The sequence below is a fragment of the Pinus tabuliformis genome, chromosome 1_2, assembly GCF_031772625.1.
Source record: "Pinus tabuliformis cultivar Carrire ecotype Pingquan chromosome 1_2, CPIR1, whole genome shotgun sequence".
NCBI classification, from domain to species: domain Eukaryota; kingdom Viridiplantae; phylum Streptophyta; class Pinopsida; order Pinales; family Pinaceae; genus Pinus; species Pinus tabuliformis.
The window spans coordinates 444,076,680-444,148,768 of record NC_142298.1 but is presented as its reverse complement, the minus strand read 5'-3'; the positions used below and the strand labels follow the sequence as shown (position 1 = coordinate 444,148,768).

Sequence of the window (72,089 nt, the reverse complement as noted above, 5' to 3'; positions counted from 1 at the left end):
CATCACATTCCACAATAAAGGTTTTTGTGAAGTCTGGTGTAGCTAAGACCGGTGCTTGGCACATTGCCTCTTTAAGATGCTCGAAGGCCTTTGTTGCTTCTGGAGTCCATGAAAATGCATCTTTCTTCAATAATGTTGTTAGAGTTGCTGCTATTCTCACATAATTCTTAACAAACTTGTGATAATACCCTGTCAACCCGAGAAATCCTCGTAGATGCTTTATGGATGTGGGGATTTTCCATTCCTTAATGGCTTTAATTTTTCTAGGGTCTACCTTAAATCCTTCATGAGATACAATATGACCCAGATATTCGACCTCTTGTACTCCAAAGAAACATTTGGATCTTTTTGCATATAATTGTTTTTCCTCCAATAATTGTAGCACCCTGTCGACATGTTCAACATGATCCTTCCAAGACTTGTTGTAGATTAGTATATCATAAAAAAATACTAACACAAATTTTCTAAGGAATGGTTTGAAAATGGAATTCATCAAACCTTGAAATGTTGAAGGTGCATTGGTAAGGCCAAAAGGAATGACCAAAAATTCATAATGACCCTCATGAGTTCTAAATGTTGTTTTTGGAATGTCTTCAGTGTTCATTCTGATTTGATGATATCCTAAACGAAGATCCAACTTGGTGAAGTAAATTGATCCATGCAATTCATCCAGTAATTCATCAATGACAGGAATGGGAAACTTATCTTTAATAGTGAGCTTGTTGAGCTCCCTATACTCTGGACACATGCGCCATGATCCATCCTTCTTATGCACCAATACTACTAGCGCAGAGAAAGAACTTTGACTCAGTTGAATTATACCAGCCTCTAGCATTTCTACAACCATACGTTCAATTTCACTCTTTTGGGCATAGGAATATCTGTACGGCCTGATGTTTGGAGGAACACTTCCTGGAATCAGATGAATAGCATGATCATGATCACGAATAGGTGGGAGACCTTTGGGAGTCTCAAATACCTTGGAATGATTGTCCAAGAATTTTTGGAGATCTAGAGAAATAGATAATTCCAATGTGGAAACATCTAGCGAACATAATTGTGCAATTACACCTCTTTGTTCCTTTTTTTAGAAGCCTTTTCATACCATTAGCGCTGATTATCTTTCCCAGTTTCCCTGTAATACCCCTTAATTCAACTTCCTTTCCTTCCATAGAAAATTTCATGAAAATTTCTTGAAAATTAAAAGCTATTGTACCCAAGGATTGTAGCCATTGGACTCCTAGTACAACATCAGCACCTCCCATTGGAATGGAAAGCATTGGGCTAGTCAATACATATTCTCCCATGGATAGCTTGATATTATGGCACTTTCCAGAGAAATTTATTGTTCCTCCATTTGCAACCATCACTTGACACTCTGCTACTGGATATAAGAAGCAATTCAATTCTTTTGCTACCTTACAATGAATAAAATTTGTGGGTACTTCCTGAATCAATCAACACTATTACCTTTTTCTTCTTGATTTGTCCTTCTATCTTGATGGTTTGAGGAGTGGTAATTACCGCCAATGCATTACAAGATATGGTCAGATTCATTTATTCTTTATCTAGGCCTTTTTCCTGGAGTATATCCTCTTCTTTTGACCTTTCTTGCTCCTTTTCTTCTTCCTCTTCACAATGTGTGTAGAATAATTTCTTCTCAACACACTTATGACCTTTAGTGTATTTGCTATCACAGTTGTAACAAAGCCATTTTGCTCTTTTTTCTTACAATTATTGTGGTGTCAACCTTATAGGTTGTGGAAGACTAGGGGCAACAACACTTCCATCTTTATAGTTGTGAATGGTATGCTTCCTGGTTGCCATATTTTTGCTTTCCATTTTTCTTGCTAACCTGAATGCCTTCTCTAATAAATCAGGTTCCCAAAGGCGAAAATCATGTTTGATATTATCCTTTAAAGTCCCTATGAACACATCAATCCTATGCTCCTCTGGAATATTTTTTACCCTTATGTTCAATTTTTGGAACTCCTCAATGTGCTCCATTATTGAACCCTTTTGTTTGAGACTTATCAATTGGCTAAAAAACGTGTTGTTTTTCTATCCTCATAAAGTGCTGTCGATTCTTCCGTAAAAATTTCCCAAGTGATAATTTGTTTACGAGAGCAAAGCCATTGATACCATACAAACTAATTTGGTTCCAAATATAAAGTTGCAATATGTACCTTTTGTGTGTTTTGCACATTATTGAGATCAAAAAATTGCCCCATTTGTAATATCCATGTTGCGGGATCCTTGCCATCAAACTTCCTCATATCGATTTTTGGAATATGGTGGGTCTTCGATCCAACATTAGAGTCCATGGAATCATGATTAACATTTCTTTTGTTCTCATCATGAGTTTCCTTTACTACCCTTTCACCATTAGTAACCATTTCTTGTAGCAACTTATTCATATTTATCTTCAATTCTTCCATCTTATCATCCATGCCATCAATTTTAGCATCCATGCCATTCATCTTAGCTTCCATTCCATCCATCTTAGCTTCTACGCCTTTATTTAAACAATCCATATTAGCTTCTACACCTTTCTTTAAACCATCCATCGTAGCTTCTACATCTTTTCTTAAACCATCCATCTTAGATTCTGTTGCTTTTTGTGCAAGTGACACTTGTTGCACTTGGTCTCGTAATTTTGATATATCATGTTGCATTTCTTCCTCTTCTTCATGAGTCATGCTATAGCTTTTAGGTTTCTTACTAGGTGTTTTCATTTTCTTTCCTTGGGGCATCAATTATCGATTCAAACTAATTTTTCAAGCCAAGCTTATGCAAAAATTTAAAAAAAACTACACACCTTTTTTCACTTTGTAGAAGCTTGATATTGAATCTAATGTATCTCTGCAATTTTGGATCATCCAGTTCTAAAATTGCGACTTGTAGTAGCCCGCTGTGTCCTCTTTCCAATGCCACCAGTCTAATCCAAATTGGATTCTCCAAGGAAGAGTTATGCACAATCTCCTAAGGAAGAGTTATGCACAATGCCATTAGTTCAGTAGATCGAACTTGTATGACGTGCCACGAGTCACTGTTTCGACCTTTGGATCTGAAAATGATGTAAAAGAAACTAAAGTCCATCCTCTTTCTATACCTTCTTGCAAAATTTCAATCTGATGCTCAGAGAGAAAGTTATGACGATTTTCCCCAGGTCACCTGTTTGGAATGTAATTCAGGAGTCTGCAAATGGGTTTTTTTTACCTTCTGAAACGTCGCAAAAAAAACGTTATAGCGAAAATGCCACGATGACCGGTTTGGAGTAGCGAAACCCTAGAATCCAAAGCTCTGATACCAAATGTTATGAAACCAGCTCACAAAAAGATAGAAAAGAGAGATCAATGCCTTAGAATTCAGCCTCTTCAAGAGGGAAACCTCCTTTATATTACACAAATGAGAAATTCTTTGATGATTCAAATAAAAAAACCTCCTTTCTATATATATAGGAGTCTAAGGAGTCACAATATAACCCTGCTGACCTAACAATAATAATATAAAGCCACAAAAATAACAATACAGGGATTCTATGGGGCACAGTAATACAAATATGGGGACAATAGGGGCACAACAATATTAATAAGGGATACAACTACAATAGTTATGGGGTAATCACTAGTATTATAGGGACCCAACATTTTAGCTCTAAAGGAGGAACCTCAAGATGATGTGGTGAAGTCACATGGAGAGAAGCAGAGAGTGGAAGCACCCACTCATGCAAAGACTTCCAGAGATGAAAGGAGCACACCAAAGAGGTTGAGAGTTTGATGTATGATCCTAGATAGAATGTGGGAGCAACCACATCAAAATGCAGGTAGAGGAGGTCACCAAATCGATATAATGGCTACATGGCTTTGATGAGTGAGAGTGTATAGGTTGAGCCATCCTCATTTGAGGAAGCAGTGCAACAACCAATATGGGTTGATGCCATGGTTTAGGAGTATGACTCCATTATCAGGAGTAGTGTTTGGGAAGTGGTCCCAAGACCAACAGACAAGCCAATTTTGAGTTCTACATGGCTTTATAAGTTAAAGCAAGCATCAAATGGGAGTGTGGAGAAACACAAGGCCATATTTGTGGCCAGAGGGTTCTCTCAAGTGGAGGGAATTGATTACGAGGAGACCTTTTATCCAGTAGAAAGGTACTCTTCAATCAGATTTGTTCTAGAACTTTTAGCGAATATGGGATGGAAGATACATCTTATGCATGTGAAGACAAAATTCCTCAATGGTGTGATTGAGTAAGAGGTGTCTATTGAGTAGGTGGAAGGATTTGAGACCTTCCACAAAGAGTCACAAGTTTGAAAACTCAAGTGAGTTTTGTATGGACTAAAAAAAGCACCCTGTGCTTGGTACACTAGGGTTGACAACTATTTCACTAGGTTGGGCTTCACCAAAAGTGAAGTAGATGATAACCTTTACCATATTGTGATTGAAGATAAATTATTGATTATAGTATTATATATCGATGATTTGATTCTAACAGGTGATGAGAAGATGATAAAATATTGCAAAGAGGATCTTGTAAGAGAATTCAAGATGAAGGACCTGGGGCTCATGCATTATTTCCTTCGTATGGAAAGGAGATGAGGAACTATTTGTCGCTTAGGGAAATTATGCCAATGAGATACTGAAGAAGTTCCACATGGAGAGAGATAAGCCCATGGAGACTCCTCTAGCAAGTAATTGGAGGAAGGAAGATGCTACTTCAGGTGAAGTAGTGGAGTCTACTCTTTATAGACATCTTGTGGGTTCACTTATATATTTGGAGAACACACGACCAGACATATGTTTTGCAATTAACTAGTTAGTCAAGTTATAGTTAAGCCAACCAAACTCTATTGGAAGGAAGCTAAACATGTGTTGAGATACCTTAGAGGCACCACTTAGTTTTGTCTTTTGTACAAACAGATAGAGGGAGTGAATTTTCAAGGCTTCATAGATGTAGATTGGGCATGGAGTCCATTTGAAAGAAAAAGCACATCAGGGGGAATCTTCAGTATTGGGTCAACATCAGTTTCTTGGTATAACAGGAAGTAGATATTAGTTGCACTCAATTCAGTGGAAGTAGAGTATATGGTTGCTAGTCAAGCAACTTATGAGGCTATTTGGATGAGGAAGATCCTTGTTGGTTTATTTGGTCAATAGATGGATCCTACAAAAATTTACTCTGACAATCAGAGTTGTATCAAACTCTCTAAGAATCCATTTTTTCATGATCTGTCCAAGAATATTGACATCCAGTATCGCCATATATGAGATTATGTGCAGAGGAGAATGATGTTGCTAGATTACATTACTATAGAGGAACATGATACAAATATCTTGACAAAGGTATTTTCAAGATGAAAATTCGAGTTTCACAGAGGAAGGATTTGAGTAGCAGATAATCCCTTTCTTGTTGAGAGGGAGTGTTGAAAATGCAACAATAAAATCCTAATTTAATTTTTTCCTTGAATTAAATTTAGAATAAGATTGTAATTCCACATCTCATGAAAATTTGTAATAGTTAACTAAGTTAACTTGACTTAGTTGGCTCAGTTAATTTGATTTGAGGGTCTAACTAGAGTCATGTAGAGTGTCTCCTATAATTAGGAGCACTAATTGAGTTTATTTAGTCTAACAAAGTTAAATTCAGTTAAACTAGTTCCAACTAACGGAAGAATTAGTGGGAGGTCTAGTAGTGGGGTGCTACCTACAGTCCAGTGGGGTGCTACCTACAGTTGAGTGTGGTACTTCCTGAAGTATAGTGGGGTGCTACCTGAAGTGCAGTGTGGTGTTGCCTAAAGTATAGTGGGGTGTTGCTTGAAGTGCAGTGTGGTACTACCTAAAGTACAATGTGGTGCTACCTAAAGTGCATTGCAGTGTTGCCTACAATGATCAACTAGTAAAATGAATATTCAATCATAATTAACTCATGCATATCAGATCAAAGAAAGACACAGTTGAGATTGGAGTTCAAGGACAATGTACTATTAGTTGTAAAATCATCTAAATTAAACTAATGGTGCATGTAATCAGATGATGGCTTATGAGGATTGTGAAATTCATAATTGAGGAATTTCCCAATTAAATAGGGGTTAATTCCTTGAGGAACAACATAGGGAAATAGGCACTTGTGAAAGCAATAAATTAGCTAAGTGTTGGCTTGAGCATGTCTAGGAAGTAGTGAGGTAAATAGAGATAGTGCAGAGGTTGCTCGAGCTTTAGCAAAGCATTGTAATATTCTCATATTTTTTGATTAATGCAATATACATATAGCATGGGTTTTTAGTTGTGGATTTCCCCAAGAAATCATTATGTTATGTGTGATTGAATTATTTTGTATGCTTCATGATTTCATTGATCATTTATTGTTTCCGCTGATGAGTGGAGTACATTCAAGTCAATTGTTTTAGCATATTACAATTAGTAGTTTAAATCTACAAGGAATTGCTATAGAGACAAATCCGAGGTGGAATGTGTTGCTTTAGAGTTTGTTTAGAGAGCATGGATTGAGAAGCACACCTATTGCATACTTTACATTTGTATCACATGGTTGTTGGTGCAGATGTTAGTATGCCTTATTGTTTTTATTCTCCAAATAGTTTATGGGTTTGATGTTATCTTGTTATAGATTAGTATGATTTGTGTTTATGTTGCTAGATGCTTAAGTTGTTGGTGATTTGATGTATGTGTTGGAGCCACTATTTTCTAGAGTAGTGAGAATGTTGTTTGTGGTGTTTTGATTATGATTTGCAGAGATTGTCTTGCTGTTGGGATTTGATATCAAAGCTAGCTCTAGTTGAGCATAGTTTCTTGGATCCAATTTGAAAATGAATGAAATTGAGGCCTGCATATATTTTTGGAGGAGTGGCCTTTGGAAAGTGGGTGGTTCCTGACTCGGAGTAGTGATTCTGTGTTGGTGGGTGCTAGTAGCAGTCTTGTAGAAGTGGTCGCTTTTGCCTAGTGGGAGCTAGAATAGTTGGTGGTTGCCAACACACTGTATTTTTGGGATTGAGTCTGATGGGCCCCATCAATAGGTATATCATAAGGCCCATTTTTTCATCCTCTAGCCTATAATTTCCTCTTTTCCTCACATTTATTAACATATTTTTACTATAATGTGCTTAATAGGGAGACTAAAGAATGTTTATTATACTTTATGGCCTAAAGCGGTTAATGTGTAGGAAAGATAGTTCTTTTGAGTGCATTTACTATGTAGAGGCATGTTGGAGGAATCTATAATAGATGTAGGAGTCTTGTCCAATACTTTTAATCACCTACAAATTGACTTGATCCCTAAAATCACTCACCTAAATCTCAAGGATCTATTAGTAGCCGATGCACTCAAGGAAATACGAGGATCTAAGGGAGCTAGATCCACTTTTTTAAATATTTTGGAGGAAAGTAGTATTCTTTCCAAGGAGGTTTCCCCTGAGTAATTTTTGTATAAATAAACAAGCATAAGGGCTCAATAGGATTCAAATTTTTGGGAGAAAATAGGAGCTAATAAGAGCTAGGAGCTTGAGATTATCATTTTCATTCCATTTACATGATGTATATGAACTTCATTTTCTATGAATGAGAAGCTTATTTTTATCTTTCATCAGAGTGTGTCTCAGAGGGACAAGTCCCCTTAGGTTAGGGCCCAACCTAGAGGCTTTAGTCTCTCTTTGTGTATTTTATCCATGCATTACCTTTGTTAGCAACATCTTTTTTCTTTGTTGATAGAAATTTCCTTATAAAAGTGCCTAGTGCAGGCCTATCTACCATCTCTCTTGTGGGAAGTGTGGTTGAGGAATATGCATTAGAAAGACAAAAACATGTGATTACTTTCCTTTAAGGTTGTTATATCTTAGAATAATGTTATTTTCCATACTCTGTTCCCTGCATACTTAGGGATTAAATCACAATATTCTTTAAGATTTCATGGATGTAGGTCATGTGCATGCTACAAGTTAGATTTTATTTTGATGCAAATAAAATTCAACTCATCCTTTTTACTTAGTTTCATAAAATTCAACTCATATTTTCTTTTTTAGTTCATTTTTCTGCAATTTGGTTATTAGTTTGGAATTATTTTCAAATTTCAAAAAGGATTATTTGTCTAGTGTGCATGTAATACTAGTCGCTTGTAGGCTTATCATATTCCTCCTTCATTCCTCCTACCATCATCACCCTCTATCTCCACACCTCATATTTCCCTCAAAATGCTACCACTGAAAGTACACTCTGGGTCATTGTAGGACACCATGTGCCTTTGTTTTTGTGCAAGATGGGCCTCTGAGAGGTGCTAAGATTTCATATTTCTATTGTTTTGCATCAACACTATTTGATTTGAAAAAACAAAAAACAAAAAAAACAAAAGAATAAACAAAAAAACAAAAAATATTTCATTCCTCATAGGAGTAGGGATAATTAAGGGAAATTTCTACCAAAAATCCCCACACCTTCAAGCAGTTAACCATCACTCTTCTTTTGTGACTGTGAACTTCCCACTCTAACCATAATAGAGTTAGAGAATCCTTTAGGTGAGAAACCTAAAATATTTTAAGAATCCCTAGGGGAGGAAGAACATATATCACCTATCCAAAACATGGCTAAGAATAGGAAGACTAAACTCTTCCCTATCTAATAAACCAATGTGGAGGCTAGGATGAAAAATATAAGCCTCACGTCTCTTCCACACTTCCATGGCCTAGCCTCTAAAGACCTTGACAAATTCATGTTCAAGTTTCTTGTAGTTTGTATGACCTATGATTATATTAATGATGAGCATAAATTGAATTTATTTCCCTCCACCCTCAAGGATGCAACCTTGCATTGGTTTATGAGCCTACATGGAGGAAACATCACTACCTGGGAACAGATGTGACAAGTCTTTAATGAGAAGTACATGTATTATTGTAGGTCTAAGGAGACAAAAGAGGAGATATTTATGATGACCCTAGGGCCATATGAGTCCTTAGAATACTATGAGGAAAGGTTCCAACTTCATTATACAAGGGCTAATCTTACCCTTGACCCTAAATCACCCAAGTTTGTACTCCTTTGAGGGAATATGGAGGATGTAATGGAGACCATCAATATGATTTATGGTGGAGATATCTATCAACTGACCTATGATGACATCAAGACAATGTTCAAGAATCATTCTAGGGTTGTGAGGAGGAGAGATAGGTCTAGTCAAGGCCTAGTCAACTCTTCTCCCTCCACCTTGACCATTAAATAAGAGATAACGAGTATGCTATAAGATTTCAAGAGTGAGATGTTGCACATTTTTTCCTTACAGATGGATACTATACATATTAATAGGAAGCAAGAGTAAGCAGAAAGAGAAATAGCTATATTTTACCCTGGATTCACCAATAAGCACCCCAAAAATGAGTGTCCACTGAACACCATAGAGGTCTGCTCTATTTTTTAGGAGAACCATTCAACAGATAAATGTCCCTCTCTTCCAGGCTTGAAGGCTATAGACCAAGGGGCCTAGAATGGTTTGGAGAAACTTTGCTTCATTAACCAAAGGAGGCCACAACGCCCTCAACCATACCAACAAGGCATGCAGGGTGAAAACTATCCTTCTTACAATCCAAAATAGAATGCACCCTTCTAGCCTTGGTATAATCCAACTCACCCCTCATGGTCCATGCCTACTCCTTGGTCCTATACTCCTTAGTACCATTCTTAACTTGTCAATCCACCTTTCCAGCCATATCAGCCTCATCCTCCTTAATGGGAAACCCTTCACAAGGATAGAGGCCTCAGGAAGCCCAAAATCATATCTTAATGCTTCCCCCTCCACCTCAACAACAAATACCCCAAAATAACCCCCCAAAGAAACCTCAAATGCCTACCCAAACCAATATGATCCTAAATAATAAAGAGGCACAATAGGTCCATAGTGGGGAAACATCCTATCCTACTTATGTTGTGGAAATCCAAGAGATCAATCTTTGGTCTGGGAATGCACTTCCAAATGCTCACCCACCTTATTTACTTGAATATATTGAAGAAGAGAAGGAAGAATCAAGCCAATACACCTCGCTATCTTGAAAGCTTGGTCCAACCTAAACATCAAATTCTAGAAGAGGTTGAGCTTCTGGGAGAATTAAAGAATTTGTGTGTTAAGATACTCATTCTCCAGGCCATCAAATATGTCTCCATTTATAAGAAGCTCCAAGGAAATTTTTAGGGGCTAATACTCTCAGATGGGCTAATTTTCCAAGGTTTTTCCAAAAGAAAATATCATGCTTTCCATTTTTTTGTAACCAAATATTTTCCCAAATTTTATGCTATAAAATTATTTTATCATAAGAATCACCAAAAATTTTTAGAGACTATATAGAATCATTAGAAATTTAAATAATTTTACAAAAATATCTCTAAACATTTTATAGATTATAGATTAAGGACTAGTAAAATTCGCCAAGGTTTCTAAGCTTTAAGAAGAACTTCCATGCTTAAAATTTTCCTTAACATGATCATAAGGGAAGAATGTTTCAAAATGCATGGGATAACAAAAAAATATTCCCCCACTATCAATGTCATTGGGCAGTTGTATGATCTAATGCTTGGGAGAGTGATCTCCTTAAAGTACTTGGATCCCGGTATCCTAGTAGTGGATGTGCACATTAACAATATTGTAGTCCCCAAAACCTTGATTCATCTTAGGGTTTTAATCAACGTCATAACTAAGGAAATCATGTTGAAGCTCAATCTCCAAGGAGCCTTGAGGAATACCACTACATTGTTGCAGTCGATAGATAGATCCATAGTAGCCCCTGAGGGCGTTATTGAGGATTTGATGGCCTCTATCGACTCCTAGGAATGTCCCATAGGTTTTGTTGCCCTCCATCCAAAAACAAAATTTAATGGGTACCCTCTCATCCTAGGTAGACGTTGGTTGGTCACTCCTAAAGTTTACATTAGTTGCAAGGATGGGAACATGACCAGTAAGAATGACCATCTCTCAAATTAGCTTGTATTACATCCCCATGCTCAACCCTTTGTTGAGCATGATTTACCCTTGTGGGTAGAGTAAGAGGAAGAATAATACCTTTATCAGTCATCCATCTACCCAATCTGCATATTATACATTGGTATAGGGAGTAGGAAGCTAGATGAGGATGACCTTGTTGATCACGTTTTACAAAATCAACCTCCTGCTGCCATGCCGATCAATGAGCTAGTGGAAGAATCCTTAGAGAAACCTGAGGTAAATTGATGGGTTGAAATATTCTCTACTAAATATGACATATATCATGCCAATATTATGGAAATCATCCCATCCAAAACTCTAAAAATCAACCGTTCACTCTCAGCCAAGCAAGAAGAGAAAATATGCCTATGTTGAGGCAACATCTTGATTCCTTTGCTTGGGATTATAAGAAAATGAAATAGGTGAAACCCTTAGTTTGTACTCACCATATCTACTTCAAGGAGGCATGAAAACCTATGTGTAAACCCTAGAGGAGGATGAATCTTGTTGGTAAGGATATTGTATAAGAGGAAATACAAAAGTTGGTCAATGTAGGGTTCATTTAGCCCATTTCAGATAGTGAGTGGGTGTCCCCTCTTGTCATAGTACCCAAGAAAAATGGGAAGTGGAGGATTTTTGTTGACTATAGGGAACTCAAAAAAGCTACCAAGAAGGTACATTTCTATTTTCCATTCATTAATCAAGTCCTAGATGGACTTGTAGGGAAGAATATTTTTCATTCCTCGATAGATTTAGTGGGTACAATCAAAGCCAGATCAGCCTTGAGGATCAAGACAAGACCACATTTACATGCCCATGGGGGGGATTTTCCTATAGATTCCTCCCATTTGGTTTGTGCAATGCCCCTACTACCTTCTAGAGGGCAGTCTTGAGTATCTTTGTTTATCTCATACATGACACTTTTGAAATATACGTGGATGATTTCACCCCTTATGGAAATGATTTACAAGAAGATATTTTCAATCTGTGTAAGGTCTTAAGTAAATGTATTGAAGTGAATCTTTCACCGAGTCCCGAAAAGTTTGAATTCTTCATGAGTATAGGGATTTTCTTAGGTCACTTCCTTTCTAAGGAAGAGATCCAGATTGACCCCAATAAGGTTGTAATTATCAAAAGGGTCCCTATCCCTCAAAAGAAAAAGGATGACATAATTTTTCTTGGGTTAGCTATGTCTTATTGAAGATTCTTTAAGGAATTTGATAATTTAGCTTCACCTCTATTTGGATTATTGGCTAAAGCTTCAAAAATTTGTTGGACAGATAGATGTCAAGTGGCATTTGAAGAACTGAAAGAGAAGTTGACCAATACACTAATTCTCATAGGTCACAATTGGGCATTACCTTTCCACATCCACATAGATGTGCTAGACAAAGTTGTAGGAGCAACTTTAGGACAAGTGGAAGAAAAATTTCCCTATTCCATATATTTCATCAGTAAGAACCTCTCCAAAGTTGAACTTAATTATATAGTTACTGAAAAAGAACTTTTAGTTGTGGTGCACTCTTTGAATAATTTTAGGTATTATATCATTGGATATAAAATCTTTATCCATATTGATCATGCAACCATTAAATATTTAATGAATAATCCTGATGCCAATGCCATAATCATTAGATGGTGTTTACTATTGCCACAATTTTATCTAACCATTGTTGCAGATTTTTTGTCTAGACTAATATTGCTCGGAGAAAATGAGGAGATGGTAGATGATCAATATTTTCTTGATGAGCACGTTTTTTCTATATTGGTGTTATCTCTTTAATTTTATGATATAAAAAATTACTTTGTTATTGGTAGTTCCCCTCCTAATCTATCCTCCAAGGAGAAGAGAAAAATTGTTAATAAAAGTGCCCCTTTCACCTTGATTGGGGGAAATATCTCAAAATTAGGGCCAGATCATATCTTGAGAAGATGTGTGAGAGAGGATGAGGTATTTGAGATCCTCTCAGCATGTCATGATGGACCCTATGGATGAAATTTTGTTGCTAAGAGGACACCCTTCAAATTTCTATAAGACACCCTTCAAAGTTCTATAAGTTGGATACTAATGACGCACTCTACATCATGATGCTAAAAGGTACATTGCTAGATGTGATGAGTTCCAAAGGATGGAAAAACTTACACCCAATGATGAAATTCCCCTGCAACCTCACGTGATTCTAGAGCCATTTGAGAAATGCGGCATGGATTTCATTAGGCCAATCAATCCCCCATCTGGAAAAAAGAGATATATAATTTTGTGCACTGATTACTTGAAAAAGTGGGCTAAAGAAAAGGTAGTAAAGGCAACAACTGAGTAGAAAGTGGTAGAATTTCTAAGAGAGAACATCTTATACAAGTTTGGATTTCCAACGGATTTGGTCACTAATTAAGGATCTTAGTTTACTTCAAATCTGATTGAGGGCATCATGGAGTAGCATCATTTCAAACATAAAAGATCCACTATGTATTACCCTCAAACAAATGGGTAGGTGGAGGTCACAAACTGAGGGTTGGGGAAAATTTTGACTAAAGTTATCAACAATAGAATAATGGATTGGGTAGACCGACTTGTAGAGGCCACTTGGGCCTACAACACCACTTGGAAATCCACCACTGGATTCACTCCATTTGAGCTAGTTTATGGAAAGAAGGCCTTGTTGTCCATTGAGTTTGAATACAACACCTTGAGGAATGGTAGCACAATTTGATTTAGACATCACTACAACTCATCAAGAAATGTTTCTCTTTCTCAATGGCTTGAATGAGTTCTGATTGTAGGCTCTCATGCACATTGAGGTAGTCCAATTACAGAGGAATATTTGGCATGATAAAAACATTAGGGAAAGAGCCTTCCAAGAGGGTGATTGGTCCCTTCTGTATGATTCTAGGTTCAAGGATTTCAAAGGAAAATTAATGACAAGGTGGTTAGATCCTTATTTGGTAGAAAAATGTTATGAGAATGGATCTATCCTAATAATAACAATTGATGAGGAAGGCATTTCATTGCTTGTTAATGGTTACTAGTTAAAGTTGTACAAGAAGCCTCTATCAAAGGAGGAGTTTACCAGCTCAATAAGCAAGGAGTTGAATGTAATTGGGGGTCTCACAACTCTTAATTCATCTAGCCTCTAATCAACAAAAGAAAAAAAAGAAAAAAAAAAAGAAAAAGAAAAGGGCTTGTGGTATTTATTTCTCAAAGGAAATTCTTGGCTACAAAACTGCGCCAAGAAACCAACTAGAAAAATATTTAGGTTTAAGATGGCCCTCAAACCAGAGGGGGCTCCCTCAAGTGTTACGAGGCCTTTTAATGTTGTTCATTGTCACTAGACAACAACCTATGAAGCATAAAGACCATATCTAGGATTTGTTGTATAGGTGGTTGCTTCGTGCATCCAATCCCTTGTTAAAAAATAAATCCCTCTCTTGCAAAGGCCTTATCAAAGTGTCAACATTCATCTATGGCAGAATAACATAGGCTGAAATAGTTTAGCTAAGTAATATAAGAGAAATTACATAATCAAGTATCCTCCCTAAATACTTAATCATCTAACAAGAGCAGATGTGTATAGAAAAATATCTATAGTCTAGATAAATACATTTAAGAGACAACAAAAAGGTAATAATTTAATGACGTTGAGGTACTAATCTAAACAAATTGTTCAATTAACTATTCTTAGTAGTGATAATACATTTGCAAGGGGTATTAGGGAGATAAAAACTCGATCTAACCTTACCCAATACTTCCATATTACCTCGAACATATGAAGAAATAGATCTTTGAAATCACTATAAAAGACATATATAAGAAACAAATACTTTCATGAACTGAAGCCACGAAAATTTAATTGAAAATTTTGCAATAGAAGGCTCTACAAAAAATGGCAGGGTTTTTGCATCAAAATCCAATCCTTTTACATTACAAATGATGAAATATATAGAAAAATACATCAAGCTAACTGTTACAATATTTCTGGAATGAAAATCTAAATAATATACTAAAAATAAAAATAATCTTTGAACAATGTTCTAGAAACTTGGAAATGTTTGTAGGAAATCAGGCACTGATAGAAAGTATTTTGCCTCCAAATATGGAAATGATTTTTTAACTGCTTACATTCTACCTGGAAATATGGGATACCTTAGTAGTTGTCTCCCAAAATCTTCAACTTCCCTTTTACTATGCCTATTGATTTTTTCCACAAATCTTTTTACAATATTTTGTCACTTTTGAAAAATGGGAATTTGTTGCGTGCTTCAAAGGATGTGTAAATATATTGGACCATTTTCCAAGCAACCATAACTTTATAGAATATTCCATTGATCCTTAATCATAAATAAAAATTGAATGCCTCTGCAAATGGACCATCCTTCTCCCTTGGTGAATACACGCTTGGAACTTCTCAATGATACCTTAAAACAACTCTCAAGATGAAATGTGTTCTCCCTTTTTCTCCTTCAAATGCCAGTCATCAGATCTGAATCATGATGGAAGGAGGTAGTCAAATATGTTGTCTATACTATTCCCATCAATTTTGTAAAAACCATATTGATATATTATGCTAATTTGTTGCTAGATCTTGGACCTTGGATACACCTGGGAATATATACGTGTAACTGCAATTTGATGATGAATTATGCCTTTTTGATGTAATGGATGATTGACACATCTTATTCAGAGATAAAAAAAAAAATAAGTAACAAAAGGCTGATTTGGATATCTAGAACACCATAGTCAGTTGCCACCAATCTGTCATTAGATAGGTTCAAAAATAACTTTTATGGAAGAGTTTTCCTGTTGGTATAAAGAATGAGAACAAGTGCAAGAATGACCCTCCCTTTGCTGATCATATTCTAGACAATCATCTTCAAGAAAACATGCCTATAAAGAGTTGAGTGTTACAAAGTGTTATGTCTATCATCCATAGATTCATATTGTCAAATAACCATAATGAATACTTCCTTTTCTACCTGTATTTCCGTATTTATGCCAAAATAGCTTCCATTGAAATGGATTCTAGAACATAAGCATTTTTTTCGAATATTATGTAACTTGGAGCATCCTATAAAAACTTATTCCTCAAGTCAGAGATACACTTTTTCAAACCCAAGAATCCATCCTCTTGGAGTAATCGAAAATAAGTGAAGAGAGTGGTACCACAGAAAAGCCTATAAACTACTTCAACCTCTCACTATATAATTTTACCTCACTATTATGAGAGATAATGTTAGTCAACTCTAATATATAATGTTCAAGATCAAAATGCACTTCTGTGATTTTAATATTTGCATAAATCTAGCTAGGAATTTTGTAATCTCTCATAAAACATTGCTTCTAGTGTTTGCTTAACATTGGTTCAAAATGCCTCTAAGTAAAACATTAAAGCATCTTGAACTTCTTGGATTTCAATATACTGGGTGGGAATAAATTTCCCTTGGCCTTTTTGGTGATTTATTGGAAAGAAATTCAAAAATATATGCCACTTCTAACACATTGAATCTTGCTTCCAAGCTTGATCCCAATAAAGATCTCAAAAATTCACTTGAATTCTCGGCATAGCATTAGCACTTTACCATTACACCGTGGATAATCTCATATGCTCAACTTGAAACAAAAATTCTAATAAATAAATAAATTTCCATTACTTATGAAGCCCTACGTATATTCCTTCCATAAAATCCCTAGAATAAAACACAAACATTGCATATGAAGATTTGAAACAAAGTGTTATCACTCAGGTTGTCCCTTTTGACTCCTAAAGGGATACGGCGGAGGTAACCACAAACCAACTTTGGACTGCAGGCCCTAGCCTGCCTGCAGTCAGAGAGGGCTCTCTCTTTATGATTTAGCTTTGTTGAAGGGGGTGATTTTAGGCTAGCTATGATGCACAGGGGTTTGATTGAGTTTTTGGCGGGAAAACTGACACTTTCAGATAGAGAGGCTGAGTATAGTCTGAATGGTTCAAACCATTGGGCGTGGAGTCGAGGAGGGGAACTGCTGGTGTTTTTCCTTAATAACAGTGAGGGGAAAATGTAGCAAGATAACTGAAGCAGAAGCAACTTTCAGGTTCCAGGGATGGCAAGAATGCTAAAGAAAGAGAGGCAGTTAAGAATCTCTCCAACAGATTAGCAGAGGAAACAACAACGCGCTACCTAGGAGCAGTTAAGAATCCCTAGATAATTGGCCGGCACAGGCAAACTGGGGTAAACATGAGCCAGAAGGAATTCAATGTTCATAACCAATTCATTTAGAAGAAAACATCAAGAAACAACAGGAATTGAGCATAGAGAGTATTTAACTAATTCTAGGCTATTCTTTCTTCCTGCTATTTAGATAATGGCAAACACATAAACAAAGATAAGAGGCACTTATTGCTTTAGGCCGCAGCGCAGGAATTCCATCTCCAACTCTTCAACACATTCATCAACAACAGACAGTTCGCTCTCCAAGCTTTAAGCAATCTTTGATTATAGAAAAGTTCAGGTATACACAGCGAGTCTCTAGTGAAAATTATCAATTGACCAACCCTTAAAACTATACAGAGGGTGGTATATATAGGGCAAAACTCTCTGCAGAGTTTCCTTTATTACATCTTGACCTAATTAGGTCATAAAAATGACTACTTGACCTAATCCTATCTAGAAATAAATGCAAAGAATGTCTCGGGCCATGCTCAGGGCCGATGTATCAAAACTGAATGAATGATGCTGTCCTCGGTGGCTTGCTGCAGTGCTTTCTGCAATAAATGGGTATGGATCTCTGTTTCCTTGCTGTCCTGGTGCCTTAAATGTCTTGACGGTGATTTGAAGTCAAGGATGGGCTGATGCTTATTGATTTGATTTTCGGGGGGCTTCATCAATGTTCAGGTGCCTCGAGCCCCTAAAAAATCATGACTGATTCTTTCTGGCGTCCTTTCTTCCACTGATACTCTCTGACAAAATCTGGGCTGCTGATCTGCTGTGCTGCGTGTCTAATCACCAGTAAATGGCCGCTGTTCGGCCTCTGTATAATCTGGAATTGTTTTCTGATCCTTCCGGAATGCTCTGTGAAGAAAACGGATCATTTCTGCGCCTTTTCGGGCTTCCTGGGGCTGCATGGAGCGAAGATTCGTTAAAGATTCCCTGAAGATTCTCCATTTTGGCCCAAAAAACCCTGCGATGAGCGATTTGGCGCAAATCGCTCATCAAAAACAACCTCAAAATTCGATTCCGGGGCTTCGAAGTGCGATTTTCGCGCCTCTGCATCCAAAAAGGGCTGATGACGTCAGCATGACGTCAGCATTGTACGGCGGGTGACGTCAGCATGACGTCAGCATGGCGACGTGGCGGGATGACGTCAGCATGACATCATCATGTACGGTCGATGACGTGGCAGGTACAATGGCGGGACACATGGCAGTGACGTGGCAGGAGGCCATGCAGGCGGGTGACTGTACAGGGGGGTGACATGGGCTATTGACTGTGCAGGGGGTGACGTGGGCTGGTGATGTCACCGGGCGGTAAGCGGTATGTGGCGCACCGCTTATGGAGGATGGTGGTTTCCGGGGGAGGGGCTCCGCCACAGCCCGACGTCTGACACGTGGCGGGAGTATGGCGGTGAAACCGCCGAACTCCCGGACGTTAAAGGTCGGGCGCGTCGGAGATAAGGGTGCCCGCCAGCCGTAGATCTGCGGGGCTGTGGATTGGACGGCTGGCGGCGGACGCGACGGGATAGGTGGTTAGTGGGCGGGAATATTCGCAGGAAGATGGGTTTATGGGTTTAAATAAAGGCACGGGTTAATGTTTATGCACATGATCTTTGGGTTAGGGGCGAAATGTGGGTTTTACAGTGGTGGGGTGAATTTTTACAAGGGGGAAGGTGAAAATATGGGTTTTTTGGGGGTTTTCGGGGTTAAGGGAGAGGTTACTAGCTAACTAGATGTCAAACCAGTTCCTCAATGACGCGGATGGGCCAAAAACAGTCCCAGATGGACTGAGATTTCCTGGACTTAGTAGAATTATGGCTATAGTGCCAAGGAGGGGTACTTACATAGGGGGGATTTATATACATGATGTTAATAGGGGAAGGGAAAAACTAATAGGGAGTTATATAATAAGGGTGATGAGAAAAAGAGAGATGTTAGTGAACTCCAGCCTGGGTACCTCCAACTGAAAAAACTGCCTCAAACCAAAAATGGATTGCTTTATCAAAATTGGAACACAGTAGTGGCCCTTAGACCAGCCTACTCTTATGGATACTCTTTGGCCATCTGTAGCAAATATGGAGCATTGCAGCATGCATAGCACGACATATTTGGCATGTAAAACTGTCGATCATGAAAGATGATTAACCTGCTACAACAGGAGGCTAACAGTGGCTCCACTTGGGGATGGCTTTTCCTTGTGAAAAGTCAAGAACAACAGGTCAGACTGCCTTGTATTCAATTGTCACTGTGTTCTGCAAATCTCTCCTGGCTGGCTGCCTTATTGATCCTACCTACCTACCTACCCTAACCAGCACTTACTTTGCTGTTAGGTGAAGTGAAATAACCAATGCAGCCACTTAAGTAATAATAGCATGAGTGGGCTTTGCTGCTTGTGCTTGCTAGTGACATCAACTGAGATTTTACAATCAATCTTTGAGAAGATCAGGAAGCTACTGACCTCCTTTGCGATTTTTAAATACTGTACAAAACTGTCCTGCAACATATATATACAATTTTTTGGCCGAAACAAAGAACTGTACAAAGGTTCGGGAACACTACCATGCCTTGGAGTCGGGAGATCATTGACAGCTTGATACTGAGCCTTGCAGCCTGCTGATGGCAATGTGCACTGATTTATTTCATTATTCTGCCTGCCAGCGGATAGGTCATTCAGTACTTGCAGAGGTGCTTGTAATCCATTACAATCTAGCTTGAATAGGGCCTGACTGATCTGTGCGGGCTGCAAAACTAGAGGCAATACCTTTGGAACAGTATCTTGATTAACCTCCAGGTGGTCAATAGCAACAGGTGGTGGCACTTGATCATATATAGCATGATAGTTATCCTTGATAAATTGAAAAGATTCAAAACAAAACGGTAAAGTTCCTTCACTGAAATCAGCACACTCTGCGTTTTCCTCCTTTTCTTCATAGCTGAGATGGGCACGCTGATCATTGGGTTCAGGTTGCTGAATCTGAACACTGCTTCCTGCCAAAATAGGATCTGATTCCTCTGCAAGGCTGATTTGGTTGTTAGGCTCATAATCATCATCATACAGATCGTACTTGGGCAGACAGTTGAAAGAAGAGAAGCTATTATATTCACACAGTATATCAGGAGACTGCTCCATCATGTATGGCTGGATGAATATGTCATCTATTTTGTGGCAGGTTTGTTCGTGAATGTCACTACTTTCCTGATGTGAAACAGATCTATTCTGGTGCTCTGAACTTTCTACTTTTATTGTGATCAGCTGCATCATTTCCTCTGTCTTCTGTAACACGCTATGAAATCTTTCTTCTTGCTCTGCTTTGCGCTGTTCCTCCCTTTTTTTTTAGATTTGCCTCTACATCCACAACTATGTCCTGCATCTGTTTCAAAGTGGACGGGCATCTTTCTCTTAAACAGAATTCCATTTCTGCGTCAAACGCTCTAGGATATTGCAATAGAGCTAAATCAAGGGGAGGTCTTATATTTAGAGTCATGGCTTGATAAACTTGATTGAATCTGTCTGAAAACTGCTGAATAGATTCATCTGGATGCCTTTCTAAATGATTGTATTCTTCGATGAGCAAGAAGAGATTACCTCTGATCATCCATTTATCAAGGAAAATCTTAGCACACTGCTGAAACTTAGAGATGCTCGCCTCAGGCAACGCTTTAAACCAAGTCCTAGCTTCGCTTTGCAAAGAAAGGGCAAATAGTCTAAGACTGACATCTTCATCTTCCACTTCGAATGTATTAAGATAGTCTTCAAAAGCCTGGATATGTTTCTGGGCAGTAGTGCCATTCTCTCCATCAAATCTAGGGAGATATTCAGGATGATTTGCCAGCAGGGGACCAAGCACAGGAGGCAAAATGAGCGGCTTATATCTTTCAGGAACTTTACGAGGCACGGGAGTATGTACAGGAACTAGAAGACTGGACTCTATTTTTGGTTCCTCCTTGACTGTATGATGCTCTTCAACAGCATTTGAAAGCTTCTGCTCTGATGTGCAAGGAGGCTTTTCAACAATATTTTCCAAAGGAAAAACACAAAAATCTGACATAAAATCGCTTTTAAAGTACAATATGCACAGCAAAATTTGGTGCAAGAGAAAGAACATGGTCTCTTGGATGATCATCCAAATCCAGAGCTTGATCTGCTTATATAATTCCTTCGGGTTCATTTCTCCAGCGGAGTCTTTATTATGAGGGTGATGTGGAGTCGCCAGGTGGATGATGTAACCTTAAAGTGTCTGATCTCTGTCCACCGTCACAGATTAGAGATGAACATGAAAAACCCTGAAGAAAAGGAACACTTTCTCCAGAAAACGAGGCGAACTGGTCAAAATTGAGGATTTGCACTAATAAACACATGATTCATCTCCCCAGCGGAGTCGCCATTATGTTATCACTCAGGTTGTCCCTTTTGACTCCTAAAGGGATACGGCCGAGGTAACCACAAACCAACTTTGGACTGCAGGCCCTAGCCTGCCTGCAGTCAGAGAGGGCTCTCTCTTTATGATTTAGCTTTGTTGAAGGGGGTGATTTTAGGCTAGCTATGATGCACAGGGGTTTGATTGAGTTTTTGGCGGGAAAACTGACACTTTCAGATAGAGAGGCTGAGTATAGTCTGAATGTTTCAAACCATTGGGCGTGGAGTCGAGGAGGGGAACTGCTGGTGTTTTTCCTTAATAACAGTGAGGGGAAAATGGAGCAAGATAACTGAAGCAGAAGCAAATTTCAGGTTCCAGGGATGGCAAGAATGCTAAAGAAAGAGAGGCAGTTAAGAATCTCTCCAACAGATTAGCAGAGGAAACAACAAGGCGCTACCTAGGAGCAGTTAAGAATCCCTAGATAATTGGCCGGCACAGGCGAACTGGGGTAAACATGAGCCAGAAGGAATTCAATGTTCATAACCAATTCATTCAGAAGAAAACATCAAGAAACAACAGGAATTGAGCATAGAGAGTATTTAACTAATTGTAGGCTATTCTTTCTTCCTGCTATTTAGATAATGGCAAACACATAAACAAAGATAAGAGGCACTTATTGCTTAAGGCCACAGCGCAGGAATTCCATCTCCAACTCTTCAACACATTCATCAACAACAGACAGTTCGCTCTCCAAGCTTTAAGCAATCTTTGATTACAGAAAAGTTCAGGTATACACAGCGAGTCTCTAGTGAAAATTATCAATTGACCAACCCTTAAAACTATACAGAGGGTGGTATATATAGGGCAAAACTCTCTGCAGAGTTTCCTTTATTACATCTTGACCTAATTAGGTCATAAAAATGACTACTTGACCTAATCCTATCTAGAAATAAATGCAAAGAATGTCTCGGGCCATGCTCAGGGCCGATGTGTCAAAACTGAATGAATGATGCTGTCCTCGGTGGCTTGCTGCAGTGCTTTCTGCAATAAATGGGTATGGGTCTCTGTTTCCTTACTGTCCTGGTGCCTTAAATGTCTTGACGGTGATTTGAAGGCAAGGATGGGCTGATGCTTATTGATTTGATTTTCTGGGGGCTTCATCAATGTTCAGGTGCCTCGAGCCCCTAAAAAATCATGACTGATTCTTTCTGGCGTCCTTTCTTCCACTGATACTCTCTGACAAAATCTGGGCTGTTGATCTGCTGTGCTGCGTGTCTAATCACCAGTAAATGGCCGCTGTTCGGCCTCTGTATCATCTGGAATTGTTTTCTGATCCTTCCGGAATGCTCTGTGAAGTAAACGGATCATTTCTGCGCCTTTTCGGGCTTCCTGGGGCTGCATGGAGCGAAGATTCCTTAAAGATTCCTTGAAGATTCTCCATTTTGGCCCAAAAAATCCTACGATGAGCGATTTGCGATAGGCGCAAATCGCTCATCAAAAACTGCCTCAGAATTCGATTCCGGGGCTCCGAAGTGCGATTTTCGCGCCTCTGCATCCAAAAAGGGCTGATGACGTCAGCATTGTACGGCGGGTGACGTCAGCATGACGTCAGCATGGCGACATGGCGGGATGACGTTTGCATGACGTCATAACGTACGGTTGATGACGTGGCAGGTACAGTGGCGGGACACGTGGCAGTGACGTGGCAAGAGGCCACGCAGGCGAGTGACTGTACAGGGGGGTGACATGGGCTGTTGACTGTGCAGGGGGTGACGTGGGCTGGTGACGTCACCGGGCGGTAAGCGGTATGTGGCGCACCGCTTATGGAGGATGGTGGTTTCGGGGGGAGGGGCTCCGCCACAGCCCGACGTCTGACGCGTGGCGGGAGTACGGCGGTGAAACCGCCGAACTCCCGGACGTTAAAGGTCGGGCGCGTCGGAGATAAGGGTGCCCGCCAGCCGTAGATCTGCGGGGCTGTGGATCGGACGGCTGGCGGCGGACGTGACGGGATAGGGGGTTAGTGGGCGGGAATATTCGCAGGAATATTCCAAACTTAATATGCGCGGCGGATGGGTTATAAACTTTAGGAAGATGGGTTTATGGGTTTAAATAAAGGCGCGGGTTAATGTTTATGCACAGGAACTTTGGGTTAAGGGCGAAATGTGGGTTTTACAGTGGTGGGGTGAATTTTTACAAGGGGGAAGGTGAAAATATGGGTTTTTTGGGGGTTTTCGGGGTTAAGGGAGAGGTTACTAGCTGACCAGATGTCAAACCAATTCCTTAATGACGCGGATGGGCTAAAAACAGTCCCAGATGGACTGAGATTTCCCAGACTTAGTAGAATTATGGCTATAGTGCCAGGGAGGGGTACTTACATAGGGGGGATTTATATACATGATGTTAATAGGGGAAGGGAAAAACTAATAGGGAGTTATATAATAAGGGTGATGAGAAAAAGAGAGATGTTAGTGAACTCCAGCCTGGGTACCTCCAACTGAAAAAACTGCCTCAAACCAAAAATGGATTGCTTTATCAAAATTGGAACACAGTAGTGGCCCTTAGACCAGCCTACTCTTATGGATACTCTTTGGCCATCTGTAGCAAATATGGAGCATTGCAGCATGCATAGCACGACATATTTGGCATGTAAAACTGTCGATCATGAAAGATGATTAACCTGCTGCAGCAGGAGGCTAACACAAAGGATAGTTGTTGCTTATATAAAAAATCAACTTAAATATTTTTCCATCTTCTCAACTTATTCAACACTTCCAACATACAAAGGTACTCTTTTATGAACATCTTGTGGGTGTATGTCGAGAACCCTTTCATGGCCATCATATCCTTTACCACCTACTTTCTCTACTAGATAACTCATTAGAGTGCATTCATAGAGACATCCGAGCTTCCCACTGGCACCTTTTTTTAGAAGGATACACATAGATCCCACCATACAACATAGTCTTGTAGAAATCACCCACCAAGATGCCAATGTAATGATTATAATATGGATTTCCAAAAGGATGAAGAGAAGGATTCTTGAGATTGTCCATGTATTTTTTCATCTTGTTATCCCACAGTTGATAGTTGTCTTCATTAAAGGAATAGCTTCCTTTCTTAGGAATATTTGTCTACATGGGTCATTAAAAATTCACCATACATGGGATCCAAATTAAATCCATTTAACCCCTTATTTACTGATAAAACTAAAATCACAAAACTGGAATACATGCATTACCCCGCAGCCAACAGATTGCTCCCTAGTTGGCACACATTCACAATGCACCTTTTTTCCACCTAACCAAGCTCATTGTCATCATCATTGTCAACAATGCACTTATTATTAGGATTGTAAATTCCAAAAAGAGACCCTATGGAGATAGCTACATCAACATTTGAGGATTAATCTAGTGGATCAAAGACAATAACATAGTTGCCAGATTATCCCTCCTCTACAGCCATAAGAACATCCTTCTCTTCTGAGGAAATAATTATTGTTCTGCCACTTGACCTCAGGCAACTTCAAAATACATTTTCATCTGTAAATATCAAGTTATACTTCCATGCATTCAATGACTTCAGAAGCATTACATTGTCCATACTACAAGACTCACAAAGTTGATTCAACTCATCAATGCTACATATGAGAGCATTATAATACCCTCATATCTTTGAAATATTGTGACTAAGATTGCTTCAAAATTCATTCTCTTCGTAGCAGAGCTTTAGGGAATTTCTCCTCCTTGCACACACTTTCTCCCCATGCAAACATCAAATTCCCAAAGTTGAAATTCTCTCCACTGAATAGAGATTTAGCCACATCGTTATTATTATTCTTCCCTTATGAAATAAATACACAAAGTTTTGATCTCTCCACCTCAAGAAAATTCTTTCCATCCATTACCTTACCTGGAAGAATTAACGCCTAAGTTGTCTCTAAAATCACAAGTGGATTGTGGGGGGGCAGGGGGTGGGGGTACTAGTGGTTTGTGGTTTTTGCAAGAGGGGGTTCTGCAATCCATCTAAGCTTTCCATGTCATAAAAATTGTTTTGGGGAAACAACCTATTGTGGAACACCCATCCTATTAAAGCTCAGATAACTAAGGGGGTCTACAAATTTTCTTTTTCATTGATTTCATCCCCTACATTCAGATCTTGACATGTGTTCAATGATATTTGAATAGTGGTGTTGGCACTTCTTGCTTTTTTACTATTGATACTTTTAACTGGTTCTCTTCACTTACCGCTTTGATGTTCAACCCTGGGCATTTTTGAGACATGTGGAATACATAATATTATACGTTACCTTCTCCCTTCACACCTTGTAAGTGGACAGGTGCCTTTAATTTCCTTTAACACTTGCAGGCATCCCATAATAGTTGCATTGAATATTCTTAAACTCCTCCCGTTGACTTGTTGATTGATGCACTGGATTGACTTCACGATGCTTTTATTTTTTTATTGTCTTTAAGACAAGTTGTTGGTGTTTACAAGCGCCAGCAAGCCCAAACTAGTTCAACGTGTTGTGTGCTATCTATGCTCCTTTGTACCATGACTTCATGCTTGTATATGGATCTCTGAGTTGGCTTGATATGTTGAATGCTTGGTGAACTTTCGACTTGGTTTTTGATGTCATATATAACATAAATTTGGTGAACTTTCGACTTGGATATTGGGGCTACCCCAATAAATTCTAGTAATTTTAATAATAAATAAATATTTTATATATATTAAATAAACATTTTTTTTTATAGAAATGTATGATAATATTTTTATAAAATTACATTTATTTAAAATTAAAAACATATCATGAAAACAAAATATCTTGTCAACTTGTATGAGAAGCGTTTTTCCACCAAAATTTGCATATGCTTGAGGGTTTGGCAAGGAAATAAACTGTCATTTTTAGAAAATTTCGTAACACTTTCCTTGACAAGAAAAAGTTTAGACATGTGCCTTATTGTTGGGTTAATGAAGTCATGCCATAAAAACCTGTGACTTGAAGCTACAATCTATATATTTGTAACCTGTTGTGATCTGAAATCCTTTTTGTTCATCATCAAGCCATACAACAAACAACTAGATACTACAAGTCGAAATAAGCACAATAGTTCCTAATCCATTGGGCTATGGAGTCAGCACTCAACAACAATGATTTTTCCCTTTCAAATGCCTACAACCGATTGCATTTAACCAAATATAGATACACACCGCACACTAAACTCTAAAAATTATTCTTGTTAGAGATTGAAATATGCACACTAAATCTAAAAACCAAACTGAAAAAAATTACTGATGCAAAATTGCACACCAAATATTCTGAAAACAAACTTATATATTCACACACCACTACTTAACTGAGATGAAATTATACATTGTTAGGTGTAGTCATACTTCTAGTGCAACAAAGTGAAAATTTGTTTTACTGATAGATCACCTTTCATGCAACTGGTAACTTGAAAAATATGTATAATGTGAAACAAAAATTCCATAGGAAATTGATACTTACAACTGAAAATTGAAGATTGCATGATTTTTGATATTTTAAATTCCTGATCATTGTGAAGAGGAAGAAAAATATGTTGTTGAATGCAACCATCAATGAGCTTTGAGCTATCACATCAGTGCATGCAGCTGACATCTCAAACTAGTGAAGTTGAAAACCCATTGGAATCTCCATATAGACAAAGTGGAGCCACTAGGTGAAGGGAATGCAACGAATATCAAATGTCTACTCCTTGTTCACTAGAAAGGAATAGATCTAGTTTTGATCATTCTCCAGGGAAAAATATCTTCGTTACTTCAATTCCCAACAACGATGCCAAATGTTGTATTTGTTTCTCAAAGGTAATTCTTGGTTGCGAAACTACACCGAGAAACCAACTTGACCAATATTTAGGTTCAAGCTGGCACTTGAACCAAAGGGGGCTTCCTCAAGTGTTATGCAATCTTTTAATGCTTTTCACCATCACTACATAATAGCCTATGAAGCACAATCACCAAATCTAAGATTTGTTTTATAGGTCGTTTCTTCAGGTCTCCAATCCCTTGTTAAAAAATAAATCCCTCTCTTCTATAGGCCTTATCAAAGTGTCGATGTTCATATATGACATAATAACACAACTTGGAAGATTTTGGTAAAGGAATAGAAGAGAAATTACATAATCACATATCCTCCCTAAATACTTAATCATCTAAAAAGATCATATGTGTATAGAAAAATATCTATAGTCCACATAAATACATTTAAGAGATTGCAAAAGGCAATAATTTAATGATGCTGAGTTACTAATCCAAATAAAGTGTTCAATTAGCTATTCTCAGTAATGATAATAAATTTTCAGGGGCTATCAAGGAGATCAAAAGTCGATCTATCCTTACCCAATACTTCTATATTACCTAGAACATATAGAGAAATAGATTATGAAATCACTGTAAAAGACATACATAAGAACAAATTATGTCATGAAGTGAAGCGAGAAAACTTTAATTGAAAATTTTGCAATAGAAGTCTTTACAAAAAATGGTAGGGTTTTTAAATCATAGGCCAACCTTTTTACATTACAAATGATGAAATATATTGAAAAATACATCAAGCTAACTGTTACAATATTTATCGAATGAAAATCTAAGCAATATACTAAAAACAAAAAAAGCTTTGAACAATCTTCTAGAAACTTAGAGTTGTTTGCAGGAAATTAGGAACTAATAGAAAGTCTTCTGCCTCCAAATCTGCAAATAATTTTTTAACTACTGGCATTCTTCTTGGAAATATGTGGTTATTTAGTAGTTGTCTCCCAAAATATGCCAACTACCCTTTTACTATACTTGTTGATTTTTGCCACATTTTTTTTTACAATATTATGTCACTTTTGCAAAATGGAAATTTTCTACATCTTGCAAAGCATGTGTAAATATATTGGACCATCTGCTAAGCAACCGTAAGTTCAGAGAATATGTAGTTGATCCTTCATCATAAATGAAACATTGGATTCTTTTATAAATGGACTGCCCTTCTCCCTTGGTGAATACATGCTTGAAAGATATCAATGATACCTTAAAACAACTCTCAAGCTCAAAGTTGTTCTCCATTTTTCTCCTTCAAATGCCAGTCATCATATCTGAATTATGATGGAAGGGGGAAGTCAAATCTGTTCTTTATACTATTCTCTTCAATTTTTCAAAATGAATACTGACATGTTATGATAATTTTTTGATAGATCTCATATTTTGGATACGCTTGGGAATATATACTTGTAACTACAATTTAATGATCGATTATTCATTTTTGATGTAATTGATGATTGGCACATCTTATTCAAAGAGAAAAAACAAAGCAAGTAACGGAAGGCTGATTTGGATATCTAGAACACCATAGTCAATTGCCATCAATCAATCATTTAGATAGGTTTGAAATAACTTTTATGGAAGAGTTTTCCTGTTGGTATAAAGAATGAGAACAAGTGCAAGAATGACCCTCCCTTTGCTGATTGGATTCCAAACAATTGTCTTCAAGAAAACATGCATATAAAAGGTTGAGTGTTCGAAAGTGTTATGGATATCATCCATAGATTCATATTGTCAGATAATTATAATGAATACTTCCTTTTCTTTTCTACCTGTATTTCCATAGTTATTCCATAATAGCTTCCATAACATAACCATTTTTTCAAATCTTCAAATACATTGGAGGATCCTGTAACAAACTCTTCCTCAAGGTAGAGATACACTTTTTCAAACCCTCGAAGCCATCCTCCTGGAGCAATCAAAAATAAGTGAAGAGAGTGGTACCACAGGAAAGCTTATAAACTACTTCAACCCATCACTATATAATTTTACCTCACGGTTATGAAAGATAATATTAGTCAACTCTAATATAGAATGTTCAAGATCAAAACCTGGCTTTTGTGATTTCAATATTTGTAGAAATACAACTAGGAATTTTCTAATCTCTCACAAAACATTGCTTCTAGTGTTTGCTTAACATTGGTTCAAAATGTCTCTAAGTAAGAAACTACATCATCTTGAACTTCTTGGATTGAATTTCACTAGGCAGGCATAAATTTCCCTTGGCCTTTCTAGTGATTTATTAGAAACAAATTCAATAATATATGCCACTTCTAACACATTGAATCTTGCTTCTAAGCTCGATCCCAATAACGATTTCAAAATTTCACTCGAATTATGGGTATAAAATTAGAAATTTACCATTACACCATGGATAATCTCTTGTGTTCAACTTGAAAAAAAAAATTCTCATAAATAAAAAAAATGGCCATTACTTATGAAGCCCTACACATATTCCTTCTAGAAAATTTCTGGCATAAAACACAAACATTTCATACCAAGATATGAAACAAATATTAGTTGTTGCTTATACAAAAAATCAACTTAAATATTTTTCTAGTTTCCAAACTTCAACACTTCCATTGTACAAAGGTACTCTTTGATTAACCTCTTGTGGGTGTATGTCGAGAAGCCTTTCATGGCCATCAGATCCTTTGCCACCTACTTGCTCTACTAGATAACTCATGTGCATTCATACAGAAGTCTGAGCTTCCCATTGGAACATTTTTGTGAGAAGGATATCCATAGATCCCACCATACAACATAGTCATGTGGAAATCACTCACCAGGCTACCAATGTAATGAGCATAATATGGCTTTCCAGAAGGTTGAATATAAGGATCCTTGAGGTCGCCCATGTACTTTTTCAACTTGTCATCCCATGGCTGATAGTTGCCTTTATTGAAGGAATAGATGCTTCCTCTCTTAAGAATATTTATGTCTACATAGGTCAGTACAAATTCACCATACATGGGATCCAAAATAAATCCATTTACCCCCTTATCTACTAATAAAACTAAAATCACATAATTGGAATACATGCATTACCTTGAAACCAACAAATTGCACCTTGGTTAGCACACATTCACACTGCACCTTTGCTCCACCTGACCAAGCACATTATCATCGTCACTATCGGCAATGCATTAATCATTAGGATTGTAAATTCCAAAAATAGACCCTGTGGCAACAATTGCATCAACGTTTGAGGACCCATCTAGTGGATCAAAGACAAAAACATATTTTCCATATTAGCTCTCCTATATAGCCACAGGAACATCCTCTTTTTTCGAGGAAACAATTCTTGTTTTTCCAATTTCCCTCAAGCAAATGAAAAATACCTTTTCATATTTAAATATCAAGTTCCACATCCATGCCTTCAATGCCTTCCGAAACATTACATCATCCATACTACAAGTCATAGAGTTTATTCTACTCATCAATGCTACCAATGAGAGAATTATAATAGACCCTCATATCTTTGAAATAATGTGACTGATATTGCTTCAAATTTCATTCTCTTCATAGTAGAGCTTCGAGGAATTTATCCTCCTTACACACACTTTCTCCCCATGCAATCACTAGATTCCCAAAGTTGAAATTCTCTCCATTGAGTAGAGATTTGGCCACACCGTTATTATTGTTATTCCCTTCTAAAATAAATATACAAAGTCTCAATATTTCCACCTCAAGAAACTTGTTTCTACCCATTACCTTATCTGGGAAAATTAATGCCTAAGATGTTTTTTGTCTTTGATCCACTTCTAACACATTGAATCTTGCTTCTAAGCTCGATCCAAATAATGATTTCAAAATTTCACTCGAATTATGGGTATAGAATTAGAACTTTACCATTACACCATGGATAATCTCTTGTGTTCAACTTGAAACAAAAAATTCTCATAAATAAAAAATGGCCATTACTTATGAAGCCCTGCACATATTCCTTCCAAAACATTTCCAGCATAAAACACAAACATCGCATACCAAGATATGAAAAAAAGATTAGTTGTTGCTTATATAAAAAATCAATTTAAATATTTTTCTAGCTTCCCAACTTCTTCAACACTTCCATTATACAAAGGTACTCTTTGATTAACCTCTTGTGGGTGTATGTCGAGAACCCTTTCATGGCCATCGGATCCTTTACCACCTGCTTGCTCTGCTAGATAACTCATTGGAGCACATTCATACAGAAGTCTGAGCTTCCCATTGGCACTTTTCTTGTCAGAAGGATATCCATAGATCCCACCATACAAGATAGTTGTGCGGAAATCACCCACCGGGCTACCAACGTAATGAGCATAATATGGCTTTCTAGAAGGCTAAATATAAGGATCCTTAAGATCGTCCATGTACTTTTTCAGATTGTCATCCCATGGCTAATAGTTGCCTTCATTGAAGGAATAAATGCCTCCTTTGTTAGGAATATTTATGTCTACATGGGTCAATACAAATTCACCATACATGGGATCCAATGTAAAGCCATTTACCCCCTTGTCTACTAATAAAACTAAAGTCACATAATTGGAATACATGCATTACCTTCCAACCAAAAAATTACACCCTGGTTAGCACACATTCATAGTGCACCTTTGCTCCACCTAACCAAGCACATTATCATCGTCATTGTCGACAATGCACTCATCATTAGGATTGTAAATTCCAAAATAGACCCTGTGGCAACAACTACATCAATGTTTGAGGATCCATCTAGTGGATCAAAGAAAAAAATATATTTTCCATATTAGCTGTCCTATACAGCCACAGGAACATCCTCTTCTTTCGAAGAAACAATTCTTGTTCTGCCAATTGCCCTCAAGAAAATGAAAAATACCTTTTCATATTTAAATATCAAGTTCTACTTCCATGCCTTCAACGCCTTCCGAAACATTACATCGTCCATACTACAAGACTCATAGAGTTAATTCAACTCATCAATTCTACCTATGAGAGAATTATAATAGACCCTCATATATTTGAAATAATGTGACTAATATTTCTTCAAATTTCGTTCTCTTCATAGTAGAGCTTCAAGGAATTTCTCCTCCTTGCACACACTTTCTCCCCATGCAATCACCAGATTCCAAAAGTTGAATTTCTCTCCACTAAGTAGAGATTTAGACACATTGTTATTATTGTTCTTCCCTTCTAAAATAAATACACAAAGTCTCAATATTTCCACCTCAAGAAACTTGTTTCAACCCATTACCTTATCTAGAAAAATTAATGCCTTCTCTTAAAGCTTAGAAAACCAAGGGGGTTTGTAATTTTTATTTTCCATTGATTTCATCCCCTACATTCAGATCTTAAAACGTGTTCAATGATCTTTGAATAGTGCTGTTGGCACTTGTTGTTTGTTGAATATTGATAATTTTAACCGATTTTCTTCACTTATTGTTGGGATGTTCAATCCTAGGCATTTTTAAGACATGTGGAATAGAAAATATTATTCGTTGGCTTCTCCCTTGACAGCTTGCAAGTCGAGCTGCTTTTGATTTCCTTTACCACTTGCAGGCATCCCATAATAGTTGCATTGAATATTCTGAAACTTCACCCCTTGAATTTTGCTTGATGCAGTGGATTGACTTCATAGTTCTTTTATTTTGTTCTTGTTTTTAAATATGGGAAATTTCCTACATTTGTTAGGTAAGACAAGTTGTTGGTGTTTACATGCAGCAACAACCATAAACTAGTTTAATGCATTATGTGATATTTATGCTCCTCTGTACCGTGACCTAGCACTTGTATATGGAGCTCTGATTTGGCTTGATATGTTGAAGGCTTGGTGACTTTCGACTTGGTGTTTGATGTCATATATAGCATAACTTTGGTGAAATTTTGACTTGGAGATTGGGGCTAGCCCAATAAATTTTGGAATTTTCAATAATAAAGAAATAGTTTTTATATATTAAATAAACAAAAAAATTATAAAAATATATGATAATATGTTCATGAAATTAAATTTATTTAAAATTAAAAACTTATCATTAAAAATAAAATATCTTAACAACTTGTATGAGAAGCATTTTTCCACAAAAATTTGCATATGCCCGAGGGTTTGGCAAGGAAATAAATTGCCATTTTTTAAAACTTCATAACATTTTCCTTGACAAGAAAAAATTACAATAGGGCGTAGGTGAAAACCTCTATGAGGCACCTGAGGCCGACTCTAGGGATTAAAACCTCTATGAGGCACCTGAGGCCGACTCTAGGGATTAAAACCTCTATGAGGCATTCCAAAGAGAAAAAAAAGATGGAAAAGATAAAAGAAAATATCTCCAGGTGAAAACCTCCTTTAAGGCACCTAAAGCAGGCTTGTAGGTTGAAAAACTCCTTTGAGGTAGCTTGTAGGTCTCAAAAAAAAAAAACAAAAAATAAAGAAGATAAAAGTGAAAAAATGGAGAAAAAAACAAAGGAGAAGCAAGGGAACCCCTACATTAGTTCTGCTAACATGTTTTTGCAGGGTTATAGTCATGGTCAAATGGACAATAGTCAAAGGAAGTAGCCTCCATATTCCACTTCTCCATCTGCAGGGATAGTTATCCCCATGTCCTTCATCATTCCATCCATCTCCTAAGGTTCCTCCATCATCAGGCTGCCCATTTGACTCAATTCTACCTCAGTCCTTAAATTCTACATGATTGCCTAAATTGCTACAAGATTGAGCATAATTGCTATAAGGTTGTGATCAACATAGAGAGAGGGGTTAAATTATATGTTTTCCTTGGGGGGATGAAAAAATAAGTCTACCACACCTCCATCATCCATGCTTCACACCATTTAGCGAATTTTCCATCAAAAAAACCCATCTTTGTTCTTGAAAAATCCATTTTCACCCCTTCCTCGCATTTTTCACCACCACTAAAGTTTCTAGTCCTTATCCATGAGCTCACCATGAATTATCAAAGCCTCTAAATGCATTTCATGAGGATTATTGTGATCTTGGAGGAGTCTATGTGACTACTACAAGAAAGGATCCAATCTTGTAGTAGTCAGTACAAATCCTATATTTCCAGATTTGGAGACACTTGATAGCACCAGAATGAAGACTTAGCCATCTTGAAGCATTCATGAACTGCCTTTGTGATATTGGGTAGCCACACAACTCTTGAGGAGCTACTACAAGGTCATTGTTAATCTCTAATAACAACATATTGATCCATCATTTAAAGAACTTGCATCAACAAACTTCACTGAGTTAGGCACTTATCAGAAAATATGTATAAAAATATTTTGTTGAAAAGAAGGACCAGATAATGAAGCAACTAGCATGGAAAATAACACCTCCAGAGACCAGCAAATAAATCACTTGAAGAAACATGTAGGCATCGAAGCATCCTAAGACCATCAAGTAGGAATAGGTATGACACTCCTTACCTCTTCCTTTAAGTGCATGCTAGCTTGAAAATGTTTTTAACGTATGAGGAATGATTTTTTATAGGTTAGAGGTGGGTACCAGGCTTAGCCACCCTCGAATAGTTAAAGTTTAGTTAACTCACTCATCCATGCAATGTGGGAAAAAAGAAAAAAATGAGAGGGTGATAATTACAAGAAATGGGGCCAAAGGTCTATAAGAGGAAATACATAGGTAGAAGGTGAGGGACAACTCACACATCCTATTGAGCCCACTACCATAAGAATAATAAAAGGACAAGCCCGAATCTCATTTGTACTGAGAATTCATTCCTAAATTGGGAAGAGAGGCCCACTAAGGCATTGATAATGGAGCTAGAAATGATCAATGTTCCCCTAGAGTGCTACAAAGAATCTCTAGGGTCAAATATTAGTGTTACAGGATCAAAAGTAGCTGCTACATGATTGCAACAGTGCTACAAGATTATAGACAGGACTACATGATTGGGTCAAGAGGTGAAAGAAGGTTTGAATTGGTGAAATTGTTTTCTCCAAACCCCCATAGCCATGACGAAATATCTTGGGAAAGGGTAAGTATCTCATTTTCCTCACCTCCCATGAACAAAAAGTAAGATAATTTAGTTAAAATTATGCATGTATAGATATCCTGTAGCACACCCATACAGATTGAATTTTCTCAAAAGCCTTTATTTTCATACGAGGGAAGCAAGGTGGTAGCAGAGTTAATTTTTATGGAATTTGGCATGTAATTCTCCTCTTTGGCCAGAACAAGAGCACCAACCCTCTCACCTTTGTCTTGAAACCCTAAGTTGCTCAAAACACAACAATTTACAAGACAATCTTACAAGAAAATTGAGGAAACAACAATAGGAAACATGGGAGGGGGTTTCAATAGAAGGGATCCCAATGACACTAAGAGAATCCACCAACATACTGTTGTCAGAGATATCTTCATGAGCCACCAATGGATGGGGATATTTGAAAAGCTAAAGGGGTATGATGATGAAATAGCCCGTGAATTTTCCATGGCCATTCACTCTAAAGTGGAAAATAGTGCCCTCATTGTTGTAAGAGGAATTCCCATCCATTTAAATGTATATCTCATTAGCAGGGTGACCCCACTACCTCTAGGAGTTATATGGGGCAAGGAGGATAGGACATAATCCATCACACTCAAGAAGAATTTCTTCCTCCTCGAAGAAAATCTAGTTGAAGACAAGAATCGAGTTAGAAGGGAGATCCTTCCTTACCCATGGGATGAAGTGGCTTATCACATCCTAAAATACATATCTTGTGAAGGAAGGTTGAGTTTTGTGTATGCCTATCATTTTAGGCTACTCTATGAGTTGAGGTTTTATACAAAATTTCCCATCCCAAGAAGGTCCAGTATTCCCCACTTTCTCCTTCAGTCTATGATTGAAATGGGATAGAGGGTGAGAGAAGGGAAGCCCAGGTATATTACTCATCATGGCATCATTAGGCTCATTTTTATGAATGCCTTGATTCACCTCAATAACATTATACTATGGAATTGTTTTTTGGACATGGACAGGGAGGCCTTCATTGAGACTCATGCCCAACCTATGACAGAACATGAAGAGTCCCCCAAACAAACTAATGCTAAAGAAGAAGATGAAGAGGGGGAAGAAGTTGAGGATAAGAAGGAAGAAATTGAAGAAGAGACTAGAGAAGAGAAGGACGAAGAGGATGGGGAAATAGAGGAAACAAAAGAGACCCTTGAGGAGCCCTCTAGACCTCGAGTGAAGAGGAAAAAAGAAGAAGCAAGTGAGCCCCTTAGAAGGGAATACAAAAATAGAGGTGGCTATCACCCTTGTATCCCTTAGCACAAAATGAGGCAGCCCAAGAAAAGCCCTTATTTTTCAAAAGAAGGAAAATCACTAGGATCAAACAAGGGAAGTCTCAACCTCCTTCAACAGTCCAAATTGAAGAATATGTTAGCCACTAGGAAGGAGAATTGGGAGGAGGTAAAGGGAAAATTAAGGAATTCATGTACCTAAATATAAAGGAAAGCAGCCTCATACATACATAAGAAGGATAACCACTAGTGTAGCTAGAGCTAAGAAATTTAAAGCAAAAACTTTCCAATTACAGGAAGAAAAAGGATTGCTACAAGAAGGGGAAAAATTGCTACATGATAGGGAGACACTGCTACAGGAAGGACTAGAAGAACCTCAAGAGAGAGAATAAGGACCATGAGAACTCCAATATCCTAATCAAAATCCTGATCTTGGGTCCTACTATAATTTTATGAACATGGACGAATCATACATGAAAAATTTGTAGTCCCCATCCTACTTGAGCTAGAAAAGGAGAGAAGTCAGACTCATCGGTGGATGAAGATTGCTAAGTCAAAGAAAGTTGAGGATGTCGATCTCATGGGATAAAATATGAAGAAAATGGTTGAAGAAATGAATAAATTAAGATTCAAAGAGTCAATCATGAGGGAGCAGTTGCAATTAGAAAATAAGAGGCTAAGAGGGAAGCTACAAGAGAAGGAAGAACAACATGCCACCATGGAAAGCTTGGCCATGGAGGCCATCTAGTGCAGGAAGCCATCCAAATAACATTCCGTATTCCTCAAAGAAAATAGCTTCAATTTCAAATAAAGACATTGGCACAATATGGCTCTCTCCCATTTCTGGATTACAGAAAGTTCATTGATTTCTGCTAATAAGTTAGCATTGAAGATAGGGCCAAATTTATTTTATTCTACATGCACAACATGATCCTCACAAACATGAACTTATGGGACCCCAATATAAGGTCGAGATATGTAAAAATAATGGCCCTAACCTCTTAGTATATCCATGAGGAAGCAAGGCCAAGCAAGTGAAGAAAGTTGTCCAAAAATGTAGTAAGAAAATCTCAAATTGATTTTTCCTTGATTGAATTGAGAAAATTCGAATTTCCACATCAATAGACAACTTGGATGTAGTTAAATTATGTGGTATGGCTTGTGTCACCTAGTTTACTCAGTAAATTCGAGTTAGAGGTTTGGAGTTTAGTTAAGAATGTGTGATTGCTAGTTTGTAGTGATCAAGGTCAGTTATTTCAAGTTGTTTTCAGTTAAACAAGTTCCAACTGTTGGAGGAACTAGTGGATGGTCAGTTATGCAGTGAGACTTTAGTCTAATTCAATGATCATCCAGTTAACTGATCAATCAACCCAAAATAACTATTTCATGTAGAGAATTACATTTTCTCAGATGTGGTGGAGATTTCAAGGCAATGTAACATCAGTTGTAGACTAGTCTTGAGTGTATAGGTTTTGCATGTAGTCAAATGATCAACCTTGGGAATTGCACAATCAATTTGAGGAATTTTCTAAATAATAGGGGCCTAATTTTTCAAGTAATTATGAAAAGAAATAGGGGCTTAGGAAGAGGCATAAATTGACTAAGTCTGGGTTAGAGATTCTCAATAAGCATAGAGATAGGTTATTCACATGTAGGTTGTGCTTAGATTAGAAAAGAATTTATAATACATCTCTATTCATTAGATTAATGCAAGCAGGAAAAGGGATTTTTAGCAGATTGCTTTCCCCTAGAAAAATATTGTGTGGAGGTGTTTTATTTCTCATTGCATGTTTTTGATTGATGTTCTAAATTGTGAATTGAATTCTGTAGAGTAGTAGAGTAGGTTTGTGTCTTGCGATTTTTATTAAAACTTCATGAAAAATTACAAATATACACTATAATTTCTATAAAATTTATGGCCAAGGAAGTAAGTGAGCCTCTATGTATTATAGTAGAGTTAACAAGTCCCAAGGATTCCATAAGAAACCATAGATTCATCTTTGCAGACCCTAAATTAGCCCCTAGCTACCTACATAAACAAGAGCAAGCTATCATCCATTTTGAAGACATTTTTAGGCTTTTAGGGACTGATATTTTGTAGGCCTACTAGAGGAGATGGCATGCTCTGCCCCATAGTCCATGTTGTAGATTTTTATTTTCAAAGAAAGGCTACAAATTTTTTCAAAATTTGATAATTAATTCCCTAGTCAGATTCTTGGATATATGCAAATTGTCATCGCCAAATGGTTATTATGTAAGATGTTGGGTTATTTTTAATAATAAATATAATTTTTTTAAATAATCTAATTTTATAAAAAATATGATTTTATATTTATTATAAAATTATTTATTTAATATATTAATTGTATTATTAAAAGCATATTAGGTTTGCCACACTATTTCTAAGTTCACCAACGAACTTGCCCATTAAGCACCGAACTCCAACTATTCAATGGACAAACCAAGCCAATGCATCAGCTGTCAAGACAAAGAGCTTACATGAGGAGCACGAAGTTTTCACAATGCTTTGACAAGTGTGAAGATTCCACTGAAATGGGAAGATCAATGGTTCACATTTAATTGAGTACCCCCAACTTATTGGAGCTTTAACAACTGGAGGGGTCTGCAATAGTTGTTTCCCAAAAATAGCTTGTCAACATGGAAATTTTGTATGAATTGTGGCACCCCCTACTTCAAAACCAAATTCTGCCTGTGACCCCTCCCGCAATCTACTTTTAGTTTTAGTGATAGTAGAGGAGTTAATTCTTCCAGATAAGTTGATGGGTGGAAATAATTTTCTTGAGGTGGCCACACTAATGTGAAAGCCCAAGCATTTAAAATGTAGAGCTAGATGCAAAGACTACAAGTCTGAAGGTTCATGTAAATAGTCTTATAGGCTATGAGCCTTTTTATAAGGACCAATCAAGGTTCAAAAATATATTGTAGGCCACAGAGAAAAGGAGGTTTTGGAAGTTACTCTATTTGACATGTGGTAGCACAAATGTAGGTGATATCTTCACAGATAAACATAAATTTGGGAGCAAAATGAATGGTTTTTTTATAAACTCTTGGTGAATAATGTAAAAGAGTTATTTCCCATTGTTTTCACTCCAACTATTGGAAAATCTTGTCAAAAATATGGGTCAATCTTCAAGCATCGATAGGGTCTTTGCATCAGCTTGAAATAAAATGGGATTTAGGGATCTTGGATGAAAGGATATGGGCATACCTATTGGGAAATTAGATCTATACATTATGCTTGTTGAAGTTCATCCTTCATCGTGTCTTCCAAGGACAATTGATGTTGGGACTAAAAATGAAAAATTATTAAATGATCAATTTTATATAGGTCTCTAACAAAAGCGCACTACTGGGGAGGAATACTATGAATTCCTCCATGAGTTCATGTGTACTATAAAATAAAATGATAGAGAAAAAGGTTCTTATCCAATTTGAATACTTTGCAAATCACAATGCCTTTGAGTTGTTAGAAAAATATTGGAAAACAACCATCAAATTCAATGGCACAATCACAGGTTTATTATGGAAATCCTAGAACATAATAGAAAGATAAAATATCAGGAACCTTGAAAGAAAATCTTGGAACCATCACCCCTTAATTAGAAGAGTTGTGCTTAAAGAAGGAGGAACACATTAAGAAGTTTATAGAAGTGAAAGGACAAATTAAAAAAAAAAAATATGGAAAAATTTCAGGTTATTCTCAACGAAGTGATGTTGTACTTAACTCAATCAATGGGGAAGAATATGACTTATCACTTAGAAAGTTAGATGAATATCATGCACATCTTCAAGCACTCAAAAAATATAAGAGTGGCCTCCTTCACAAGGTAATGGAATATGTAAATGAGGTGCATGGATTTTGCTCAATACTTGGTACGGAATTCTGGAAAACTATCAATGAAGTATATACAAGCTTGCTTGAGTCAGCTCTTGGATGGAAAAAAAATATTAGCAAGAAGATATTGGAGATATTGTCACAGACTATTTAGAGATTGAAATGTGAAAATAAAATTTGAATTCAAAAGTTGAAATATATTGGAACATATTTGGTTGAGATTTGGAACCTAATGGATACTTCAATGGAAGAAAGAGAATGATATAGAAATGTTGTATGTAATCTTGGAGCATTAGATAATGAAATTACAAGCAGAGGCGCTGTTGCACTTGATATCATTTAGGAGGAGGAGGTAGAAGTTGAGAGATTGAATATGTTGAAGGTAGAAAAAATAATTTTTTTGGTGGGTAAAATCAAGAATAATGCAAACAAAACTGCAAAGTGAACAATGCAAGCTCAGATTCATGTCTCATATTTTTTTTAAACTAGCGAATGTGATATATATATGGTCAGTATTTCATAAAGAATAGCAACGTTGAGCAAGGCTTCAATAAATATTGAACCACCATCAAAGAAGTAGCAGAATAAAATAAGGAAACCCCATAAGAACGCCTAAAGAGGAAAATGAACTGTGCTTAACACAACGAGGAATTGTTAGGGAGGAGAATAAAGATGTCAAAGATCTCAATACTAAATACAACAATTTTTTATTTTTAAGTATTCGGTGTCAATTATATCTCAGAGGAATATAGGGGAAAATATGGAGTTCAATGAGAACAGAGTCATGTGTCCAAAGTCAAACTAACATCTAGCCAAGTGTCTTTTGTATTCTTGGCATCCATTCTTAGGTTTTATTTGAATTATTGGAAGCAGAAGCATAAGTACGAAAGAAGATCTGGAGGACACCAGGAGAATTAAAAGCAAAAAAATCAGTTGTTTAAAAGATTCACTGATAAAATTACAGAGTGAGAGGTAGACTAGAGTTCCTTGTGGGTTTCTCAGGTACTTGAGTCTTCCATCTGGACTGTCGATATCTTGTGAAGCTAAATATAAACACTCACAACAACCTTAATCTTGAGAAAACGTTTCTACATTGTCTTGTCCCACAAGTAGTACATATTGCATTCTATGATGAGATTAAATGTTGGTTTGGATCACTTTGGAAATAGAGTTGGATGTGTTTGCAAGTAATTCAAAGGATGAGAGCATTTAGTCAAAATATTTTTCAATAAAGTAACAATTGGAGATAAAAAAAACTTTGTAAAGTTTACTTCGAATATAGGTGGCAGAACTTGTCTTATTTCCTGGGTAGTTAACAAATTTTCAAAGAGTAGACTCAAAACTCCAAGCAACAAATCAATAGTCAATAAACCAATTTTAGCACATTTATGCACACTATTAGCATTTAAAAGATCTAATCCAAATTTGAAGGAAAAATATCAGTCAACAGTGTATCTAAATCTAAATTTCAAGGGGATAGTTCTAGATTTAGGGAAATAGCTCAAAGATTATTTTTATTTTTAGTATATATTTAGTTTTTCATTCCAAAAAGATTGTAACAATTTAGGAAAATACTTTTTATATATTATTTAATTTTGAATGAACAAGGGTTGGATTTTGATGCCAAAATCCTGCCATTTTTTTAAAGACTTCTATTGCAGAATTTTTAATTAAAGGGTTCTCACTTTAGTTTTATGACAAAATTTGTTTCTTATGTATGTCTTTTCCAGTGATTTCACAATTTGTTTTTGTATATCTTTAAGGTAATATAGAAGCTCTGGGTTAAGGTTAGGTTGAGGATCAACCTCCCTAACAACCCAATGCAAATTTATCATATACATTGAGACTATATAATTGAGCAAGTTGTCTAAATTAGTACCTTTCCATCATTAAAGTATTGTCTTTTGTAATCTCTTAAACATATTTATGTGGGTTACATATATTCGCTTGTACACATTTTCTCTTGTTAGATTATTAAATATTCAGGGAGGATACTTGATTATCTAATTTCTCTTCTATTCATATGCCAAACTCTTTAAAGATATGTTATTATTTCGAAGGTGGACATTGGCACTTTGATAAAACCTCAGCAAGAGAGGCCTTTATTTTTGGGCAGAGAGTGAATACTCATCAACAACCACTTATAAAAATCATAGATCTAGACATTATGCTTCATAGGATGTTTTCCAGTGACAGTGAACAAGATTAAAAAGCCTCATAATATTGAGGGAGGCCCCTCTCATTCGAGGGACAACTTGAACCTCAATTTTGGTCGAGTTGGTTTCTTGGCACAATTTCATAGACAAGAAATGCCTTTAAGAAATATATACAACATTTGGCACTGTTGCCAGGGATTGAAGTAATGAAGAAATATTTCCCCGGAGAAAAATCAAGGCTATATATATTCTTTGTTGGTGACTAGACATTCTATATTGGTTGCATTTCTTTCACCATTGTAGCTCCACTTTGTTTATATGTTGAATCCATTAGGTTATCAATTCCATTGGTTCCAAATGTTAGATTCCTTTACTGTTGTGCTTATGCAAGGCTTAGTGATGGTTTCAGTGAGTAGTATATTTTTCTTCCTCTTGATAGCAATCATAAAATTCACAATTTTATGGAGGATGCAGTCTTCAGATTTCTTCAATATTTTATGTTTTAGAAGCTTACTCATCGTCATTGGTAAGTATCAAAAACTCATGAAATTTAATGTTTATAGTGTATATTCTTATTATATTTTCAGTAGGATGAAAGGTGGTCGGTCAATTAATCCAATGCTCACATGCACTGGAAGCATGATTGCACTTGACAGTGTACAATTTCAGCTCAACTAAGTAGTGGTGTGTGAATATGTAAGTTTGTTTTTAGAACATTTGATGTGCATTTTTACATCAATAGTTATATTTTACTTTGGTTTTCAAATTCAATGTGCACATTTTAGTTTGTAGTAGTAGTATAGTTCAATAAATATCATTTTGTGATGTTTGGTTCCCATAATAAGTCAATTTTATTTTGCAATATGGATTGTGTCAATTTAAGTATGCAAATCACAATTATAGCTAGTTTGTAGGTTCACATGTTACTCCATTACTGTGAATTGATCAATACATAGCCCATTGAATAAAATTGCATAACAAGATGTGGTTACAATTGCAGATTCCAATATTTTGATTTGTAGTAGTTTGAACATCACAAGATGCAACTTCAGATCAAATATTTTTATGGCATGACTCCATGCCCAATAGTTCCAAGGCACATGATCTACTAGTTCTCTGCATCCCACAGGGGGAAGAAGTCCTCAGTTGGATCTGATGTTGTAGCTTTTTCTTGTCAAAGAAAGGCTACAATTTTTTTGAAATTTGCTAATTAATTTCCTAGACAAATTCTTGGATATATGCATGTTGTGATGGAAAAATGGTTATTATGTAATATGTTGGATTGTTTTTAATAATATTTTTTTAAAATAAATTTAATTTTATAAACAAGATTATTTATATTTTTTATAAATTTATTTATTTAATATATTAATTGTATTATTAGAGACATATTGGGTTTGCCACACTATTTCTAAGTTCACTAATGAACTTTCCCATTAAGCACCAAACTCTGACTAATCAATGACAAGCTAAGCCATCGCATCAACTACCAAGACCAAGAGCTTACACGATGAGCACAATTATGTTTGCACAATGATCTGAAGATTGTCAAGATCCCATTGGAAGGGGAAGATTGAGGGTTCACATTTATTGAGGACCCCCAAACTTATCTGAGCTTTAATAGCTGTGGGGGTTCGCAATAATTGTTTCCCAAAACTACCTTGTCAACGTGGCAATTTTGTATGAATTGTGACACCCCCTGCTTCAAAACTAAATTTAGCCTGGGACCCCTCCTGTAATCTATTGTTGGTTTTAGTGATAGTGCAAGAGTTAATTATGTCAGGTAAGGTGATGGGTGGAAATAAGTTTCTTGAGGTGGCCATGCTAACTGCAAAGCCAAAGAATTTAAAATGCATAGATAAATGCAAAGATGACAAGTTTGAGGGTTCATAAAAATTATCTTATTGGTTGTAGGTCTTGTTATAAGGATGAATCAAGGTTCAAAAATATATTGCAAGCCACAGAGAAAAGGATTTTTTGGTAGTTTCTCTATTTCACATGTGGTGGCATAGATGTTGGCAACATCTTCACAGATAAACATAAATTTGGGATTGGAATGAAAGGCTGTTTTATAAACTCTTGGTGAATAATGTAAAAGATTTATTCCCCATTGTTTACACTCCAAGTGTTGGCGAATCCTATCAAATATATGGATCAATCTTCAGTCATCCATAGGGTCTTTACATCAACTTGAAAGAAAAAGGGATTTGGGGATCTTGGATACCAGGGTATGACATACTTATTGGGAAATTATCTCTATACATTGATCTTGGTGAAGTTTGTCCTTCATCGTGTCTTCCAACAATAATTGATGTTGGGACTAAGAATGGAAATTTATTGAATGATCAATTTTATATAGGTCTCTGGCAAAAGCACACTACTAGCCAGGAATACTATGACTTCCTCCATGAGGTCATGTGTACTGGAAAATAAAATTATGGATAAAATGTTCTTATCTAGTTTAAAGACTTTGCGAATCATAATTACTTTGTGTTGCTAGCAAAATATTGGAAAGCAACCATCATATTCAATAGAGAAATCACAAATGTATTTTGGGAATCCTAGGAACATAATATCCAAAGGAAAGATCAGGAACTGTAACAACCCTGGAGAAAATTCCATGTAAAAATATATAAATACCACAGATGATGGGACACGTATTCCAAGCTGGGCAAGACATCCTAGGGGGTGTTCATTTGGTTGTTTATGGCTAAGGAAATTGGCAAAGGCAATGGCTAAGGCATTAAAGAGGCAAAAAGGTATTTTGGCACATTTATTTATGAAAATAATGGAAATTAGGAGAAAAGGAAGGTGAAAGGTCACATTTTGCATGTGAGGAGGAAATTGAAGGAAAATAATGGAAAATGAAGAAAATAGAGGCCTCATTAATAAAAAGGCTTATGAGGATCAATGGGCAAGACTTGGTCAGTTTAGTTTTGGAGCTCTCTCATTATTCTCTCTCTCTCTCTCTCTCTCATACTCTTGGTTACTTAGATTTTTCTTGGAGCACTTTGGCATTGGAGCAAGAAAGGCAAAGAAGGAAAGAGGAAGCAAGGATCAAGCGGCTACAATAGGCTTCATTGCAGGTATCAACTTTCATGTGTATTTTCCTTGCTAGATTTGGCATGCATGGTATTGCATGTGTATTTTCCTTGCTATATTTGGCATGCATGGGATTGCATGTGTTTCTTTCTACCATGACATGGGTTTTTCTAGGTGTGACAGTATTTTCAGCTTAGCCTTGCCATTTCCTGATAACTTTGATGAGATGGGTTCTCTCATGCGTTTTGTGGGGGATGACCGGATTGGATTCGAAGCTGAGTGGGGTGGATCTACGAATTAGAAAACACATGGTGGTAGTGGTCCTTGAACCAGATTGAGGATGCATGAAGCCACTGACCTAGTGACCCCTGAACCAAACTGTGGGTTGCAGTAAATCCATATTGTGTGCCTCGGTGGGCCTAGGAATCCTTGCCAGTGAATGGCGGGATATACGGTAAAGCCAAGAGGTGTATTTTCTCTCCGTTGGGCCTAGTGATTCTGGGATGGAATGCATGGTAAAGCCTGGAGAGTATGTCTTGGTGTAGGGCCTAGTGATCCCTAGATCAGACTGCAGATGCACGGTAAAGCTTGAGAGACTAGGAGGCACTCAAATTCCTCACAGTGTAGGCGGAGAACTCCGGTGGCATCCACATTGATTAGTGTTTTTTTTGTGTTCTATGATTCCCACATTCATGCTTGGAATATGGCACAGGGGTGATTGGCTAAAGAGAGACTTGGCTTAGCTAATCTATGGTCGGGTGGAACGTGGTAGTCTCATCACCAGCTAGTTCATTGCATTTATTAATGAAAAATTCATTCCCTTGATTTTCATGTGAAAATGTACTGATATATATATGGATTTTGATGGATGATATGTTTATTGTATTTCTATTCCTACTATGTTCTTTATATGCACATTTACCTTGGAGGGTGTTATAAGTGGTATCAGAGCATGGTTCAAACACTTAGATTGGATGGGCTCTATCATAGGTAAAATGAAGAACAAAGGTTAATTTTTAGACCTTTCTGTCATATCTGTTATAACTTTTCTTCTGTGGAATATTAGAAGTTGAAAATTTGTCCATACTAAAAGTAAATCCCACTGATAATGTGATAAAAATTTCAGATATTGGTTCACAATACTTTAGGAATTATGATCTAAGGAAGATGACCTTCCTGAATGCACCTTTAAATAGGTCACGTTGACATTTTTGTTATAACTTTTGTTCTGTGCACTCTCAAGAGCTGAAAGTTTTTCCACAATGAGAGGAAATCCCACATATATTGTGATAAAAAATTCAGACATTTATTCACTATATTTTAGGAGATATGACCGCTGTAAATCGAGCTTTCTAGATACTCCTAGAATTGTGCACCAAATAGGATTGTGTGGGTATTTTGTTATAACTTTTCATCTATGAAATATTAGAAGTTGAAACTTGAACCATAGTGAGGGAAAATACCATTGATCATATGATTCAGTTTCCATAACTTGTACTACTATAGTTTAGGATATATGCATTGAATCATTCACTATATTAGTTTGCATGCAAAGTGTTTGATGAAATGCTTAAATGGTTCAATGATTAATTGCATACAAACTGTTTGATAAAATGCCCCAATGAGTATGTTGTTTGTGGTTGGGGATAGCATTGATGTGTAATAGTATTGTTGTAGTGATATATGCTTACTTTTATGCAAATAGTTTGCTATATTAGTTTGCATGTAAAGTGTTTGAAGAAATGCTTACATGCAAATGTAATAGTATAGTAGTTGTTTGAAGAAAAATGTAAAAGTATGGTAATTGTTTGAAGAAAATGTTATTTTTTAAATGCAATAGTATTGTAGTATGATAATATGGATGTATCTGATCTATGACTATTTGCATGAAAATAATTTGAAGAGCTACATGTAGGGAATTTGAAAGGTTGCATGCAAGGAATTTAAAAAGTTGCATGTACGGAAATGGAAAAGTGGCATGTTTTTAGTTATTCTGTTACAAGTGGAATAAGTGCAATGTTTTTGACTTACTCTCATACAAATGTATGAGAAATAAAAGTAAATTTATTTTCAAGTGTGGTTAAATTTAGTAGAGCTTTAGAGATTCCATTTCCATAATTGGACATAGGAGATCAGGCCATTATAGTAGCTTCCTCCTTCTACCTTAGTGTGGACCATGGATAATATGGGGGTATGCTTATAGGATGTTATATTGGTGAATTCTAGTTTCAAATTAATAGACACGATGTCTTCATTTTTAGAACATGTGACTAACTGTGTATGAATTATATGTTGCTTACATGTTGATTTCATGGTACCTACTCACATCCTTATATGTTAGGTTACATTTTTGAATATTTTGATTACATGTATCAGTCTTGTAGGTTGATTACGAGAATTGATTGCTTATGTTTGACTACATGCGTTTATGCATAGGTATAGTTGATTTGGCATTGCTTATGCATACTGTTGGTTGCATGTGGCAATGCATACAATGGAGTAATGATTGTTGTCATGAATGAGGTCATGGTTTGTGTACTTGACATGGTCATGCATTGATGACTGGACTCTAGCTAGAATGATGTGTAAATAGCTTGGTACTCATCTTTTATGTGTTTATATGTAGTTGTTATGCATGTATGGTATTGGTTACGATTATGCATGTATAGTAGGTAAAACATGCATTGTGAAGTCATTGTATGCAGTTTAGGTCATCATGGTGCTATTGGTTGTTATGATGCTAATGATTTGGTTGAGATAAAGCAAGAGATACATATCATCAAAGTGAAGTTGCAGCATTGGACCTCGAGGCAAGGGAAAATCATCATAACGGTATTGCATTTGGGCATGCAGGTATGTAAGTTAAGGATTTTTATATGCGTTAGGTTTATGTACATGTCTTTTGATGTTATGGTTACATTCATGATAGTTGTTGGTTGATTAGTGTAGTTATATGCACATGTGTCAGATAGTCAAGAATGATAGTAACACGTAGTTGTATGCATTGCTATTGTTGTTTTATATTAGATAACCCAATGATTATGCTATATGTTGTTGATGAGTATGTTATAGGTTAACTTGTTTATTTTTATATGACAGTTAACTTGATGATTCGGTTTTATGTTGTTGATGAGTATGATATGTAGGTTATTGTTATTATATGTTATTAACTTGATGATTAGAGTTATTTCATTGAGATCTTGATGCCGTAATTTGGATTGATCATATGTGTGATGGTTATGTTCATTGCATTGAAGATATTGATGTTATATGTATTGTGTTAACCAGGTTTGACCTATGTAGATGGTTATGGTTGTGATACTTAGGGATGAGATGACATATCTGTGATGTGGTGTCGTATTAATTTAAATTGATCATACATATGTGATTATTATGCATGAACGACAAATGCTTATGAGCCTATAATATGAACATGTTAGTTAGTTAATGTTATGGATAGCATGATTTATGTTGACATATTGTAAAGTTATATCTCGCTAACTAGATTGATTATGCAGACAAGATAGCCTCCCTTGAGGTACACTAAGGTGTGAGTTTGCTTATGTATTATACTTGGTGTTTCATGGTTGATTATGTCAGTTATTTGGTATTTGATTGTTTGGTGCCTATTATGTCATCTAATTGATTTATATAACATGGTATGTTTGCAAGTGGTTGAATGATTGATGAATTTATTAATATGAGTATGTGTTCAAATGATTTGTTTTACGATTAGTGTACTAACATGTATGTGTTGAGACAGTTGATATGTACTTGAATGTAGTTGATAGTTGTAGCATTATGTCTAACGACTATGGATTATAACATGATTGTTTGTAAAAGTTGATTTCAAATTGATAAATATGATTGTAATGATATTTTGAACATGTGGTTGACATCTGTGAGCATGATGCAGGGAGTTGCATGGCAAGAGAGGTTGCCATGAAATCTTGAAGAAGGCCCGGGTTGAGCTTTCCCTGGGAACCATGGGAATTGAGTCATGGTGTTTGTTGTTAGACTTGTGCTTTTGGTATTTTATGAATTTTTGAGCTTGATTTGCAGCTTTGTTTATGTCTAGCGTATGGCCATACCACTTTGCTTGTAGAGTCATGTTGCTTGGTTTTTAAGGTCTTCTTCTTGTTTGTTTCTTGTCTTGCCTTTTATGTTTTGAGTCTTCGGAATTGGTTGGGAAAGAGGAAATTTGATGGAAATTAGGAGTGATGTGTGGTACCCAACCGATGATATAAGACCTAGATGAAGCTTTGTGCATGAGTAAGCGCAACGGAAGGTAAGATTATTACAGTTGGTTGGACTGGTTGGGTCCATTGTGGTAAATGGACAGTAGTAGTGCAGACACAAGAAATGTAACCAGAAAAGGTAAAGTAAATGGATCAGAGGTGTCATATGCTTTGGCTATGTTGGGAACTATTGTTCTCAATGATTGTGAGTAAATAAAGGAAGTTCTCTTAACCTAGACTTTATGTTATTTGGTAATTATGTTATGATCATGATTATGCTGATGTTTATATATGTATACATGAATGTATGTATGTCGTTGTCTGACAGGATCATGATTGTTTTATGCTAACATTTATATATGTACGTATGTATCCATATATCTATGTTACTATCTGACAGGGTTGTCAGGTATCATTCTTGTGAAGGAATGATTGCTTATGCAGGAGAACGACATGAAGAGGTTCCTGGTCTATGAGGAATCAATTGGAAAGAGTAGTCACGAAAAATATATGAGGTCAACATCATGTGGATATGAATTGATATTGTATACTTGTATTATGCCTATGTTTATGTTATGACAGGTAACACTGAAGGATACACCAATGGAGTGAAAGTAGTGTGGTTTGCGACATGCTAGGATAAGCATAGATGAGATACCAGAAGCAAGGTTTCTTGGTAAGGACAATGTGGTTTTGGATGTGTTGTACTATTGTTGTACATACGTTGTATATGTTGTACATGTTGCATCTATGATGTGTGCACTTGTGGTGTTGTGTATACATAACATGTGTACATGTTATTCATGCAATGTTATATATAGGATGGTACAAATAGGGTTGTGTGAATATTGCATATGGGGTGTTGTATACATATTGTACTGTCTTCATGATGTATATGCGACATGTGTGCATATGGTGCTCTGTGCATGTTGGATATGCAGTGCTATGTACGGATGATGCTATGTACATGTTGGATATGTAGTGCTATGTACATGTGGTGTTGCGTGCATGTTGTACATATGGTGCTATGTACATATGGTGTTGTGTGCATGATTGTACAAGTGGTGTTGTGAGCATGTGGTGCCATGTACATGTTGTACATAAGGTGTTATGAGCATGCGGTGTTGTGTACATGTCGTGCATGTGATGCTATGTACATATGGTGTCGCGTACACATCGTGCGTGTGGTACTGTGTACATGTGGTATTGTGTACACATTGTATAGTGGTGTAGTGTACATGTGGCTTTGTGTACACATTGTGTAAGTGGCGAAGTGTAATGTGATGTTTTGAACATGTTGTGCATGTGGTGCAGTGTATAAGTGGTACTATGTACATGTTGTACATATGGTACTGGTGTACATGTGGTATTGTGTGCATATCGTTGATGTTGTATTATGGGCATGTGGTATTATGCATCATGTAGTCATGGTATTGTGGTGTGTGTACTCATTGTGTAGTACTCTGTGTAGGCATATGTATTGAGTTGTGTCGTACACTAGGTGTAGGTGTATGTGTTATATGTCAGGTGTAGATGCATGTGTTGCATGGAGTTTCATGTCATGTGTGGTCGTATGTGTGTGATGCACACTATGCGTATGTGCACATGGTTGAGGAGAAGGCAATGGATGTTTTTTAGGTGTGGAAACCAATCCAATGTGTTCCAGAAAGAACCAAGGTATAAGTAAGGATCGGTGAAGGATAAGTATCGGTATTGTATTTCAATTTTAGTATGCATGTGAATTATGATTATTTGTATTTCGATTTTAGTATGCATTTGAATTATGATTATGATTTATGATCTATGATTATGGTTTATGATCTATGATTCTAGTTTATGATGGTTACATGTCATTTATGATTATGATGGTTGTGTTTGAGCTAACCTATTGTGATACCTTTATATATGTTGATTTAGTCAAGATGCCAGTTTGACTTCTTGTGATAGGAAGAGAACAAGATTCCAAGTGTATCTTATTGACGAAATACCAATGAGGTATGATTTGAATTTGTTTCACTTTATTTTGAATCTAATGGAAGTTATGTTCTTGGTACAGGAAGCATGAACATGCCCAGTTGAGTGGTCGAAATCGAATGCAAGAATTAGCAGCAGCAGATAAGGAATTGAAACACGTGGCAGTGTGTTGGTAAAGCATGTCAGGAGCAGGGCCATTGTGGGACACTGGTACCCAATAGTGTCAATTGATTGGCATGAGCATGCTATGACTGGTATGGTAGTTTTGAGGTAGGTATATGCCTTGATCTTTGAATCTTTTGATGCAAGGAGGACTTGCCAAGGGATGGACTGCCCAGGATGGGGGTGCCAGCAGAACTTGGAAGGTGAGTGAATACACGTAAGGGGTGACTGGATTCCCAAGGGACTATGTAGCAGAGAAGAAAAGGTCCCATATGGATTTGTTTTGGTCATTAGCATTCCTAGATGGAATCAGATGCACATTGGGAGTGCGCCCTGGAACAATGAGTCAGTAACTGTTCGCTGAGAGGACAAGTGGCACGGGATTATAGCGCTAGACATTAGATGCAGATTTGAACTTGCAGTGGATTCTGGACATGCTGGGAAGGGGGTGGATCCTAGTATTATTTTGAGGGTGGAGGTGTGAGCCTCTAGATTCCCTTATGATGGATTCATATTATTTTATTTTTTGGTTCAGAAAATGTGCATATGTGGATATGTGTATATGTGGTTACTGTAAATACCATAATGAGCTATGTTATAAAGCTCCATTATGCAGTATGTTGTCATGTTGTCATGATGTTTTGATTTTGAGCAGATCTTTCATTGTAAATACTACAACAAGATGTGTTATAAATCTCCATGGGTAGTATGTTTTGTCTTCAATGCTCTTTTGGCTATAGGTGTCATTGAACACTGATGACGGTGTTCCCCCAAGGGGGAGGGTTCTGTAACAACCCTCGTGAAAATTCCATGTAAAATATATATAAATACCACGGATGATGGGATATGTATTCCAAGATGAACAGTGGGCAAGACATCCTAGGGGGTGTTCATTTGGTTGTTTATGGCTAAGGAAATTGGCAAAGGCAATGGCTACGAAATTAAAGAGGCAAAATGTATTTTGGTACATTTATTTATGAAAATAACGGAAATTAGGAGAAAAGGAAGGTGAAAGGTCACATTTTTCATGTGACGAGGAAATTGAAGGAAAATAATGGAAAATGAAGAAAATAGAGGCCTCATTAATAAAAAGGTTTATGAGGATTAGTGGGAAAGACTTGGTCAGTTTAGTTTGGAGCTCTCTCATTATTCTCTCTTTCTCTCTCATACTCTTGGTTACTTAGAGTTTTCTTGGAGCACTTTGGCATTGGAGCAAGAAAGGCAAAGAAGGCAAGAGGAAGCAAGGATCAAGTAGGGAAAAGCAGGATCAAGCGGCTACAATAGGCTTCATTGCAGGTATCAACTTGCATGTGTATCTTCCTTGCTATATTTGGCATGCATGGGATTGCATGTGTTTCTTTTTTACCATGGCATGGGTTTTGTAAGGTGTGACAATTTTTTTAGCCTAGACTTGCCATTTCTTGATAGCTTTGATGAGATGGGTTCTCTCATGCATTTTGTGGGGGATGGCCAGATTGGATTCAAAGCTGAGTGGGGTGGATCTCCGAATTAACAAGCACATGGTGGTAGTGGTCCTTGACCCAGACTAAGGATGCACGAAGCCACTAACCTAGTGACCCCTGAACAGAACTATGGGTTGCGGTAAAGCCAGATTGTGTGCCTCGGTGGGCCTAGGAATCCTTGTCGGTGAATGGCGGGATATATGGTAAAGCCAAGAGGTGTATCTTCTCTCCGTTGGGCCTAATGATTTCGGGATGGAATGCATGGTAAAGCTTGAAGCATATGTCTCGGTGTAGGGCCTAATGATCCCTAGATTAGACTATGGATGCACGGTAAAGCCTGAGAGACTAGGAGGCACTAAAATTCCTCACGGTGTAGGCAGAGACCTCTGGTGGCATCCTCATTGATTAGTTTTTTTCTTTGTGTTCTATGAATCCCACATTCATGCTTGGAATATGGCACGGGGGTGATTGGTTGAAGAGAGACTTGGATTAACCAATCTATGGTTGGGTGGAACGTGGTAGTCTCATCACCGGTTGGTTCATTGCATTTATTAATGAAAAATTTATTTGCTTGATTTTCATGTCAAAATGTACTAATATATATATGGATTTTGATGGCTGATATGTTTATTGTATTTTTGTTTCTATTATGTTGTTTATATGCACATTTACTTTAGAGGGTGTTACAGGAACCTTGAAAGAGAATCTTGCAATCATCACTCCATAAATAGAAGAGTTGTTATTAAGGAAGGAGAAGTGCATTAAGTAGTTTACAGAAGTGAAAGGACAAATTCAAAAAATATCTCGAACTATTCCAGGGTACTCTCAACAAAATGATGTTTTGTTCAACTCAATCAATGGGGAACAATATGACTTATAACTTAGAAAATTAGATTAATATCATGCACACCTTCAAGCACTCCAGAAAGAGAAGAGTGACCACCTTCACAAGGTTCTGGAATACGTAAATGAGGTGCATGAATTTTGTGTGATACTTGGTATGGAATTCTCGAAAAATGTGAGTAAGTACATCCAATTTGCCTGAGTCAACTCCTGGATGGACAAAAAATATTAGCAACAAGACATTGGAGAGATTGTCACAGACTATTCATACATTGAAAGATGAAAAGAAACTTTGAATTAAAAAGTTGCAAGACCTTGGAACATCTTTGGTTGAACTTTGGAATGTAATGTATACTTCAATGGAAGAAAGAGAACGATATAGAAATGTTGTATGCAATCTTGGAGCATTAGATAATGAAATTATGAGTTTATGTGCTCTTGCACTTGATATCAATGAGGAGGTAGAGGTGGAAGTTGAGAGATTGAATTTGTTGAAGGAAGAAAATTTAAATGTTCTGATAGTTGAACTCAAGAATAATGCAAAAAAAACTGTAAAGTGAACAACGCAAGCTCAAATACATATCTTAGATTTAAAAAAAAAAAATAGAAAATGTGATATATATCTATATCTATATATATATATATATATCTATATATATATACATACATACATACATATATATATATATATATATATATATATATATATATATATATATATATATATATATATATATATATATATATATATATATATATATATATATATATATATGTCAAGTATTTCATTAGCAATAGAAACATTGAGCAAGGCTTCAAGCAATACTGAACCACCATCAAAAAAGGAGAAAAATAAGAAGGAAAGTCCACAGGAAGGCCTAAAGAGGAAAATGAGCCATGTTCAACACAATGACGAATTGATTAGGGAGGCAAACAAATATGTCAAATATCTCAATACTAAGGACAACAATGCTTTATTTAGAAGTATTCGATGCCAATTCTGTCTCAGAGGATTATAGGGGAGAATATCCATTTCAATGAGAACAGATCCATGTGTCCAAATTCAAACTAACACCCATCCAAGTGTCTTTTGGATTCTTGGCATCCATTCTCAGGTTTTATTTGACTTATTAGCAGTAGAAGGATAAGTATGAAAGCATATCTAGAGGACACTAGGAATTTTACAAGAAAGAAAAAAATCAATTCTTTAAAAGATTCATTGATAAAATTACAGAGGGAGAGGCATATTGGAGTTCCTTGTGGGTTGCTCAGGTACTCGTGTCTTGTATCTGGACTGCCCAGAGCTTGTGAAGCTAAATATAAAGACTTCCAGCAACCTTAATCCTATGGAAATGTTGCTACATTATCCTGCCCTATAAGTAGTACATATTGCATACTATGATGAGATAAAATGTTGGTTTGCATCACTGTGGAAATAAATATGGAGGTATTGGCGATTAATTCAAAGGATGAGAGCATTTAGGCAAAGTATTTTTCAATAAAATAACATTTGGAGATGGAAAAACTTTGTAAATTTTACTTCAAATATAGGTGGAAAAACTTGTCTTATTTCCTAGGAATTAAACAAATTTTCAAAGAGCAGACTCAAAAGTCCAAGCAACAAATTAGGATTCAATAAACCAATTTTAGCATATTTATGCACAATTTTAGTCGTTAAAATATCTAATCCAAATTTGAAGGAAAAATATTAGTCAACAGTCTATTTAAATCTCAATTTCAAGGGGACAGTTCTAGATTTCCTGCAATAGCTCAGAGATTGTTTGTATTTTTAGTATATAGTTTAGATTTTCATTCCAAAAATATTATAATAGTCTAGGAAAAATATTTTCTATATATTCTTTAATTTTGAATGAACAAGGGTTGGATTTTGATGCCAAAACCCTGCCATTTTTCTAAAGACTTCTATTGCAATTTTTTTATTTAAAGGTTTTTGGCTTTAGTTTTATGATAGAATTTGTTTCTTATATATGTATTTTCCAGTGATTTCGTAATATTTTTAAGGTAATATAGAAGAACCGGAAAAGGCCAGGTTGAGGATCAACCTCCCTGATAACCTACTACAAAGTTATTATCTACACCGAGACTAGCTAATTAAACAGGTTGCATAAATTAGTACCTCTACATCATTAAATTATTGCCTTCTATCATCTCTTAAACATATCTATGTGTGTTAAAAATATTCTTATGTACACATTTTCTCTTTCTAGATTATTAAGTATTCGGGGAGGATACTTGATTATCTAATTTCTCTTTTATTCCTCTACCAAACTCTTTATAGCTATGCTATTTTTTCGAAGTTATCATTGGCACTTTGATTAAACCCCAACAAGAGAGGGATTTATTTCTGAGCAAAGATTGGATACTCATCAATGACCACCTATACAAATCCTAGATCTGGCCATTGTGCTCCATAGGTTGTTGTCCAGTGACATCGAACATCATTAAAAATCCTCATAATATTGAGGGAGACCCCTTTGGTTTGAGGGGAAGCTTGAACCTAAAGTTTGGTTGAATTAGTTTCTCACCACAGTTTCATAGCCATGAAATGCCTTCGACAAGAAAATACAACAGTCTAAAAATAAGGGAATACCACTCATGTGATAGGTTGAGGAATGCCCTAGAAAGGACCCCACTCTACAAGATAATTGTTAAAAGGTTGAAGATCTATTGGATAGGGCTAAATCTCAGTCCTCCATTGTTATTGGGCCTACAACAAAGAAGAGATTAGGCACATGAACAAAGGGAGTGGGAAACAGTAGAGGAAAATGCAGGGTTTTATCCACAAGAAGGCAAACCATCTGAGGTGCCTTTGGATGTCAAAGAGGTCACTAGGGCCATGCTTGAGCTCTGTTAGAGTCGGTCTCTTCGGCCCTCTATCAGAGATCAAAATCTCTTTTGTTGCATTTCATTTTAGGGATCTCATTCATGTTCAGTCATTTTCATTCCATTAGGAGCATCGATCTTCTGATGGAAGGGTCTTGTCACTCATCTCCCTCATGTCGTGTACCTGTTGGTTCATGTCTGCTCATCAAAGTCAATTTTAAAGTCATGTACAGTCTTGTTTAGTCTTGTGGCTAGCAAAGAGTCATTTTAGTCATTAGGTCTAGGGTTTCACAAGTTTAGTCTTCAAAATGGCTAATAATGCCAACAGGCACATGAGGGAGGTTCGAAATAAGTTTTCATTGCAAAATTTCATCGTAATAATGCTCGATCATGACTTTTCTTTAAAACTCTGTTTTGAAGAAAAATCGTTAATTTCATCCTTTGTAATAAATATCATGTAATTTTCCAAAGTTTTTTCAGTTGTAAAGTTTTCAGGTATAGCCCTGGTCACCTGTGCTAAATTCCATGCCAGCTATCCCTGCAAAAGATAGACAAGATTCATCATCAGTTCAAAAAATCACAAGGAAACAAAAACAAAATTCTTTTGTAAAAGTGCCAAAGTTTTCAAACAGTGGGTTTTCTTCAAATCAAAAATCAAAGTTCATGCCATAAGAGATATGTTTGTGTTTCAATAATCCAATTACATGCCAAAGACTTTAGTGAAACAAAGGAAAATCATGGAAGAAGCAAAAGTCAGTGTGAAAAGCCGAAACTGTGGTGAAGCTAGTCTGCGCGGCGCATTGGGAGGTAGTCGCATCGCATAGGCATGTCGCGGCGCATAGAGCCAATTACTACAGTGTAAAATTGAACGTCTGCGGTGCATACAGCCTACATGGCGCATTGGGTTGTGCGCGCGACGCATAGGGCCTACAAGCAAAAATTTCATCACTTCTTCTAAAAATTTCAAACCAACTCAGTTTTCCTCGCACCAAGTAAGTTTGCAAGGCTATGAATTGATATTAGCTTGTGTTTGGTGTTGTTTGGAGGGAAGAATATGAAAGTTTAAAAGTTGAAAACATAAACCCTCTCATTTTGATAGAAACTGCCTCTTAGGGTCTGAATTTGAGTGTTAAAATTTGACGTTGGTGCCAAGTATTTCAAATCTTATTCCTTTCCTATGGTTCCTTTCCCCTTCACTGTCATATTATCATTTTTCAATCCCTTATTCCCTAACACCCCAAATCCCTTATTCCTAAGTTCTATTATCCCTATCCCTAAACACTACCATTTCTGATCATTATCCCTTTCCCCATATCATTTGCAAAATCCCTAAATCCCCAATTCCCAATAGTCAAGTGATTATTATTGCACACCTTAATTTTACTTGACAAACTCCACTTTTCCCACTGTTCCATATTCCTCACAGTCCCTCATTTGACTTTGACACATTTGGAAAAATAAAATAAAGCACCAAACTCTTCATTTTCTCCTCAGGCGACATAGATGAAGAAGGCATCAAGGAGGCGTGAAAAGGCATGATTTTGTTCGAATCTTCTTTGGGTGAGTATAGTACTTGATGAGGCACTTTCAGCTCAAATTTCAAGGAATTTGGAAAAAAAAATTGTCATTTTTGAATTTTTTTGGTCACAAAACAGATTTTCCTGCCTGACGCGTTGCGCCACTTGGCGCACGCTTATAATTGGGAGATCCTTTGCAAGAAAAATTTGAAATTTTGGATTTTTTATGGAAAGTTATGCATGCTCATGAATTACCTAAGGATTTCATCAAGTTCTGGGTTGCCTAAAGGGTCAAAAACACACAAAAAATGACCTTTCTGCCACCTTTTGCACCCATAGGAAGCAGTGTTGGGAGATTGGATTTTTGGAGGGGCAAATGGGCACCAAATCTAGAAATTCCACTTGGGTTGGAAAGTAGACAGGAAGGGCTTTCCAACGAGCTATCATGAGCTCGATTTGGACTTCGAGAAGGCCCTCAAAATCAGCCTCAAAGTTTTGCTATGCATATAGATTTCAGGTGCGGCGCATAGGGAAATTTGGCCTATTTTTCACTCAGCAGCTCAGAATTTCGACCAGTTTTGACTAGTTTTACTTTTTGATGTTACTATTGATCTAACTTGATGTAATTTCATGATCATGATATAATTTTGGCACATTTTTACTTGTCTTAGTAGATTCATTCACCAAAAGGTGAAATGTGAGTGAATGAATCAGTTTCCTTTTATATAGAGGCAAGTTGTTTCATTGCGTATTTTTCAGTTCCTTGTTTAGCTATGCTTGAAACAGCTACTAGAATGATGAGCTCGACTTCTAGAGGCATGGGAAGGAGTTAGGCTTGTCTATATCTTGTAATTTCTCAGTCATTTTCAGGGTTGGACACTTGGGATTGCTTGACACTCCATTGTACATCTAATTTCTGCATTTTTGGCAAAGGAAAGACCAGGGTTTTGCAGCACTTTTTGGGATTCCTGTGGCTCTGTGTTTTGATGGTGTTCCTCTCTATGTAATTTGTGAGTTCACTGAAATTTATGTGCATCATTTTCTTTTCTCTTTGCTTCTGAAATTAAACAAATGAGTGATAAAGGTAGAATTCATTAGCTTGTTGTGCTCTTCCTGTTAGTTTTGTTTAATTTTCAATGTTTTCCTCAATTTGAAGAGGATTCTTGGTACCCTCTTGCCCTCTTCAGCTTCTCACCGGTCTGAAACCTCCACCTTTACAAATTAAAGCATCAAAACGATTGCCTTTCTTGCCCCAATCAGAACTCTGCAAAACTGGCCTTCATCCCCGGACCCAAAATTGTCTTTCCCTTGATTCCAACAAAACCCTCAAAAAATCAAATCAAATCCTTTCACTTCATACCTAGCCTAACATCAGAAGATATTTAGTCATCTCAAGCCCCCATCGATCATAATCTATTGAGATTGACCCGTAGAGAGCCCTCTCCTGTCCTCGTAGGGATAGCTACAAGGCTGAGCGTGGTTTGATGTTGCCCCTGGATCTTACCTTTTCAACCTGAGGTAAATCTAGGTACTAACATAGTGGCGACCATACTAGGGAAGAAAGTTTATTTTCATTGTTTGGCTTTGTAGACTACAGACGGAGCCTGAAGTTAGCTAGGTAGCCTTCAAAATGCTTTTGCTTTGCATTAGCACAAGTAGATAAATGCTGCTTCAGTCAATCTCCGGTATAGTTTATAAACTGAACATCTGATCTAAACGATCACCCCAGTACATGTATCAAGTTAGATCTGATTGTTGATGGTGAACAACGATCAGACACAGAAAGGCTGAAATCATTCACCTAGCGATTCCAAATCATTTTCGAGATCAGATCCAAAGAATCCACTGGAGGATGATCCTGACCAGCAAAAACATGAAAGGACAATATGGACAGATCAGGTATTCAAGTTGGAATTTCATCCAAGACATTTTGTTCTTTGTTATAAATTATTTCTTCTCTTTTCTCGAGAATGTCAAGAAGGCTTTGCAAAGTATCTTGTATTTGAGAAGAGATCCTTGGCCTGCATTTGATTCCTTCCCTTTGAAGATTGTAAATACCAAAGATTTGCATGCCTTTGAGCTTGATCAAGATCCTTTTTCTGAAGCTTGTGATGACCATCATCAAAATGATGAGCCTCAAGAGATCAAGACTGATTCTACAACTTCTGTACATACCCCTATACCTTGTAAAATTCCTGATTGATACAAGCCTCTAATTTTACCTCCTATATCCCATGCTTTCCCTAAAAATCATGACCTATATCTACCAAGATTTTATGGTGAACGCGACAACATCATTGCTGAGAGACATGTTCTGAATTTTGAGTCTTTTCTTGATCTTTTTGAAGTTGATGAAGAAGATGTTAGTATAAGGCTTTTTGCTCTTTCTTTGCAAGGCAAAGTCAAGAGTTGGTTTAAAATCCTGCCTGATGTGAGCATCTCAGATTTCTAGGAGTTCGTCAAAGTTTTCCTCAATAGGTTAGTGGTAAGGCAAAACCCTTTCTTGATTATAGAAGAGTATAACCAACTGAAAAGACAACCGGGGGAGACAGTACAACATTTTTCTGCTAGATTTAACCAAGTTTATTATTCGATGCCTGTTAATATAAGATCTCCTCCTGGATCCACTCTCTTACACTACCCAACTGCCTTTGATCCGGAAATGGAGTTTCAGCTGAGAGAAAGGAATCTTGCAACACTTGAAGAGATGCAAAACAATGAAGTAGATGTAGAGGCTCATTTACTGATTCGAAGGGCAAAGTTGAAGGAAGAAGAGATGAAAAACACAGATCCGAAGGAATCAACATCTCTAGAGGTAAAGCTTGACGTTTTGGTAAGTGCAGTGTAAGATATGATGCAAAAGATCACCACAAGGAATGATTATGATGTTCAAGCCCATGGCTCACTGATTGAAGAAGAACAAGTTGCTGATCCAAAACATTTTCTTTCTTATCCCAGTTGTCATAGATCTGATAATGATTGTTTTATTGATCATCTTGGAGAAGAGAGATCTATTGATATGACATGTATGCTTGATGATGTGTTTTATATTGATGATTTGCCTCAATTTGATCTGTATGATGATGATTATGTTCTCCAAACAGAAGCTAATCTTGCAGACAAACAAGCAATTAGTTTGTGGGAGGAGGAAGTTCACTTTCAGCAGCTCGAGTATAGTGATCAACTGATGCATATCAGCTATGACAATGGCGAGGAAACTGCAGCAAATTTTGAAGTAAGTGAAGGATCTTTGCCTTTTTGTTTTGATTCATTTCAGTTCATCAGAGACAATTTCCATGCAATCAGAAATCAACTGTCAACAAGTCTTGATCTGGACCATATTGAGGGCAATAAAAACCTTGTTCAAGACTTCTCATATTCAGATTTCCAGCCCCCAAATTCCATTGATTGTCAAGTTGCACATGAAGACATGGAAGCTGACACATGTTATCAAATGATACAAGATGATTCCATACCATTTTATTTTGAATAATTTCAGTTTTTGAAGGGTAAATTGCATAGTAAATATTCAGATGAACAGCTAGTAGGATGTCAAACAGTTTTAATGGATACATCACAGCAGTCTTCTCAAATTTTTGATGATCCTATTGCTCGTGTGTTGGATAATGTTTGCTGTAAAAGTTCTTCCCCATTGGTTAACCATGTGCCAGATAAGAATGTTGATAATAATCTTATTCAAAAGTCGCCTTGTCTTGTTTAACAGCTTGTTCATTGCATACCCCATACCAAGGTTTGCAGTCATATGAGGAGATTGATGAAGGAGACTTTTGTTCTGTTTGGAATCAGCAACAGAGTTTGGTTATTCACAAAATTCAGGATCCTTTTGACAGCTTGCTGCTATCACCAAAGAAGGATAGCATCGATGTGAGGAAAATCTTAATATCTAGCTATGAAGATTGCTTGGACTAGAGCAGTAATGTGTTAATGGAAATCAATAGTGATGTTTATGAAGATCCTTTCACAATATTCTTGAAGTCATCCAGTCAATTCATGCTTTGCAAGTTTATCAGCAGTCAACTTGATTCCAAGTTTCCATGGGAGTTGCCTTTCGATTCTTACCTTTTCCTGTGCATCAGGAAGCATTTGGGAAGAAATCAAATACCAACCAGGATGCTTACGTGGTTGCATTGGTTGTTCCATTTCACTTGATCGGGTGGTGAAAAGATCAATTAGAGTAGGTTTGATGAATAAGGTCAAATATGAGCATCTTTCCACTTTGTTAGTTATGATTTAGTCATGGTTGGTTTTATTATGGTTTTTAGTTTTAGTTTTGAGTCAGAGTCAGTCTGCATAATGTCAGTTTTCGTGTTTTGACTCCATTGCCCAATGGTTGAAGGCACTGTCTTCTCTCCCAAATATTTGTGGTCCTTGGCACCTCCAAGGAGCTACCATCTCCATTGGAGCCAATTTTCGAGTCGGTCTCTTCAGCCCTCCGTCAAAGATCAAAATCTCTTTTGTTGCATTTCATTTTAGGGGTCTCAGTCATGTTCAGTCATTTGCATTCCATTAGGAGCATCGATCTTCTGATGGAAGGGTCTTGTCACTCATCTCCCTCATGTCATGTACTTGTTGGTCTGTGTCTGCTCATCAAAGTCAATTTTAAAGTCATGTACAATCTTGTTTAGTCTCGTGGTCAACAAAGAGTCATTTTAGTCATTAAGTCTAGGGTTTCGCAAATTTAGTCTTCAAAATGGCTAATAATTCAAGCAGGCACATGAGGGAGGTTCAAAATAAGTTTTCATTGCAAAATTTCATCGTAATAATGCTCGATCATGACTTTTCTTCAAAACTCTGTTTTGAAGAAAAATCATCAATTTCATCCTTTGTAATAAATATCATGTAATTTTCCAAAGTTTTTTCAGTTGTAAAGTTTTTAGGTACAACCCTAGTCGCCTGTGCTAAATTCCATGCCAGCTATCCCTACAAAAGATAGACAAGATTCATCATCAGTTCAAAAAAAAATCACAAGGAAACAAAAGTAGAATTCTTTTGTAAAAGTGCAAAAGTTTTCAAACAATGGGTTTTCTTCAAATCAAAAATCAAAGTTCATGCCATAAGAGATATGTTTGTGTTTCAATAATCCAATTACATGCCAAAGACTTTAGTGAAAAAAAGGAAAATCATGGAGGAAGCAAAAGTCAGTGTGAAAAGCCAAAACTGTGGTGAAGCCAGCCTGCGCGGCACATTGGGAGGTAGTTGCGTCACATAGGCAAGTCGCGGTGCATAGAGCCAATTAATACAGTGTAAAATTGAATGTGCGTGGTGCATATAGCCTGCATGGCGCACTGGGTTGTGCGCGCAACCCATAGGGCCTACAAGCAAAAATTTCATCACTGCCTCCAAAAATTTCAAACCAACATAGTTTGCCTCGCGCCAAGTAAGTTTGCAAGGCTGTGAATTGCTATTAGCTTGTGTTTGGTGTTGTTTGGAGGGAAGAATATGAAAGTTTAAAAGTTGAAAACATAAACCCTCTCATTTTGATAAAAACTGCCTCTTAGGGTCTGAATTTGAGTGTTAAAATTTGACGTTGGTGCCAAGTATTTCAAATCTTATTCCTTTCCTATGGTTCCTTTCCCCTTCACTGTCATATTATCATTTGTCAATCCCTTATTCCCTAACATCCCAAATCACTTATTCCTAAGTTCTATTATCCCTATCCCTAAACACTACCATTTCTTATCATTATCCCTTTCCCCATATCATTTGCAAAATCCCTAAATCCCCAATTCCCAACAGTCAAGTGATTGTTATTGCACACCTTAATTTCACTTGACAAACTCCACTTTTCCCACTGTTCCATATTCCTCACAGTCCCTCATTTGACTTTGACACATTTGGAAAAATAAAATAAAGCACCAAACTCTTCATTTTCACCTCAGGCGACATAGATGAAGAAGGCATCAAGGAGGCATGAAAAGGCATGATTTTGGCCGAAGCTTCTTTGGGTGAGTATAGTACTTGATGAGGCACTTTCAGCTCAAATTTCAAGGAATTTGGAATTTGTTTTTGTCATTTTTGAATTTTTTTGGTCACAAAACAGATTTTCCTGCCCGACGCGTAGTGCCACTTGGCGCACACTTATAATTGGGAGATCCTCTGGAGGAAAACTTTGCATTTCTGGATTTTTTATGGAAATTTATGCATGCTGATGAATTACCTAAGGATTTCATCAAGTTCTGGGTTGCCTAAAGGGTCAAAAACACACAAAAAATGACCTTTCTGCCACCTTTTGCACCCATAGGAAGCATTGTTGGGAGATTGGATATTTGGAGGGGAAAATGGGCACTAAATCTAGAAATTCCACTTGGGTTAGAAAGTAGACAGGCAGGGCTTTCCAACGATCTATCATGAGCTCGATTTGGACTTCCGTAAGGCCCTCAAAATCAGCCTCAAAGTTGTGCTACACATACAAATTTCAGGTGCGGCGCATAGGGAAATTTGGCCTATTTTTCACTCAGCAGCTTAGAATTTCGGCCAGTTTTGACTAGTTTTACTTTTTGATGTTACTCTTGATCTAACTTTATGTAATTTCATGACCATGATGTAATTTTGGCACATTTTTACTTGTCTTAGTAGATTCATTCACCAAAAGGTGAAATGTGAGTGAATGAATCAATTTCCTTTTATATAGAGGCAAGTTGTTTCATTGCGTATTTTTCAGTTCCTTGTTTAGATATGGTTGAAACAACGCCTAGAATGATGAGCTCGACCCCTAGAGGCATGGGAAGGAGTTAGGCTTGTCTATATCATGTAATTTCTCAGTCATTTTCAGGGTTGGACACTTGGGATTGCTTGGCACTCCATTGTACATCTGATTTCTGCATTTTTGGCAAAGGAAAGACCAGGGTTTTGCAGCACTTTTTGGGATTCCTGTGGCTCTGTGTTTTGATGGTGTTCCTCTCTATGTAATTTTTGAGTTCACTGAAATTTATGTGCATCATTTTCTTTTCTCTTTGCTTCTGAAATTAAACAAATGAGTGATAAAGGTAGAATTCATTAGCTTGTTGTGCTCTGCCTGTTAGTTTTGTTTAATTTTCAATGTTTTCTTCAGTTTGAAGAGGATTCTTGGTACCCTCTTGCCCTCTTCAGCTTCTCATCAGTCTGAAACCTCCATCTTTACAAATTAAAGCATCAAAACGATTGCCTTTCTTGCCCCAATCAGAACTCTGCAAAACTGGCCTTCATCCCCGGACCCAAAATTGCCTTTCCCTTGATTCCAACAAAACCCTCAAAAAATCAAATCAAATCCTTGCACTTCATACCTAGCCTAACATTAGAAGATATTTCAGTCATCTCAAGCCCCCATTGATCATAATCTACTAAGATTGACTCAGAGAGAGCTCTCCCTTGTCCTCGTAGGGCTAGCTACGAGGCTGAGTGTGGTTTGATGTTGGCCCTAGATCCTACCTTTTAAGCCTGAGGTAAATCTAGGCACTAACATGCTCTATATCAGTGAGTAAGTTTTTGAGAGGGTGAGAAACAACTTCAGCAGGAGGGTGATGAGGTTCCCCATCAATAGGTATATCATAAGGCCCATTTTTCCATCCTCCAACCTATAATTTCCTCTCTTTTTTCACATTTATTAACGTATTTTGACTATAATGTGATTAATAGGGAGGCTAAAGGATGATTTTTATACTTTGTGGCCTAATGTGGTTAATGTGAAAGAAAGAGAGCTCTTTTGAGTGAATTTACTGTGTAGAGGCATGTTGGAGGCATATGGAGGAGATCTAGAAGGATTATCCCCTACATTTTATCACCTACAACTTGACTTGGTCCCTAAAATCACTTATCTACAACTTGAGGATCTTCTAGTAGCCGATGCAATCAAGGAACTGTAAGGATCTAGGGGAGCTAGATCTAATTTTTTAGAGATTTTGATGGGAATAATTCCTCTTTCCAAGGAGGTTTCCCCTCAATAATTTTTGTATAAATAAACAAGCTTAAGGGCTTAGTAGGATTCAAACTTTTGGAGCAGATAGGAGCTACTAAGAGCTAGGAGCTTGACATTGCCATTTTAATTCCCTTTACATGATGTATATGAACTATGTTTTATGTCAATGAGAAGCTTACTATTATCTCTCATTTAAGTTTTTCTCAGAGGGTTGAGTTCCCTTGGGTTAGGGCCCAACCTATAGGTTGTAGTACCTCTTTGTGTATTTTATCCATGCATTGCCTTTGTTAGTAGCATCTCTTTTCTTTCTTGATAGAAATCTTCTTATAGAAGTTGTTGGTGTAGGCCTTTTACACAGAATTTTCTCACTGCTCCTGTACTCCTCGTTCCTTGATCGTGGAGGACCTCTACAGTGAACTCTACATGCTTTCCTTTCATGAAGAAACTCCCATTGTGTCCCTCTTCATGAGCAGATCAATTCCCTTTTGCACCATTTCCCCTTGAAACTTCTGTTTTGCCCAGTTTACAAGACTGACGCTAATGGCTCTTGTCTTCCTCGTGTAGATATGTAGGGACTAGCACTGTCCCTAGTGCTGAATGGAGCGACTGAGCTTTGTTCCAGTCACGTCAGTCCTCTTATGGAAAGTTTTTTAAATAAAGAGCCAAAGCTTCTAGCTCTAGAAGCTTTGTAACGGAAGTCTGGTAAATGGTTTGGCCAGATGGGGTCAAGGATGTCAGTTTGGGCTCCTTTCCCATATAATGATGGAACTACCTGAAGGGATAAGACCTTATCCCATGAGAAGAGGATCCATCTCCCGTCCATTCATCCTATATAAACCTCCCTTTTTCCCAAGCACAAGATAGTGTTAATGCTGGTGTGCTAGTGCTAATTAAGTTTGGAGTAAACAACAAGCTATTCATAGTTGTAGCTCTCTAGTTGTGTGAGGGAGAAGTGTGATTTGGTTTGGAGTGAAGCCTAAAGGGAAGAACCTTAAAACTATTGTTGTTGAGGCCATCATGGAATGCTAGAAGAAGTGTGTGGGAACCTGGTCTTGTTAGAGGAGAACAACAACGTCAAGACAATGGTTGTAATCTCTTCTTGATTCAATATATATATATATATATATATATATATATATATATATATATATATATATATATATGCAACTATCAATTGATTTGCTACATGATTTATCATCTTACATGTTCATGGCTTAATGTTTATTGACTTGTTAAGTAGGTTGAATTACAATTTGTCTATTATCATGGTTTTTGTTTGTTGTTGTTTACTTGTTTCAAGTGTTTGAAGAAGGAAGCGAGAGATAGCTGGAGCAAGCAAGCAAGGACATCATCAAAGAGGATAGACATAATAAGAGGTAGGCCCTATTAGTTGGTTCTAACCTAAGGAAATCTTCCATAGAATGTATCAGTTGTGTCTAGACTCATTATCAGGCTAGAGGAATTTGTTTGTGTCTGCACTTATAATTTTACTTCACCATAAATTGGCGACTCCACTGGGGATCCAATCCTTTTGTTTGTCTTAGATTTCATGTTTTCGTGTGAACTTTTCTAGTTCCACTTTTTCCCTTTGATTCTATTTATTTTCTCCTGCTTACTGGCCTGAGTTTGAAATTCATAGTAGCAGATCTGGTCCTTGTTTCATTTTTTTCTTGGCTCCTTCGATGAGCGTGTTTAATCCGCTGACAGTCGCGCCGATTAGCGCGATATGCTGAGAAGCAGTTGCACTGACCAGCCTCTGGCGCTTGTTGTCAGTTAGGCAGTCACGCTGATGCCTGTAAATGAATATTGTGGTTTTTCCCCAATCTTGGCCAGTGTGTTTTGCTCTCATGATTTTGACCCCAGAAGCCTTTTAGATCACTTTCTCCTTGACTAGAAAGTTGCTTTTCATTTGGTTTTGTTTGCTTGTTGGTTTATCATCATTTTGATTGATTTCTTGAGTCATTGAGTGGTTAGTGACACTAGGGAATCTATATTGTCATCCATTCAACTGTTTGTGGACTCAGTGAGTTGAGTTGTAGGTGTACTTACTCCTTGCATTTCGTTTGCAGTCCTTTTACGACTTTGACCTCCATTACACAAGTTTGAAAATTTTTTGTTTGCTTGTCTTAACGTTTCTTTTCCGGCATGGATTATGTTGCTTGTATTGTTGTTGGTAAAGTCGGTGCTTCATTAGTCTGAATGAGCCTCTCTTTTCATGTTTTCATTTGCTTGAAGAGCTAATTGTCTCGAAACTTTTTCATTGAAGTGTTGTATGCAAAAAGTTTATTTCATTGTTTCATGAAAAGTATGAAATTCTAGTTTGTTGTATATTTGTACTACGATAGCCTGCATCATTAGAGACTAGGATTGCATTGGAATTTGAAAAAGGAAAATAACTCTTTTGCTTTTGAAAGGACTGTTAGAAATGTGCTTGTTAGGAAATTAGGATTTGGAATGTATTTTTCATTGGTTTATTTTTTCGAAAAGTGTAGTGAAAGATCATTATGCTTTCAGTTGCATGGTTGTTTGCATTTGATTGTGTAGTTTCTACCCTCCCTAGTTTAGGAAATTCATCAAGTTGAAAGGGTCTTGTCTCATTTAGTTGCGTTTATGGTTCTCTGAGTTGCATCGCTAAGACCTGAAAACTAAAACATAACTCAAGATAAAATTTAAAATAAATTCAATTAACCTAAGGTGCATTTGACATTTAACGATGATATTTAGAAGGTCTAGGCTAAAGACATCTTATGACGTCTTTAAACTTAGTAGATGTCGTTATCTTTGGAATTAGACAACACTAGTATAGATTTTTGCTCCTCATAAAGTCGAGTATATAACGGGAGACCCCTCTAGGCTGCAATCCTTTATCCTTAGGAAGCTGAGTCAACCACCTTGTAAACATGATACACTGAACACAACATTTAGGGAGATTTCTTGCTCGTACTTCTCGGTTCGCTGGGAGGTATTCTGCAATTCATGGTTGCCTGGTAATCTTGTTTACCTAGATCATACAGAGTAGTCATTTGATCTTTTTGACTCAATAAACTTAAAATATAATTCGAGCACTTGTACTTTCGAGCTCGTTTCCAATCACAAGTGATAGAGTCATCTTTGTTTCTTTCTCGACTCTTAAAAAATGAAAGAGCACCAGTCTTTTTATGCATCTTAATAGTTGATTGCCCATGATCCGATAACACCCTGTTAGTCTTTTCTGAGACCAAATCGTGAATTTCCCTGAAGGGAACATTTTAAAGCCTTGGAGTTTATTTTTTTTTGTCGACTGAGACAAGGTCATTGTGGCTAAACAATCTGATTCACCCAGTTCCTCTTCCTCTCCTCCATCTGAAAGATAGTCTAAGGAGCTATTTCCTGAGTTACCAGAGTCACTCAAGGACCAAGGTGTTGAACTCAGGATTGTTCTGAGCATTCAACCTTTGTCATCTCATCCTCTGCCTACTTTAAATACTAGGTCATCTGCTAATCTTGGCCCAGAATATCTGGACGATCCTGTTCAAACTCATTTGAATTTTCCGACCACTGATAGTCAGCTTGGAATGGTTATCTACCCTTTGAATCCTTTGTTTGACCTTGTTGTGATATCAACGCAGCATACTTACAATCCATATGACCACCTTGGTGTTCCTTTGGAACTATCCCATTGTATTTCTTCGGCCATTCGTCATCGTTTGTTCCCAGATATGGAACTCGAAGGCGATGCTCCAGTTAACTCTCCATAAGAGTCAGAAGTTTCTACTCCACACATTGTCGAGGAGGAAGAGCTTCCTTTTCATCCTGAGGGTTTTCCCTATACAGGGGTATTCCCACCAGTTTTCCACCCAACTATGTGTCTTTGGCATAGTTGGTTTTGGGTACACCTAGTGCCTCATCACTTTACCATAACCCTATTTAGGTGTCAGGAGCCATGCCTACTTCAGGTCCGTTCATTGTGAACACAAATTCTCAATGGGCTGTTACCTCAGTCCCAGTGTAACCCACCATTCTGAGCACCCTTGTATCATCAGTTCCAGTCACCCATTAGTCCCAACTAGTGGTTTCAAGGAATGTCTTTGTCAGTTCCTCCATCCCTCTAGTCAGTGGCCAAGTTGTGCCATTGCCTGGGGGGAAAAACTTGAATGTTTCTATGGTGTCAGGTGCCACCAATGTGAGTGGCTCACAAGCTCACATGCTTGGTATAAACCAGCCTTCTTCTGGTATCATTCATAACCCTACTGATCCTACTGGATCAAGAAATGTCCAGTACCAGCAGGTTTAGAATCCCATTGGTCTATCTGGATCGAGCAATGTCCAGTATCAGCAGCACTATGAGGCTTAAGTCCAATACCAAACTCCTTAAGTTACATATGGTTCTCAAGGAATGGTTAATCAACCTTACACCCTTCATTCTAGGCAATACATTCAGCTTGGCTCATCCACCTTCCAGGGTGGCTATGGCTAGATTCAGTTTGGGAATTTTCCGAGCACTGTTCAAGTACCCTTGCAACAACAAGGACAACCTCTAAAACAAAAAGAGTAGCCTTTGTTACCACAAGGACAACCTCTGTTGCAACAAGGGCTATCTGCGTAAAAGCAAGGGAAAATGATCTCGTAGTAAGGTTAGCTGCAACAACTGCAAGGTCAACCATTGCAACAGTTGCAACAAACCGTGCAGCAGTAGATGCAATATGCTCCGCACACCTCCTAGCCCATGTCCTCGTAAGGCTAACCTCTGCAGCCCCAGGGACAAATTTTGTAGTTGCAAGGTCAACCCTTGCAACAACAAAACCAACCCGGGCAGCAACAACCCTTGTATACATATCAGCAGGGTCAACCCTTGTAGGGGTAAGGCCAAGGTCAAGTCCTACAACAGTAGGCCCAAAATCCTAATGTCCTAGGTCAACAGTTTCAAAACCCTTCTGGCCAAGGGAATCAGGTGCAAAACCCTAACGCCCAAGGTCAATAGGTTCAAAATCCTTTTGGTCAAGGGTAGCAGGTGCAGAATCCCTATGTCCAAGGGAAACAAATGTATCAACCTTATGCCCAAAGAAATCAGGTCCAAAATCCTCTTGCTCAGGGACAACAGGTTCATCATCCATATGTTCAAGGACAACAGGTCCAATATCCATATGTCCAAGGTCAACAGGCTCAATATCCTTTTAACCCATACGTTACTTATCAGCAACCTATGGCCAAATAGTTCCAAGTTATTCAAGGTAAAAATCCTCCCTATGGTCAAGGTAACCCACAATGGGAGAAACATCAGATGCCATATGGCCAAAATCCCCCTTTATGGGGCCAAAATCCCTTCCAGCAGGGATGGGCTCCTCCATTTGGACACACTTACAGACCTCCTATGTCTTTTAACACCCAATTACCATTCTTGGCCACACTCGAGTTGCTAGATGTATCTCGCCTTACAGATGATCCAATCCTTCATTCACCATACTAGCCTTCGCTTCTATCCAAGATACCAAGTGATTGTCCAAAGTTCAATGAGAAAGCAAAAGAAGATCCTTAGGCCCATG

At 37.2% G+C, this 72,089-nt stretch overlaps 3 pseudogenes; all 3 read right to left on the bottom strand.

Moving 5' to 3' along the window:
- Positions 1–24,245: 24,245 nt before the first annotated feature.
- On the bottom strand, positions 24,246–25,117 carry LOC149206267 (fructose-1,6-bisphosphatase 1, chloroplastic pseudogene; annotated as a pseudogene).
- A 4,786-nt stretch (positions 25,118–29,903) lies between these two features.
- LOC149206266 (fructose-1,6-bisphosphatase, chloroplastic pseudogene) lies at positions 29,904–30,774 on the bottom strand (annotated as a pseudogene).
- Positions 30,775–31,392: 618 nt separating this feature from the next.
- On the bottom strand, positions 31,393–71,210 carry LOC149206265 (fructose-1,6-bisphosphatase, chloroplastic pseudogene; annotated as a pseudogene).
- Positions 71,211–72,089: the final 879 nt, after the last annotated feature.